A 60,948-nucleotide genomic window follows, 5' to 3' on the forward strand; every position below is an offset into this window, starting at 1 on the left:
TATTATTGACTTTGTACAATATAAATACAGGGCTGTTGTCCAAGAATATACATCAGAAAATCCTTTTCATCTTGTGTTTTTACTATATTATTCTTTGTTAACATAGATAAATAATAATAATAATAATTTCATGAAGTTATAGTTTTATAAAATTTATTGAATAAATATTCTTTTAAAAACAAAAAACAGTTATCTCTTAAAATTATAAAATAAGAATAGTCAGTAAGTAATGAGAAAAAAATATGAAGCATGTGTGACTAGTAGGGTGATTCTCATTAATTCATATAAAAAGTTATTTAAAAATGGTATTACTTTTCAATATTTTAAATTTGGGACAATATATCTTTTGAGAAAACTCCAGAACTAAAGGAGCTGCATTTGACTGGTTTACTATAAGTTTCTTTGAAGTTGAACTAGGTTTAAATTTTCAACCACAAATCATTAATAATTAGTTTTCTCATAAAATTATAAAATGTGGGAAAGACAAAGATGTCTTAATTAAGTGAAAAATGGACGTGGATGCGGTCCATGAAGCCGTGATGGACGGGTCCTATCTTAGGCAATAGGCACTATACAATTTGTTCACATTATCAACTAGTGAAAATTATTCTATAAACTCCCTATCTTATTTATCATAATTTTGTAATTGAAAGATATTGTACAAATTGCCCCATTGATTGTCCCTATCTTGATGTTTTGTCCCAAACTTGTTTTTTTTTTCAAGAAAATGTTTTATTTTATTATTTGGGTTAAGTTCAATGGAGATAGATACTCGTAGTACAACATTAGTGATTATTTGAGCAATCATATATACAAAGACTAGTGATTATTTGATCAATCATAATAACAACGACAAAAGTAATGTTTGGTTGAAGTATCATTTTGGCATGACCTATTTTCATGGTCAAGCAGAAATTTTTGACGACTTATTAATGTATACATTGATTTGGATCTATTTAGAAACACACTGAGTTTTTTTTTATTACGGAATTAGACTTGCTATTAACATCGGTTTATCCGTTAGTCGTGTTGGGTTTTCCGGTCATTTTAGTGTTTCGGTATAAACTATAATCTACATTCATTTACTTCTGTGATGATTTCACTAAACTTGAAGTTTAGGAAGTTCACTCCTAATTTAAGGTTTTCAAGATTCAACTCAAATCAATAACATTTTAATAATTCACAAAAAAATACCAAAACCAACAACAACTATAACTTGAGTTTCATAAAGAGTAATTCACAACCAACTAATTGATTTCACACAAAAATTTAAGGTTATTTGCAAGGTTTAATTATCAGAATTATTAACCTTGCAAAGCCTTCTTTCTATTACGCTTTTAGTGTGAATTTCAAATGCAATGTTTGTCTACTCCGCGCTCATAAACTAGCTCTTCGTACCACAAAGTTAAGCATTTAGGCCGAATTCAACTGTAGCTTTTGCATGTGTTGTCAAATCTTATTTGGGGAGTCAAAATTGTTTATTTTATTTGTAGCAATAATTCTCAATTCGCGTCCATGAATTAAAGTTTGCACCCACGAACAATCAATGCCTCAAACAAATTTTGAAGCAAGAATACTATGCGCTCGCAAGGTTAAATAATATGCACTCGTGAACTCTTCGCTTGTGGCTTGGCCCTCGCAAACGGTATAATTTGCTTAGAGTTTTTTATGTCTTAAATGTACTGTAATATTACTATACACTTGGTAAAAAAAGTTAGAATTAGTTGATTGTTTAAAATAAAATAAAAATGATAAAAGGTCCAACATAAAGTGTTTAGCATAAACTACACATGTAAAACGAAAATTTTCCATTCAAAAAGTCCAAAAAATATATGCTGTTTTTGATTGGATTTTATTCATGTTAGTAGATGGACTACATAATTAGAAAATCCCCTTTTATGGTAGTTCATTGAATAAACTTCAGTTTTTTTTGGTTCTCATAATACAATATTTTTGTTCCCAAAAAGAGAAAGTTAAAAAGGAAACTAAAATTAGGGATAAGTCTTTCCTTAGAGTGATATAAAGGATACTTTTACTATCACTCCAAAAAAGAAAATTCTTCTTTTGCTTCTTATCTTATCCATGACTTCATATTTTTTTTTAAAATAGAAATAAAATACTTGAAAAATTATGTGGAAATCAAGAAATGAATCATCCCTTTCATATGGGTCCCTTTGGGTATCAATTATCATAGTTAGGTTTCTTGACAGATAGATTTGCTTTTCCATACTATGATTTTAGATTCAATTCTTATTATGATTAGCAATTTAGAAATTAGGAATTTCAAACCTAGTTATTATTATAATAACATGAATAATCATGCATTATTATTAGATATGACATTTTATATGACAATCCATCTTTAATATTTTATCAATCTCATTTTACTTGTCATTTTTTTTACTTTGATATATATTAAAAAATTTATTAAATATTATAGATATTTTATTATATTCCCTCACTCTCGTCTTATAAATATAATATAATCAAACATATCATTAATTTTACACATTAATCAGCTACATGTTAAGCTAATCAATATTAAAGGTAAAATATATTTTTCGACACCAAAAAATGTAACAAGTAATAAGTAAAATGAGACGAAATGAGTATATTTTGAAGAAAAATTACGCATTAATGTATGAGAAAACTAGATGATAATTTAATAATATCATTTTAATTAGCAACTCAACTATAGGAATGTGATCTTTTTTACAAACTTAAGGGAAAAAAATAGTTATGTGGATTATAGCCTAATTTAGAAGCTAGTCGCCACTTTATTTTCAGTCATCTTGAGAAAGACCTAACCTAAGAAGTTACTATCAGATTTAATTTTCTTCTGAATTTTCCATAAAATTTGCTTTGGTCCCCAATCTTGAACCCTAATTTGTCCACAAATTGTAATCTAGTTAGGACCCACATTCCAATTTGTGGAATTTCAAATGATGATCAAATGTCTCGAGTAAATATCATTTGACTAAATAGAATTACAAGAAATTAAAATTTTGATTCTACATTTTATTTATTTCAAATGCAGCTAATTAACTAGCTGGAAAGGATGTCATGACCAAAGAAGTTTCCAGGCATGAACCCTACATTTTTTTACTGGTCCACACACGCATGCATGTACAAATTAATATTAATATACACCTTTTGATAACTGATAAGACACCATTTCTTCTATTTCTTGTTACCTTTTCTATTGGTGAATTATATACATTACACTCTTGGAAGTTTGACTAGCTAGATTTAAAAAAAAAAAAAAAAAACTAAACCTAAAACTTATCATTCACCTTCTATTTTTTTGAATGTGGCGTAAATATTCTTTTGGTTATTTTGAATCTAAATTAGAATTTGAAATCAATTTCCTATAAATTTGCATGCTAGTGTTATATGGGTTCGCAATTTAGAAAGAATTCGTATAACCTATTTATACAGGTTTATATTATTAGGGAGATGATTTTTGGACAAAAATAACTAAAAACCACCTTCTAAGTAAAAAAATATATTAGAATTTGTGTCTCAAAGAAAAACAAGAGATACGATTAGAGTTTTCGATACACATTTCACTGGTCGAGCTCTATGGGTTGGTCCAAAGTTAGCTTCGAAGGCGATGTTATCCAAGTGACTCAGGCGTTTGCTTCGGGATCCTGCCCTTTGGTTACATGCTTGAGCATTTGTCAGGATATTTGGCAGTTGAAATCGTTTTTTAGCTTCTGTCAAGCGTAGTTTATAGGTCGGACTAATAATAGAGATGCGAATGATTTATCCCAGTTAGCGAAAGCTAGATTTATGTTATTTTGTAGACCGTAAACATAACTTTACCTTAACCAATATATCTACTATCTCTGGGGAAAAAAGTTCAATTTTCAGTTACTTAATTGAGGCATTAATTAATTTTAGTTTTCTATCAAGTGTATGCCAACTTATTCCAAGTAAATGGCAAAAACAAATAATGAGGAATGCCCTAATTTCTAACATTGACTATCGCTTGTTAACTTTGAAATTATGTAGACTTTAAAGCCACCAAGCGGATTTTTAATGAACAAGAGATTTTCGTCCTTTTCAACATTTTTATTATTTTTAAATTACTTGCCACCTAATGTTAGTTTCTTTATATTTTTTAGAGTTGATGTCATAGAATCAAGAAATTCATCAAGTTAACACATTTTTCTCAAATTAATCACACCTTTTAAAATATACACTAATTTTTATTTTTATTTTAAAGTAATAGGTGACATTTATTTTCTAGTGATAAATAATAAGGTGAACGTCATTTTTCGGCTTCCATTGCAGCAAATTATGACTCCGTGTATTATTTGAAAAAAATGTGAAAGTTGGTGTCTAAATATAACATTTTTAAAAGGTTTGATTAAATTGAAAAAACGTATAAAGTTGGTGAATGTTTATAACATCATCACTATTGTTTTTAATTAAAATAACTTTTTAATTCTAATTTATTAATAAAATATCAACAAGAACATAGCTTTTGACATATATGTAATTTACTAATATTTTTAATATACAACAACGAGGGGAGAGAGAGAGCGCTTGTGCGAGGATTGAACGTGCAACCTTAACAGTTTTTTGCTCAACGCTTATACAATTTGAATTATAACTCTCTGGTATTATCAACTATTTCACCCCTATATAGACTTATACAACATTATAATACAAGTATTATTATTATTATTATAAATTATAAAATTATAAATGATCATAAATCATTTTTTTAATATTTCAACATATATTACATCAAATAGACAAATACTTAAAATTAAATTTTTATTTTTAATTTTATCAAACGCCATATCCGAATAGTTACAGTTGAATTGTATGTTGCAATACTATCATTTCAATTAATAGTAAATGAAAAAATGTTTAATTTCTATAATTATTTAAGTTTAGGTGTTCTATAGATGATTTTATTTATGTATTATCTATTGCAGATATTACTTTCAATTTTTGTTTGACGCGTCAATTTTTTATTCACTCAATTTCAATATTGTATACTTAAAAAAATATCATTAGCTTATAATTTTTTCTAAAAATCAGATATATTTTTAATGATTATTCTTTCTAACATTAAAGGAAAAAAGAAAAAGTTTAATGTGAATAAAAGTCTTATTTATAGTACCAGGAGGCTTTGAAGATTCCTAATATAGTAATATACGGGATTAGAAATAGAAATATAAATAGAGTTAAAATTAGAATAAAAAATACACACAACTTATGAAGAACGTGCAAAATGGAAAAATGGAATTATTGTGGAAATTGGACACTTCTTCAATTTAGTTTCTTACATGAAAATTCTATCTCCAACAATAATGTTTCTCTATCAACCTCGTTACGTAATCTCAACTATTCCAACAATCTTCTATCCATTTTCAAGCCTCACATATATAGGTAAACAATACATTGGGTATGAATTTTGTTTTTATTACAATTTAGAGTGATAAAAGATTTTAAATTAAACTTTTGAAAATACAATAAAATAAAGAGAATATAACGTAAATAATATTCCAAAACACCTAAAGTGCTAAAGCTAATACTATACGACCGATCAATTTTTTTCCAATTCGAATTTAATTTTCAGTTAATCTTAATCTTTCGGCAATCCAAATTTAATTCTCTTTTCTGATTTTACTACAAATCGTATCTTTAATTTAAAAAAATTCCAACACCGAGTCTGAACTAAAGCCTAGCCTAATTCGAGATAGCTCTGCCCATATATAATACTAATTTCTTATTTGTTCTAATTTAGTTTACAAATGTATGGAATAGTATACCATATTATATTGGTCTTGGTGAATAATCTGTCATTAAGTAAAATACAAAATATAGAGACCTCTGACAAGAAAATCTAATTATCTTTTTCTTTTAAAAAATCTCTCAAATTTTTTCATTTTTGTTTATTTGGGAGGTGATTTTTGGTCATTCTTAGCAAATAATCACCTCCAATTCTCTAAAATTTAATTTTTAAAATTTATTTATAGTTCGTCTTTAATTTATATAAAATTGACTATTTCTTGTCCATATTAAAATATTTACCTTGACGTTTTAGTTGGAGTACATCTGATCTAATTTAATTTAAGAATAGTTTATTTTATATCTTCAAAATAAAAATATTGAGTGTTAAGGTGCAAGTGACTTGCATCTTAATTTACAAAATTAAAGCCTTCGACTTACAACAGATAGCACTAAATATAAATGTGTTTTGCATTATTGATGCTAACTTCAATGTTAAAGAGAACAAATATAATAGAATATGTGGTTAGATTCAATAACGATAAAGTTACAGTGGCTAGTTGTAGCAGTCGTGTGATTAAAATTAATATTATTATGGTAATAGAAGTTAATCTAAATTTTTTGATTATAGATTATAATGAATACCTTCAGCAACAATTTTTTTATTTTATAATTTTATTAGTTTGATAGCAGATACTCTCCTTGTCCCAAAACAATAGTCAATTTTTTCTTTTCTACATAGTTTAAGAAACACAATTAATACTCTAATTTTTTACAACGTTATCTTTATTTGTCTTATCATATCCTTATTAAATATTATAACTAATTTACTTGTTATGCTAATGACATTAAATGGTAAACTTTAAATAAGGGTAATATTAAAAAAATAAAATTCTAAATTGTGATTTACCGGAACCATGGACAACTATTTAGGACAAAAAAGGAGAAAAATGGACTATTGTTTTGCGACGAGAGAGTACTATTGTATAAACCTTTTTGTTATTTCATAATAAATTCCATTCGATAGCATATGACTAATTTAACTCATCTAGATGAATGTGGTGTATCCTTCAGATTATCAAATTTTTTCATAGCGCTGAAAAATCAGCTTTTGATTAAGAAAAATTTTTTTACTGCAAAGAAAAAAGTAAAATACCAATTCATAAATTTCAATTGTCACATTTATTGGTTTGTTATGAAAAAATACTTTCACAAAATATTTTAAATCAAACCAAACCGAATTAATTGTATTTAATTTATTTTATTTTTAGTTTGGCGCAGTCTATACTAAAATTAAATTAATATTTATACTATTAAAGGTAAAACGAATAAAAAACAAACACAATTAGTGTAAATCAAATCAAACCAAAACTTATCGATTTGATTCAGTTAAGTAATTTCGGCTCAATTCTGCACTCTTATTATTCTTGTTATATTGAGTTTTATGAATATGTCATCAATTAATAATTGAATATATATTTCACAAAATATCAAATAAAGAAATTCAGAATGATAAGATGTGTTCGTCATCCCCAAGAGAGAAAGGAGCTCAATTATAGAATTTAACCAATTTAGGGTTCAAATGTGGGCTTGGTATGGGACATAGGTTGATGAAGCATGGAATGAGTATGTGTTTTGGTTTTTATTGGGAATTAAGATCCAATTCAATTATTTGTTCATTTCAGAAAAAGAAAATTTGAGTTCATTTCATGAAGTTAATAAAGCAAAAATAAGTATGAGTTTAAATAATTGAAGATGAGATCGATGTAGGGACTATTACAAAGAACCTTATGGTGATAAAATTACAAGCCATGTGTAATGCTTTTCTTCCAATATAATTTTTCCTACTATTTTTAAAGTATTATTTTTATAATTTTAATGAGAGATGAAAGATTTCACTATTGTATTTCTAGATTCATAAGATATATTTAATCATATATATTAACTTTTTAATTTTTTATTTATACTTTATATAGAAAAAAAATTAACTTAAAACTCATCTAATAATTTAAGTATCAGAATGGCTTAATTGCACCAAAAATCACCAACTTTCGCGTGTTTTTAGTATTTAACATAATCTTTTTTTCTTGGCATAAAAATCATCAACTTTCACTTTTTGGCATACTCGTCCACATAACCGTTTCCTTTCAAAAATGAAGCGTAAAACGACGTCGTTTTAGCGCAAAACGGCGCCATTTTACATTCAAAACGGCGCCGTTTCACAACTCGTGGACTAATATGCCAAAAAATAAAAGTTGGTGATTTTTTATGCCAAGAAAAAAAGATTATGTTAAATACCAAAAACATGCGAAAGTTGGTGATTTTTTATACCAAGAAAAAAAGATTATGTTAAATACCAAAAACATGCGAAAGTTGGTGATTTTTTATGCAATTAAGCCTATCAGAATTGATTGGATATTTAACATGAAATTTGAGTCGATTATCGGCAACTAATATTTGATTAATTAAATAGATGAGCATTGTTGGTACTCGCATACGGCGACACTTTATTTATTCTTGCTTCGACGTACAATATTAGAAAATAAAAATTTGATTGATTGATTTTATTGATGGGCTGACATCCGACAGTAAATAGCATGATGAATTTAAAAAATACTAGAAATATTATTAATTAACAGATAGGAGTATTTGATTATAAATGAGTTAAAATGTAATAATTCACATGCATTTGAATGTGCCTAGTCCAACCACTAATCTAATAATAGGTGATTGAATTTTCACTTATAAATTTTTTATATTTGTATTACTTTAACAATGTGAGAGTATTTCAACACTAGCCCCTCAAGTGCAATCGGAAATGGACATTCAGTTGTTACTTGAAATTAAAATTTCCTATAAAATTGGAATTTTAATTTAATACGACAATACCAGACCGTATCGATGGGAATGAACTTCCAAACAGACAACCGAAAAATTAAGAATATGGACCAAACACGCTATGATACCATACTAAAAATCTGTCAGAATTTTGGGAGGAGTATGACTTGATAGAAGCCCCATATTGTGCTGACAAAGTTTGTATTGGTGACAATTATATATATATCGCGAAAACTAAATTAATTTTTTTTTTATTTTTTTTATTTGTTTTTTGGACAAATACAATCGTTGGCACGTTTATCGATATATATTTTGATACAGCGCCGACATCTTAGATTTCGGTAGTATTTGATCAATTTCTAATGGGGATTCCACATGTAATTAATGTGTTTACATTCAATCATAATTTAATAGTATTAGTTAATAGGTGGTTGAACTCTCACATGTAAACTCTTCATATGTATATTACTTTAGCAATGTGGGACTATCTTAATAAAAACAAGAATTAGATATAAAAATATCTTATATAATGTTTATAGAAGAAAACGTCGTCATAAAAATCTGTCGGAATATTGGCAGGAGTGTGACTTGTATTTTTGACAATTATATTTTTATCGTGAACATTATATTAATTAATTTTGTCTTTATTTTTTGCTTGTTTTTTGGACAAATTTAGTCGTCGGCGCGTTCGTCGATATTTTTTGATATAGTGTCGACCTCTCATATGTCGGTAGTATTTGATCAATTTCCAATGGAGATTCCGCGAGAGATAGCTAACTAATTTATAAATAGATATAGGCTATTTATAAATCCGTTGATGTTTCGTTGACAAATAGTTATATACCGGAGCTATTGTTTTAACTATAAAAAATTTGATGATAATAGTCTGTGAATTTAATTACCGGAAAAGTTATATGTAATTATTAATGGATTTGTGTACCGTTAGAACATTTTTTTTTAAGTGGTATTCACGTGCAATTATATATTGAAGAAAATAAAATCAGAATTTAAGCCACATTTAATTATTTAAATTTTCAGGTTGATTAATTTTTTGATATCATAAATAATAAAAAGAGGTTATAGTTCAATATATAATTGGATGTGATTTACTTTTATTCCAAAGGAATTATTCTTTTTATAAAAGATTTGAGAAAATGAATTATTCTTTTTATAAAATACTAAGAAAAGGAATTATTCTTTTGTCCACTAAATCCTCCACCTGCCGACCTCTATTGAAAACAAACATTCCTTTTTGTTTTTTGTTTTAATATTGTAAAGTAATGCTATATAGATGAAGGGACGAGCTGCAGCCTAACTAGAATGCCTTTTTTTTTTTCTTAAAAAAGATATCAAAATTCGATTGTAAAAGACACTTATTAGATTGGTTACCACAACTTTTCAAAGTAAAGATTATGATGTTTTTGTGTTTTTATAAATGAATATTTTTAATTGATTTTAGTAATTTTTAGTAAAAATTAAAGATTACATAAACTTCTATAAATTAATATTGTGGGGTTGTAAAATTTAATTATTTTATTAAAAGATATTAATCGATGAATTAATATTTATTAATTTAAAAAGTGTTTTTGAAATTTAACAAAGGTGATTGCTATTTATATGAAATAAAAGAAATTATTAACTGATAGATGTATTATATTTATTGAATTGATCTGAAAATAAATTTATTTGCTATTTATTATTAAAAATAATAAAGATTATTTATTTAAACAGTGATATAATAAAAGTTATTTAATAAATTAAGTTTCCATAAGTAATAAACATTAGTAAAAATATAATGAGTACTTAATTTTTAATAATCAGTTAGGGAGTATCATCGGTTATTTGTTATAGGCTTGGGTTGAGCAGGCCTTTCTCTTTGGTTACTGAGTTTGGTTGGGTTTTTTTGTTTTCCGTCATTTTTAGGATCCAATCATTAAATTTATATTGGAAACTAGGTTCCCACAGAGGGCGCCAAATGATGGATCCATAGATTATCAGATTTAGAGGAAGAAGATTAAAATTCTCATTAAGAATAATTATCCCTATACAAGACTATATATAAGCTCAGTAAGCTCCACGTGTTATAATCTAATAGCTTAAGTATAACGGCTATATGAGTTAACAGTGTTAACTAACACTGTTAATATACAAGTAATAGAAAACGGTTACTACTGTTTCTAATAACAAACTCCTAACTGATTCTGTTATTTAGAAACTGACTTTGCATTTAACAAAACTCTGATCTGCTTCTTCTTGTAATCTTGCTGGACTAATATGTTTAATATCCCCCCTCAAGCTGGAGTGTATATGTTATGGACTCCAAGCTTGTTAACAAAATCCAAGAAAGTTGCAGGAGGCAGAGGTTTTGTGAAAAAATCTGCAAGTTGATCTTTGGAAGAAATTGGAAACAAACGAAGCAAACCTGACTGAATTTTTTGCCTGACTATGTGGCAGTCTATTTCTATATGCTTAGTCCTCTCATGGAATACTGGATTGTGAGCTAGGTAGCATGCAGCTTGGTTATCACAGTAAACCATTGCTGGAGTTGAATTTTGAACTTGAAGATCCTGTAGAAGATAAGAAAGCCACTGGATTTCACATGTGATGTTTGCCAGTGATCTGTATTCTGCTTCTGAGCTTGACTTAGAGACAGTAGCTTGCTTCTTTGTTTTCCAGGATACTAATGCATCTCCAAGAAATATACAGAAGCCTGAGATTGACTTTCTGCTATCAGGACATGTAGCCCAGTCTGAATCTGAGAACCCTTTAATTTTGAAGTTGTTTGATGTTGGAAAAAATAAGCCTTGAGCTGGAGATTTCTTAAGATACCTGAGTATTCTTCCTATGGCTGAATAGTGATTTTCAGTTGGACAATCTAAAAATTGAGACAACTGCTGTACAGAATAGGAGATATCTGGTCTTGTACTACATAGGTAAATTAACTTGCCAACCAATCTTCTGTAAGCCTTTACATCTGGATATAAAGGTCCATCATCCTTAATTAACTTTGTTGAAGCTATCATAGGAGTAGAAGCTGCCTTTGAACCTAAGTAACATGTCTCAGTTAACAGATCTAAGACATATTTCTTTTGACAAAGATTTATGCCTGTTTTTGATCTGGCAACTTCAAGACCTAGAAAAAATTTCAAAGGCCCTAAGTCCTTTATTTTGAACTTGTCATCAAGATAACTCTTGACTGAATTTATTTGCTCCATGTTGTTGCCTGTGAGAATCACATCATCAACATATACTAATAAGGCTGTAAAACTATTGTTGTGCTTCCTTGTGAACAGAGAAGTATCTGAAGAAGCTTGCAGAAATCCTTGAGATAATAAAGCATCAGTTAACTTTACATTCCATTGTCTGCTAGCTTGTTTAAGTCCATATAGTGACTTATTCAACCTGCAAACTAAGTTAGCTTGATCACAGCAAAAACCAAGAGGCAATTCCATGTATACCTCTTCATGTAAGTCCCCATGTAAAAAAGCATTATTTATATCTAGTTGGTGTAAAAACCAATTTTGTGCAGCAGCTAATGTTAAAAGGATTCTAATTGTAGTCATTTTTGCTACTGGTGAAAAAGTGTCCACATAATCAATTCCATTTTGTTGTGTATAACCTTTTGCTACTAACCTTGCTTTATGCCTTTCTAGACTACCATCACTATTATATTTTGTTTTAAAAACCCATTTACACCCTATAGGAACTTTTCCAGTTGGCAATTGAGTCAAAGTCCAAGTATTATTTAATTGTAAAGCATCTAATTCTTTTTTCATAGCTTCTATCCAACAAGAATGTTTTACTGCTTCAGCATAAGTCTTAGGTTCTTTATTAGAATCAATAGCTACTGAAAAAATCCTATGTTCTTTTGTAAGATTTTCATATGTAAAAACCTTAGAAATACTATGAGGTGTAGAATAAGTTTTAACAATATTACAAACATAATCATTTAAGAAAGATGGCTTAGTTATAGTTCTAGATGACTTTCTTAGTGGCATAACAGACTCAGTTAGAACATTAGGCAAAATAGCGTCAGAAGATAAAACAGAATCATTATTCATAATTGTTGCAGAATCTGTATACATACTATTTTGATTATTATTAATATTTAATTCACTATCTAAATCCAGAATATTATCAACTGATGCAGGCAAAACACAAGATCCAGGATTAAAAGAAGTTTGTAAAGTATAGTCTTTAAATGGAAAAAGATGTTCATAAAATCTAACACTCCTAGAAACAAATACCTGTTTTGATTGAATATCATATAACCTAAAACCCTTTGTATTTTCTGGAAAACCAACAAAAACACATTGAGTAGCTCTGGGAGTAAACTTATGCCTAGTTTGAGCTATAGTTGAAGCATATGCAAGACAACCAAAGACTTTCAATTGATCAAACACAGGAAATTTTCTATGCATGATTTCATAAGGTGTTTTATTATTGATTACAGGTGAAGGAACTCTATTAATAAGAAAAACAGCATGATGAACACAATCTGACCAAAAACTTAATGGCAAAGATGACTGAAACTTAAGAGCTCTTGCAACATTTAAAATATGTTGATGCTTTCTCTCTACTACTGAATTTTGTTCAGGTGTGTATACACAAGTTGTCTGATGAACAATACCCTTAGAATTATAAAAATCTATCATGTTAAACTCCAAACCATTATCTGTCCTTATGCATTTAACCTTTTTATTAAACTGAGTTTCTACATAATTATAAAATTTTAAAATTAATGCCCTTGTTTCAGATTTCATTTTCATCAAGAAAAGCCATGTGAATCTACTTTTATCATCAACTATGGTTAAAAAATATCTATGACCATAGTTTGAAAAAGTCCTAGCTGGTCCCCATATGTCAATGTGTAATAAATCAAAACATTCATTTGAAACAGACTGACTTAGAGGAAAAATAGACTTCTTTTGTTTTGATAAATGACAAGTACTACAATGATCTCTAGATGGAATCTTAATACTAGAATCTGAATTCTGCAAAAATTTAAGTCTGGCATTTGATAAATGACCTAATCTATAGTGCCATAAAGAATCATTATCAACTTTATCAGCCAAAAAAGTAACATCAGTATCAACTTTATTATTCAAAGAAACAACATCAGTAACAACTTTATCATTCAAAGAAATATCAAGTACATTAATAGAAACAGGAACAAAGTTTGCACATTCAGGAATATCAACAATTTTTGTAGGTATTTTAAAATGATCTTTATCAAGATGATAAAGCCCTTGTTTTTCTTTAGCTAATCCAATCATCTTCCACTTGATAGGATCCTGTATAATACAAAAATCTTTATGAAGTATGAAACAGTAATTATATTGTTTAGTTAATTTTGTTGTAGAAATCAAGTTAAAAGAAAAACCAGGTACAAATAACACATCTTTAAGAACCAAATCTTTACTAAAAATAACACAACCTTTATGTGTAACAGGAACCTTTTGAAAATTTGGTAATGTAACAAATAAACCATGAATAGCCACATAAGATGTAAAATCTTTTAAAGAACTGACCACATGATCAGTAGCACCAGAATCAACTATCCAAGTAGATGCAGCAAGATTCTTTTTACTAACACAACCAGCAAAACTATTAAAATAAGAACATGTAAAGAAATGTGTACCTGGCACCTCTGTAGCAGATTCAACATTAGTAGATATAGTATTGATCCTTGAAGAAACTGCTGTAGAAGCCTTTTGTTGTGTTTGTAATAAACTCATCAACTGAGTATATTGTTCTTGTGTGATAGCAGGAACATTGTTTACTTGAACTTGCTGAGCTACTTGACTTTGTTCAGATCCATAAGATTGTTGTGTAACATTATTATCAAAAACATAAGATTGTTGTGCAGTGTCATACCCAAAAGAATTTTGATCATACTCATAACCACAATTCTGATCTAGCCCATAAGTATTGTCTTGTTCAGTACTCATATCCACCTCACCAACCTGATTAACAAACGTTTGAGGCCTATATCTAGGTCTAAAACCAGGAGGATAGCCATGTTTCTTGAAACATATTTCAACTGTATGTCCAGAAACCCCACAATGACTACACATAGGTTTACCATTATTTGGCATTGGATAAAATCTCTTATATCCCCCCTGAGGCCTAACCATCTGTCCTACCATTTGTCCAGAATTACTATTAATAGGTGGTCTAAAACTCCTTACATTACTGTTATAAGGCCTAGCATTATTACTGAAATTTTGTCTATAATTGACCTGAGCTGCAAAAACATGTGGATCAACTACTTGTGAAGAACTAGATGTAATTCCTAACTCTCTTTCATGTTGTAAAGCCATAGAAAAAACCTTATTGATTTTTGGTAACGGTTCTTTCATCAACACTTGAGTCCTAATAACACTAAATCCTTCATTCAACCCTTTTAAGAACCTCAAAATATGATCAGTTTCTTGATAATCTTTTATCAAAGTTGAAGCATTACAACTGCATTGTGGTAAGCATATACAAACAGGAATCATCCTAAGATTAACATATTCATCCCATAAAATCTTTAACTGTGTAAAATAGTCAGTGACAGAAAGATTATTCTGTTTGAAAGCATACATTTCCTCTTGTAAATCAGAAATTCTAGTAGCATTACCTTGTGAAAATCTGTCAAATAAATCCTTCCAAACATCTTGAGCATTATCAACCCATAAAATGCTCTGAGCAATGGAAGGTGATAACGAACGCAAAAGCCAAGAAAGCACCATAGTATTACACCTTTCCCAGAAAGAAAAAATAGGATCTGTTTTGGCTGGTACTGGAATAGACCCATCAACAAATTTCAACTTATTCTTTGACAATAAACACATCCTCATAGAACGAAACCATGAATGATAATTTTGCCCATTCATTACTGGAGATACAAGAACAATCGATGGATTTTCATTAGGATGCAAGTAGTAGGGACTTGAAGTTAATTCATGTTCTGAGACAGAATTAAAAGCCATTTTCTAAAGGTTAGAAGATTTCTGAATAGAAAGATAACAAGAATCAAAATATCAAGAATCAAGATTATAGAATCAAGAATCAAAGATTTAACAGAAAACAAAAAATGAAATTAGAAATTTAACAAGAAACTGAAGAAATTGAATAATAGAAGAAAAGAAAGAATCAATGAATCAAACTTGAGATTGATTATTCACAGAAAATTAATTGAAGCTTTGAATGTTATGATCGCGGAAGTTTAATGCTCTGATACCATATCAGATTTAGAGGAAGAAGATTAAAATTCTCATTAAGAATAATTATCCCTATACAAGACTATATATAAGCTCAGTAAGCTCCACGTGTTATAATCTAATAGCTTAAGTATAACGGCTATATGAGTTAACAGTGTTAACTAACACTGTTAATATACAAGTAATAGAAAACGGTTACTACTGTTTCTAATAACAAACTCCTAACTGATTCTGTTATTTAGAAACTGACTTTGCATTTAACAAAACTCTGATCTGCTTCTTCTTGTAATCTTGCTGGACTAATATGTTTAATATAGATGAGGTGACGTCTGATGGATGTGCGATACATCTATCGGTGATTGTGTTGGGTTCCTATACCGAAACGGGGGGCAAAGGTAGAGAAAATGACAAAAATATTCAAAAAGCGGAAGAAAATAATAAAAATGCCAAATTTGGTGGAATATTACATCAGCCAAGCTGAAATTTTATATTTAATATCTTTCCAATAACAATGCAACACATGACACACTCAAAATAAATAAAAAAAAGTCAAAAAGGTGTCAAAATGGGTCAAAAACGCGTTAAAGCCGCGTCAAACACGCGCGTCAGAAAAATGCATCAGTCACGCGTTAAATATTCAAACATGTATTCATTTATGTTTCTGTTATGTATCGGCAATATATCAGAAACATATTTGATTATCAAATTCTCTTATTTTCTAAAATAAATATAAATATATATATATATATATACACACACACACATTATTTATATTCATTATTTATGTGCTTCTAGAATGCATGTATAACGTATTTTGAATTAAAAAATGCATGTATCACATATTTTAAAAAGAAATAAATTATTTTACAAAAAATATCTATGATAAATATGTCTTCTTATTACATGTTTGATACTTGTCTTGTTCTTTTGTTAGTTACTAATTTAACTTTTAAAATAAATAATTTTTTAAATTTAAATTCATTTAGTTTGAAATACAAAATGAAGTAAAAATAATAAAAATAAAAACAAGAAACAAATATTATATAAATTGGATTGATAGAGTCATTGAATTTTATAAATTAATAATTCTTATTAATATTTGTTTAAAAATAAATTTAAAGACTATGACTAAATTAAAATTTAGGTTTTTTTGGTTTTATTTTTTGACTGAGTTGACTAACACTAAAAATGGTCATAAAGACTACATTGTTGACGAATAAAAAAAATAAAAGTCACGCCTTATATGTTAGACGCGTTAGTCAATGCACCAATATGTCAGCGCGACAATTAATTAGTATTAGTCCTTCAAATGCGTAATTTATACATCTCAGGTTATTGATACATCTTAAATATACTTATTAAAAGCATTAAATAAAAATTATGTGTATCTTTTATGTATATGGAAGATGTTTTTAACATATTTTAAGCATTATTTTTCTCATATATCTATCAAAATATATGACGTGTATCTGAAATGTATCTATAGCAAATATCATATCAAAAACTTTGTGTCAAATGTTATAAAAGTATATAAATTATACATTAAGGAAGCATGTATGATGTATTTATATATATAAAATACACAAATGACATGTTTCTGGATCTTAGGTAGATAACCGTATCGAGAGCCGTATCGGACCGAAAACCGAACTTATAATCGAAGAACCGAAGTTATCTATATACTGTTTTATTTTATTTTTAATTTAATTGTTATATTCATATTACATTTAAATTATTGAACATGAAAATTATTTGTAAGCTTAAATATAAAACCTCTAACTAATTTAATAATATTTATAAATAAAACACAATAAAATAATTATAATAAATTTAATAAATATTTTAATCTCTAATTATCTACTAAAAATTATATATTAAACTAATTGATTTAGAATAATAATTAAATTGAACTATTTATAGTATAATTAATCGAGGCTGCTTTCCCTCCTAACTAACGAGTAAGTTGTTTCCACTCTTTCTGAAATCCGTTTGAACGAAATCTTTTTTTACTTTGTTCCAACAATTCTCTTAAAGAATTTTGCATTACGATGTTGCTCACGTCCATTTTCTCAACATAACTATTTATAACATAATTAAAGTATACAAATATTCTAATAATTCTCTATTAAATACTTAGAAATTACATAAGTCAATCTACTTCTAATCTATGTTTATATACTTATATATTTTAGAGGGTTAAAACAGTATTCTCGTTAGTTTTCAATTTAAATAAAATGCTTATTATTTTATATACAAACTCACAATAGAAAATCTTGAACGTTTTGAATCGGGTATGTAATTTTACTATAGTTTTCATTATGAATGTTTTTTAATTAGTATTTTTACATATTTTTAATTTAATTTGAAATTTGTATTCAGATATAATTCAAGATCCTGAAATTATGGAAAGTGTTTTGTCAAGTTCGAAAGTAGATTGCTGAATTCAGATTTTTAATGACAAAAGGTATGTGAAATTTTCATTTTAAACTTGGACCTTTGATTGGAATGAAAATTAAAAACCAATGCATGTTAAATTCTTTCAATTGTGATTGAAAGATTGATTAATTTATAGCAAATAGCTGCCATGAAATGGTTGTGTGAGATAGTTTTTCATATGTTTATTTTTTTTCCTTTTTAATTTGATAGTCTACTGTTTATCTTACATACTCGTCCACTCTTTATAGCTGAGTTATGGCTAAATATATAGCTGAATTTGTTTTAACCATATTATTATTGTGGTGTTTAGTTATATTATTTCTTAGTTTATAATTTTAATTTTAGTCAACAATTGCTTATTGTATAAATTGATGGATTATTTTTTATTTATACTTTTAACTTTATATCTAACTTTTTTTTTTATTTGACAGTTTTAAGTTAGAAGGACAACTATTTTAAAAGCACTAGAGATCAATATTAAATTAGTTAGTTTAAAAGACTTTACCAATTTTTTTATGATCGGAAACTTATTCCGAGTGTTTGGAAATTTTAATTATAATTATTGTATGAATTGGTGAATTTTGAATTTTTGTTTAATGACATAATTTTATTACTGAAGTAGAGCAATATGATGACGGAATTTTAATATATTTTTATAATTATAATCGGTGACAAAATTTTTACATGTTAGTATTATGTAGTTAGCAAATGAACTATATAACTTTATTGTAAGTTAAAGTAAAGTTTGATTTATTGAAAATGTGCATTGTATATTGAGGATCATAAAAAATAGTGTTTAAATTGAATAAAAGAATAAAAAAGAACAAAAAAATATATTTTATAAAAATTAATATCCGTAGTTCTAACGATATTTGTACGGAACCGTACGGAACCATTAAAACCGAATCTCCGTACCGAACCACACCGAAAAATAAAATCACCGGATCAAACCGAATCAAATATTGGTATGGATCCAGAGATGCCATTTTTGATATCCTCGGTTTTTGTTTTGGTTCCGGAGATTTGCCGATCTCTGAATTTCTCCGAACCGTGCTCACTCCTAGTACAAACAATGAAAGTCGCATCACAAAGAATATAATATGATCTTTCAAGTTTGAACTATCAAATACTAAGCCACCATTTAAGATAAGCAAAAATAAATCGAAAAGGAAAAAGATCTAGACATGGATCTCGTATCTTAACATAACGACGATCTATGCTTCCGTTTAGCGGGGTACTTGGATAATTATTTTTCCGATTTGACAAACAATCCGCTCTATCTGACAAAAATTAGTATTTTCGGTTTTCATCTTCAAAAAAAAATATAAAATGATAGATCTATAGACCTCTCCTTTTTTTAAATGTACAAAAACATGGATCTAAAACTCGAACGGACACTAAATATTCTTGAGCGATGTAAGACATCTAATCTAAAAAGTGCTAAAAGATCTTAGAAAATTATTTAATCGATATAAAATCTAAACAAACACTTTAAAAAAAATTATTGAAACAGAGAAAATAGATCTACAAATAATAGTATTATGAGCGGAGAAAAGATGATTTTTCTGTTAATCGGAATAATTATTTTTTTCCACCCTTACGAAAATGGAAAAAATTGTTTTTAGAGAGAAAAAGGAGCATAATTTTGAGAGAGAGTTTTTTTTTTCTATATATTTATTTTAAAGTTGTAATAAAAGAAATGGTGGAAGTACATGACAAATTATTAAATACCCCATGGGAACAGGAAAGGATGAATAGCTATGAATGTTTCCGTATGGAAAGTAAAATGGCATTCACATCATATTGCTTCATTCTAGTCCCCCACATTGTCGACCAAACTTATCTTGGCTTTCTACATCCCATTACTATGTTGTTGGCCTTACCATTAAGTGAAACCCTAAATTAAATTGAAAATTTAAATTTATTACTATTTCTCACATACATATATATAGTGAGAAGAATTAACTTGTTATCAACTCATTATTCAAATGTAATAAGTTGTGATATTTTAAATATTTTAATTAATGTAAGTGGCATCTCAGTTTCGAATTATAGAGAATTTATTCTCCAATCAAAATAATATTAATTGCAATTAATTTGAACAATTGATAAAATCACATTTTTTTGGAGAAGACTATTTTGATTTATGAGGTATTAATATATATTTTAAAGAAAGTTAGAATCTTACAATAAATCAAACGAGTCCCTTCCAAATTTTGGACCTAAACAAAAAAATTCAAAACACTTGTAGTACAAGATGAACGGAAAAAATAAATCAAACCAATTTAATAATTAACCGAAAGACTAATTTAGTTTTATTAGTTTAAAAGATTTATAGAAAAATTTTGGTTCAACTTATAAAAATAAATAAGATTCGACTATATTTATTTTGGTTAAACTAAATGCACACCTTATAAGTTATAGACAAATAAATAAGATTTTACATCATAAATGAGAATGTTCAAAATCTTGTAGTGACTCTCTTATATTTAATATTCAATCTATTTCTTTTAAATGTTTCTTTTAATAAAACAAATATATAAAAATTATTAAATATTTAATTAAGTGACAAGAATGACCTACATAAATATATCAAAAGTGAGCATATCCATAAATATCATCACTACTACACTAATTGAAACATTTAAATTCAAGAGCCTTCCAAATTTCCTTAGCAGATTGATTATCGGTATAAAGATTATAGAATCAATTAGACAATGTGTTGAGAAAGTAGCCACGACACAACAATTCATGTCCCTTGCGTTTTTGCTCCACCTTGAATTCCTCAGTATCATTCTCCGCAAAATCGGAAATGAGTGCCAATTCAAGATACAAGATATAAAAGATTTTTAAGGCAGTTAGAAGAAAAATCATTTTACGAATGAAGTTAGTCCCATCAAATCTGTCTAACTTCACAAGATCTTGATTCATCACCTTGATATTTGAAGTGGAAGCCTTAATTGCCATTATTTAAGATACTATTAGATTATTAGATAATTTTTGTAAGTTAAAAGTATCAAGGTTTGAAATCGCTCATCCGCTTTTTTAATAATATTTCAAGCACTCTTAAATATTTTAAAGTTTACACGCAAAAATATCCAAGATAAGACAAGTCTAGTTGAATTTAATACTACAAGACAAACAGTAGGTAAGAATATGTTTCTAATAGTGTTGGAAATTTAAGAAATCAATCAATAAATGATTTAATTGAATTATTAATATTGATCCTCTATTTTTTTTTTGATCTGATCATGAGGTGTCCTGAACGGGTTCCAACTATGAAACGGCACCTTTAAGCCTTCCACATTCAGACTAATCCCCACTCGAGCCGGGTATGTCCCTTGCGGGAGGCAAAACTCTGGCCCCAAGTTTTAAACGGCTGCATACATGAGTACGGTTCGAACCCGCGACCTCACTTAAGATAGAAGAGCGCCTTACCAACTCATCTACGCCTTGGGGTTATATTGATCCTCTATTTATGGAGTAATATGTGTTGTTTTTTTAAGGTTGTGATCCTTGATTAAACACACCCTTGATCAAAAGTCACATTTGTTTTTCAAAAATTGAAACTCTTGATCAAAAGTCACATCTCTTTTCAAAAGTTGCGACCCTCAACCAAAAGTCACATCTTTTTTCAAAGATTACAACCTTTGATACAAAATCACGATTCTTCTCTTTTTAACACATTATTTTAGTCATTAAAGAACAATAATGAAATAATTAATCACTTTATTAAATAATTCTAACAAAGTATATTTTATTCTTAATTTTACAATATAATATTAATATTTTGTCAAGACATGTGAGGTGATATATATTAGTGTCTCATTTTTTATAATTTTTCTTTACAAATTTAATAGATTAATAATTTTATAGATTAATAATTTTGATATTTTATAAATTTATTTATCATGTATATCAATTATAAAAAAAAGTCTACTATACAAGACATTTAATGGTAATTTAAATTATTACCAATCTTAATCTTTAGAGTAACTTTATTAAGAGAAATTCATAAAAAAAAACTTTATTAAGAGAAGAATATTTGCGTTACTTGATAGAAAAGCATTATTGTTAAAATAAGAAAGAACCTCATTATCTTTATGATTATAACTCTAAATAAGGGGCCATGAGCAATTCTAATATTATTTCTTTTAATTATAACTACAGTAGAGTTATAATTTTTTTTTTTTAAATTGAACAATAAGTTTCTAATATTAGAGATTGCCTGCATGATATAAACGTAAGATTAGCTAGTGAGATAAGAATATGTTAATTAGAGCAAGAACACAATTTTCATGCATTAACAACATTTTAAACAAAATCCAAATTGAAAAATACAACCTCATTTTATTAATGACCATATGTACAACATTTACATGTATGTATGTCTATATCTTAATTTTAATTTTAGTTTGTCACACAATTTAGAACATGATTTTTTATTAGATAAAATAATTTTACCTATCCACAATATCACTTGTTTATTAAATATATTCTAATTATTTAATTTTATCAGTTTGAGCCATTATATTTATTAATATTTGTTAAATATAATCACATCTCGTTTATAGTTATATGACGCAATATATATTACACTTTGAAATGTACAAAGTTTATCATACTTGACGTATATAGTATCGAGTCATGTCAACTCCAAATTAGACATAAATGTATTTGGCAACAAGCGGAAAATTATAAATTTGAAAAATAAAATTTTAAACAATATACCATACATGATAAATAGGTTATAGTTCTGGATAGATTAAATCATTTTACTGTTGTACTAAATTAAAATCTAAACTTTAAAAAAAATGTGATGTGAATCTTTGCGTCTTTTATCAATTACAATCAATTTTTTTATTTTTTAAAATTATGTCCAATTTGAAAAGTTTTTTTTTAAAAAATATGTTTAAAAAATTAATTTTTTAAAAAAATTTAAATATTTGCGAGTTTTATCAATTACGACCAAACCTCCATAATAATTCTTTTTAAAAGTTATACAATATTTTAAAATTTGGTCATAGTTGCTAAAAAATGCAAAGTTTTGAGTTTAATAAATAAAAGTCAAAATTTTAAGCATAATTGCAAAAAAAAAAATCAAATTAGACATAATTATAAAAATAAAAATGCTGGTCGTAATTGATAAAAAAATAAACGTTTAAATTTAAAATTTTAATCTAAACTATTATCATTATTTTAAATTTTCGAGAAAGTTACGAATTTACCTATAATAATATTTTATTTGTAAATAATACATCAGCACATAAAACTTATAAAATATACATCACAATTTTTGTCTTATTATTATTTTACTCTCCGTGTTTTGAATATTTATTATTTTACTTCATGGTACAACACGTGCTCTCCCTCTCTCTGTCACATATCTCTCTCTCTCACACATCTTACATATAACCACTCTCTGACATATCTTACACACATAACATACATTATTGTTGACATTTGTTTTTATTTTTTCAAACATTTTTTTTGTTTATTTGTTGACAATTTTTTTTCTTTGTTCTTTAAATTAATTCTAAATATTTTTTTGATTGAAATATCAAATATTTTTATTAATTGTAAATTATGTGCTACTATTTATTTAATATTTTATTATATTAATAGCAGTTTTAAAATTTATATAAACTGAATAAAATAATTAAAATGTAATAAATATATTTATAACAGATATATATTAATTATATATTATGATAATAATAAATTATTACTTTATTATTATAATTATTTTTTTATTATGTTATCATAAATTTTGCATAATTTTTTTTATAATTTATATAAAATATTTTACACAATATATGTACGATTAGATAACATTTTCATAACCGTACCATAATATTTTTATAATATAATCATAAATTTATATAATATTATCATAACCATATAATGCAAAAATATTTTACATAATTTATCATAACCTTATCGTGATATTATCATATACTCTTATATGTAAAATTATTTTATGTACTTTATATTAGCATAACTGTATCACAATATTATCATAACCATATAATGCAATTTTTTTTACATATTTTATCATAATTGTATCATAATATTATCATAATATTATCATAATCTTATCATAACATTACCGTAACTTTATCATAATACTATCATAGATTTATCATAAATTATTAGAGCGTTATCATAATATTATCATAGTCTTATCACAATAGTATCAGAGTCTTATCGTAATATTATCATTTAACCTTTATCATAATCATATCATAATCCTATCATGACTTTATCATAATTTTTTTATTATAATTTACGCATAATTAAATAACATTTTCATAGTCTTATTATAACATTTTCATAGTCTTATCCTAATATTATCATAGGCTTATCATAGTATTATCAGAATCATAATATTATCGTAGCCTTATCATAGTATTATCATAATTTTATCATAGCCTTATCATAATGTTTTCATAAAATATTTTACGTAATATTATCATAATCTTATCATAATATTATTATAATTTTATCATAAATTTTTTATATAATTTATGTAGAATTAAATAATATTATCATCAACTTATCACAATATTATCGTAGGCTTATCATAATATTATCATAAATTTATCATAATATTATCATCACAATTTTATCATAATGTTTACATAACCTTTTTCATAATTTTTTGTAGAAATTATTTTACGTAATTTACTATGAATTAGATAACCTTTCCATAACTGTGTCATAATTTTTTTCATAAAAAATTATACAAGTCACTATTACAATAATTATTAAAAAAACAATTACATTTCTGATACAACAAAAACTCTTCCTACTAATAAATCACAAAATCAATAATTACATTTCTGAACTATGAACTCGACAAAAGGCAGTCGTCGGAAAATAAAAACAAATTCATCAAACCATTTCCCTCTGTTTGGCTGGAACATTTCCTTTTATAAGCAAGACCGGCAGACCTGCAAAGACGCAATTATGTGATACTATCTAACCATTTATCGAACATACTAACCACCATAAACAAAAAAATTAAAAGTATATGATAATGTTCTTGATTCTAAGCAGAAAGAGCATAGTCGGGTTGCAAGTCTCTGTTCCTCGTCCTTACTATCATAAGCTCTGTTCTTTATTCTAAGCAGAAAGAGCATTAGAAACGATGGATCGTCGGTGTTGGTGTTGATCTCCACGTTATCAGAATTCAAAGAAATCAACAGCCATAACACTCACATCTTTTACAATTTTAAATCCTTCAAACTGTCTTAAATTCAAAACATTGCGACAGTAAATAAACACAAAGCCAGATCTAAAATAAACACAAATCTCAGTTTATGAACTGAATAATAGCCAAGGTTAATTGAAAATTAATAAGAAGAATAGATTAATGGAGATATGATTTACCTATTCAGTTCTGTGTTCATTTCGTTCTTTCATTGCCATCATGCTACTAATTGTTATTATTGTTCCCACTTTCAAATAAAATCTCACTAGAAGACTCTCAATTATTATGATCTATGGATTACACAAGCAACCAGGATTCGTCTCCACCGCCGCCGCCGTCCAAGAGCGCCTTCACGAAAAAATCCTCCTTTCAGTTCTCTTTTACTGTTGATCTACAATTATTATCCGTCCACCGCTTTACATTACACAACCGTCGCCGCCTCTTGCTGCAAAATTGGAGATTGTTTTTCGACAAAAAAAGGAGCAGGAGAAAATAGGGAAAAGAGAAGCACAGAGTAAAAACTAAATCTACAGGAGTAATTGTGTTGGATTAGAGGAGTAAAATTATAATTATATAAATATTGGAGTAAAAATATAAAAATTAAAAAACCGAGAGTATTTTGTTTATCTTTTTCAGCGTGAGGTATGTTTCACAAATATTTTAGAATTTGAGGTGTTTTACCTAAATTTCTCTAAATTTTCCATGCTTATATGTTGAAATTTACAAAATTTACTAGATCCATAAAACAATAATTTTCATCTGTTAGTATACAATACAAGTATGTGGCCATCCATGGTTTCAAATGATTTAATTTTAGGTAAAAAAAAATTACTAGGACCATTATTATTTTGAGTAACTTGGGAGTATTTTATATTGAAGCTCATATAATTACTCGAAATAGTTAATGTATCCTATATTAGGAAACTCCAAGGTTATCTAGGTGAGGTGTGGGCAATATTAAAATTATTATGACATGTCAGCAATATTTTCCTTCTTCTGAAGGGGTCCCTATAATACGTGACAAATATATAAATCTCAACCAATTTAAAATTACTTAATTAAGACTCATAATTGCATAAAGTTATGGGCTATCTTGGGATTGGACATCAACTTCCCTAATCTTTTTCCAAGTCAGATCGTAAACTAACGGTTGAGACTCGTCGACAGTAAGAGCTAGCTAGGCACCTTCCTAGATTTCGTTTTTGAGTATTTAACTATTTAAGAGCTTTTCCTATGATATTTTTTAGGAAAAAGGGTCAAATAGACCCTTTATATTTGGTATGTAAATCCAATTAACCCTTATATTTTGAAATAGTTCAAATAAACTATTCCATTTAACACCGTTAGAGATATTATTGATTTCTATATATGTGGAATAAATCACAAGCGTTTTAAACATGAGGTGGTTTAAATATTGCCCTTCACATTTAGTATACTAATAGGTCCAAAAAGTCCTTCATATGTGAAAAGATTAAAATATGCTTTTTCATCCATATATGCAAATAAAATTGATTTATTTTCTTTCTTTATAATTTGTATTCTTAATAATAGTCATGTTTTAAAATAAACAAAAATTATATCGTTGAGAAAAAACTTTTAAATTTATTTTGAAGTTTGAAATTAAGATGAAGAGTCAAATTCATTTTCGAACTAAATCTATAAACCAAAAAGTTTGTTGGATCTTTATTTACCCTCAATTTGTTTTTTGATGAATACCCTTAATCTTTTTATATTAAAGAATTAAAACATTTTTAAACAATTTATTAGAAATGTTCTAATCGAATATGTTCATTATTTTAAATATTATATCACATCTACTATAATTAGTAAAAAAAGTTAAAACTTTATTTACAAATTAATTAAAAATTTCATAATTTTTTATTAAATAAATTTAAAATAAAAAACTGATTTGATTCTCCATACTTATTTCATGTTTATTAAATGATATTTAATTTTTTAAATAATTTATTATTAACTTATTTTACAAAATGATTTCTTTTATTTTGATGAAAAATTAAATTTGTTTAATATTTATAATATAAATTAAATAGTTTATTAGTTTTAGACTAAACTTTTATTTTTATTTATAAAATATTTAAATTTTATAAAAAAAGTTAATTTTTATTGAAGATGCTTGTATAATATTTATTTACATTAATGGAATTCGGTCCCCGCTACTATATATTTAATTCTTTTATTCTTTAAATTTAATTACTGACTTTTAGATATAATTCATATCTAACATATTTGATATGATGCTGAAATATAAATAAAAAAATTTCAAACCCTACCACTATTATTTTCACCTCCTTTTCTCCAATTTTATTGTATTGTAGAAACACAAAACATATTAAAAAAACAAGTTGAAAGCATCAAATTTTAGTTTTCTCAAAAATAAAAAAAGAATTTCAAAAAAATGATGCATGCATGGAAGATAATATAGCCACGTTAATTAGTTAATTAGTAAGTTAAAAAAAAAAAAGGAATAGCCACCAAAAGTGGGTCCAGTTTCCACTACATACAAGTTGAGCGATGGCTCAACAAAGCGACTATAAAATTGGGTTAGGCCGAACATATGTTTAATTGGTCCACTTCAAGTCAATCTTCTTTTTTCTTTCTTTTGTTTGTTCATTTTGTATTTCTCAAATTACGCCTACATTTTAAATTTAAAACCTTTATAGTTTTGAATTTAATTTTAATTTTAATATTAATTAAATTGCATTGAATTAGGCGATTTTTTTCTTCTTCAATACAATCTGAATTATGAAATTTAAGAGTAGTATCTAGGAAATCATATTACCTTTATGAATATAGACCATTCAATTATAATTTTAATGATTAAATTATCATATAACTACTCATAACACTGAAAATATTATAAAGTTATTACTATGTAAATAGAGGTATATAAAATATATTTTTATAAATTATTAAAAAAATTAAAAAATTTAATATTAATATCCGTCCTAATATATATTGGGGACGGATATAGTGTATAATATCATTGTATAAATACTCAATTAATTTAATACTAATGCAAAAGATATCTTAGTACCAATTAAGGTTTTTACAGAATTTAATTATTTATATTCCTATGTCTTATTTCAAGTTAGTATATTTTTATCAAAGTCCATGTGATTTGTCATAATATTAGTCATTGTCGTTAATTATATTATATCATTAACTGAATTCTAAACTTTTTTTTTAGTTACCAGTTAACTCAACAAAATTTACTTATACTTTTATAAAAACTTAAAATGAATATTAATTAGACTATCCAAATGATTTTTTTAATAATGCAAAATAATTAATGAATTTGATCTAATTTCAAGGAGATGATAGTTATTATTTCAAAAATATAATTAGAAAAACATAAAATTGTGTTTATTAAATTATATACTTTGTTTAAGGAAATGAGAAAGGGTAGAGAGAGAAAGGACAGTTTTCCTACTAAAAATAAGTGTTATAAGCAAGTAATGGAAGTCTAGTTGCAATTGAGTTTTGACAATTATAATTTTACTACTAATTAAATTTAAATTTTGGACCCACAAAAACATCTCCAAAAATTACAATTATTTGTCATCACTCTAGCTTCACACCCCTATATAAACCCACTCACTTTCTTTCAACAAGCACTAAAATCAGAGAGAGAAACCAAAACACAAGAAAAAAAAATTATTTTTTCCCTTCAAAAAACCATTAAATTTGCAGAGAGAGCTATGGAGTTTCCGATCATCAGCTTAGACAAAATCAACGGCGACGAGAGAGCTGCCACCTTGGCTAAGATCAAAGACGCCTGTGAGAATTGGGGTTTCTTTGAGGTAAAAAACTTATAAATAATCATCAAACTAAACTCTCATTTTTTTTTTAAAGTTTCTTTTAAGTTTTTTAAATTGTTTTAGGTTCTGAACCACGGAATCGAACCGGAGTTTTTGGACAAAGTGGAGAATCTGACGAAGAGTCACTACAGAAAATGTATGGAGGAGAGATTTAAAGAAATGGTGGCGAGCAAAGGGCTTGAAGCAGTGGAGACGGAGATCAAAGATTTGGATTGGGAGAGTACTTTTCATCTGCGTCATCTTCCTGAGTCAAACATTGCTGAAATTCCTGATCTTGAGGATGAGTACAGGTAAAGCAACCCAACCTAACCGAAACCAGACCAGACCAGACCAGATCAGACCAAAACCTAACTTTATGGCTTCAAATTTTCCTGCAAGTTTGGCACCTTCATGTGCTATTATTTTGGACCACTTTTATTTTATTGTTTAGAAATGGCTCATGGTCTTCATGGATCGTTATTGTTTTTTAATTTAATTATAAATATCTACTAAGATTAATTTGAAGTGGGCAAATGAGTCAGTATTTTCAGAGTTTACTTCTTTTCTTTGTGAAAAAAAAAATAGATATTTATATTTCTAATAATAAAATAACAATTATAATTAAAGAAAAAAGATTTTCATATTTTCTTAAGTTGTTTTCAATTATGTTTTAACTAATTCTTACTCTAATTTTTTTTAGTATCAGTAAATTTACATTTAATAATTTTAATTTATTATGAATAAATATTTTCAAATTTTATAACAATTAACGTTATAACTTTACAAAATAAACAGTTAACGGACTATGATGATCTAACTTAAATATATTAGTATTTTTAATTAATTAAAATTGTCAAGTGAGAGTTAATTAAACTGAAATACAAGTTGGAAACCTCTAAAACTACGATGACTCTTTGTTCGTTATTTTTTTGAACTATTTCGTTTTTTTTATTTTCTTCCTTTTTTTTAATTCCACTAGTAAAATAATACTCTATGATTAGCTCCATGATTGCCTTCCCCCTTGAGAACATGTGAGGTGTGATTCTTAATTATATAACTAACATGAAAAGGAATACCAATTAATATAATTTTCCACAAGGTCCTCGAGTTTTAAAAAATTACATTTACATCCTTGTAGCTTCTGAATCTCGGTCAATTAGTCCTTAAATTGAGAATCAAGCAAACTTTTGCAGGAAAACAATGAAGGAATTTGCAGCAAAATTGGAGAAGCTAGCCGAAGAGCTACTAGACATGTTATGTGAGAACCTTGGGCTGGAGAAAGGATACTTAAAAAAAGCATTTTATGGGTCAAGGGGTCCAACTTTCGGGACCAAAGTGAGCAATTATCCACCATGTCCCAAGCCAGACCTAATAAAGGGGCTGAGGGCCCACACAGATGCGGGTGGCATAATTTTGCTGTTTCAGGATCCGAATGTCGGTGGGCTTCAGCTTCTTAAAGATGGAGAGTGGATTGATGTGCCACCTATGCGTCATTCCATTGTTATTAACCTTGGTGACCAACTTGAGGTACTATTATTACCCTTTTTTCCTTTTTCATCTAGTTCTATAGTTGTTTTTTTAGAGAAAAAGACAAAACTATTTGCAAAAAAATAACTTAATATCGTATATTTTAAATATACATTGCTGATACATTTTAAATATATAGCGTATACAGTAAAAAGTTTTAAATCTAAATAGAAATTATCGAGCGTAAAAGTTGAAAAGTACTTTTAAAAAATATTAATTAATTAAGTCATTTATATAACTTTCTCTATTTTCTATTTGTCACATGGAAATCTTCTTAAATGAGAAATTTGCTTGATAAGAATAGTCTTCTAAACTCAGCTATTAGTCAAATCATGCTACTATATTGTAAAGGTAGTTTTAGTCACAATTCAATTTTAAAATAATATTTTATCATTCATGAATTTTATAATGTGTCGTAATTTCTTTATAATTTTGTCGCAGATTTCTGATTAATTACGTCCATGACAAGAATTTATCACTAGAAATATATAAAAACCGGACCGAACCTATAAATTCATTTTGATTCAATTTAAAAAAAAATAAAACGTAAGTTTCTGTGGCTTAGTTTGTTTTTAGGGAAAAAACATCAGTTCATTTTGAGTACAAATCGAACCAAAAAATCAAAACGAATATGTTAATTTTTTTCAAATTCCTAATTCAATTCAATTTAAGAAAGACGTTTCAATATGGTTTGATTTAAATCGAACGCACACCCCTATCCATCATAATTACTAATGAAATTATATGTTTGTATGAAAAGGTGATTACAAATGGAAAGTACAAGAGTGTGGAGCATAGAGTAATTGCTCAAACAAATGGAGCAAGAATGTCCATAGCTTCATTTTACAACCCTGGAAGTGATGCAGTTATCTACCCAGCCCCAGCCCTGGTTGAAGAGAAGAACCAAATTTACCCTAAATTTGTTTTTGAGGACTACATGAAGCTCTACTCTGGCCTTAAATTCCAAGCCAAGGAGCCAAGATTTGAAGCTATGAAAGCTGTTGAAAGTAATCTCAATTTGGGCCCAATTGCAACTGCTTAATTATATAGTTTATTTTTATATTTTTGGTGGATTAATGTAATCTGGATTGTGTTATTATTATAATTATTGTTATTATTATAATTATCATAATTATTTAATTAGAGTGATATTATACATTTGTGTCTTGAGTTATTAAAAAAAAAAAGACATGTGGTTGCTTCTTATGAAGTCAATATTTTGTTGTAGTGGACTGGTGGCTATGAATTTGTTATGTAGAAAATATGATCAAATTTGCTATATTTAATAGACATTTATTTTTCAATATTAAGTTTTGGTCTACTTTCTAATAGATATAATAGAAGCTTTATTTTCAACATCACTAAACTTGCTTCGCAAGAAATCTTTCCAAGTGGCTCCTTTTGTCTTTAAAGTGAGTAAGCACCCAAAAGAAACTGAAAACCATCTAAAACTTAACTTAAATAGTATATTAAACTTTTAAATATATACACTCCCTAAAAAATTCCCCTTCTCCCTTTTTTTCCAAAAATAGAATCGGTTAGAGAAACGTTATAAACCTTACAAACTTTAATCTAGTAAATAAAAATTAGTGAAACTTCCAAAAAAATTCAAATCTATTAAACAATTATGAATCAATAAAAAATTAAAAAATATAGTCAAAATGCAAAAAATCATGTCAGTAATTTTAGTGAAAGTGTCATCGTATCCCAGAAGAATTCACAAAGTTCCGTTAGTATGAGAGTTTTAATTCTAATTGCTTTCGATTAGTCTGTAAAATCACTCGATCTGTTAAAACTTCATACTTTTTAAAACATCTTCAATAAAATTACGAAAGATAAATCTAACCTCGAATCAACTAAAAATAGTAAACACTATCCCAAACATTACAAACACCAAAAGAAATTTAAAGAAAATTAGAATCTTGACCAAATAAAAAGAATTGACATACAAGCCAAACAAAAAAAAACTTGATTGAATCAAGTATTTTTTACATGTAAATCAAAAAAAACTTAAACCAAGCTAACGATTTTTATCAAGCATTCAAATAACAAAGAACAAGAACCTCTATTAATGCAGTTTTTATTTAAGAACTACTAATTTAAAGTATTTGAGTATGTGTATAAAGGGTGAAGAAGGTGGTTTTCCGACCATTCTAAATTTGAATTTTTCAGGAGAGAATTGAAAAGTTATGTTTTTAAAGAGAAAAAAAAAGTTATTAGTACATTGTTCTTCTTTTTAGTATTCTCACAACATAAGCATTGTTTCCACAATTTGAAAAAATAGTGTCAGTTTACATATGAAGAGTTAATTTTCATTTTATGTTCCATATTTCACTGATTATATTTATCTTCTTAAATTAAATAAAATATATTTTTTATTTATTAAAATAAAAAAGTAACTCAAAATAAATAAAATAATTATTTAACAAATAATTATTTATAAAAAAGTAAAATAAAGTGTTCTAATTTAGAGATCCATTGGAATAAAATTAAAAGAATTATTTTTTAAAAATAAAATATTCTTTATTTAATAAAATATACTTTTACTATAAAAAATATCATTGGAAATATTTTTATAATATGCGAATACTAAAAAATTCTATAGGTATTTCTAAATTAAAGGATCAATCACCCTCTCAAATTAGCACGAGATATTAAAAAATTATTTCTATAAAAAATAAGCTACTGCAAATCGTATCAAATCCCTCTTTTCTAGTTGCATCCTATGCGTCAAACACACCCACCATTTCAAAAAGGCAAAAAGTCTTAAAAAAATTATATTTATTTCATTTTAGAAAGGGCCATTTAGTGGTTTTAAAATTTTAAACATAGATCTTATAGTTTTAAGTGATCAATATCATATCAATTTTTTTTAAATTAAGGTCATTTTTGTTCTTCTCCCCTTTTTCTCATTTTCCCGTCTTTTTCTTCCCTTGCCGTCGCAACACTTCCTTTTATCACTTAGTCTTACATCGCAACAACAAGCTACCATCATTGCTGTTGTTGCTGCTATTTGAAACATACTTTGTCGGCGTTTCAAGTCGCTGCAACTATTTTTTTGTTGATCCAACCCTTCACCTCTATCTACAACCAATCTTCGCTATCACTTTTCTCGATTTGACTCCACCTGCGACTATCCACTAGCAATAATCGTCCATTTTTGTTGAATATGTCGTTTGCTTTTCTTGAATTTGTCGATCTTGAACTGACGGTGACGATTTCACTAGTGATCCTAGATTAATTAGATTAATTAAAATTAATAAGAGTTAATTAAAATTTAATTAGAACACATTTATTTAAAGTAGGTCACTTAAGCCTTATTCATGAGTATTCCAAAAGTTAATTACTAGGATAATCATTTTGAAATGATGTTAAAGTTAGAGGCAATAAAATTTGGATAGGAATTAATTTATTTTGTTAGGGGAATAGGAATTAATTATGAAATGGGTGGTGTGGCATATGGCAATTAACGAGCACATGCATCCCTAAATTGTTGCAGCCAATTGAAGAGACAGCCCATCATCTCTATCTCTTTCCTCATCAACTAACAATGCCCACACAACCTTACCCTATTTCTATCCATTACTATGCATCTCAATAAATTATAAAAATAATCAAATATTGTTGCTTTCAAGATTTTGATATTTATAATCACAAATTAATTTAATTTTCTTTTTTGTAAATAAACCTACCATCTTACTAAAATAAGGGTCTAATTACTTAAAAATGATCCACATTAATTTGTTTTTATATTTATATCCTAATATAGGAAAAATTCATTTGTATCATAATTTGGATTTTTATGTTTCACTTCTATCCCGAAAAAGGATACATTGACAATTTAATTAATTTAAGAATAAAATCATTAAAAACAAATAATAGAAGGGTTGCATTATATACTTTTATTTTGAAAAAATATAAAAAAATAACTTTAAAAATATTCAAATAAATTATAATTATTAATTAATTTCTTAAAATTAATAAAAAAAATAAAAAGAATTCCCTCTCGAACAGTTCTCCAAAATTTGGAGAAGAAAGCTCTTCTTTCTCCAAATTTGAAGGAGCAGCTGCTCCTTCTCCGGTCGGACTCCGTTTTTAATTTTTTATAAAAAATTTAATTTTTAAAAATAAATAAAAGTTTGTAAAATTTTATTATTCATTTTAAAAAAAAATTAAAGAAGAGAGTGTTTTTGTACTATTAACAACATTAGTTTAATTAGAATTATAGGTTAAAAATAAAAAATTATTTTAAACTTTTTTTTCAAATAAAAAGAAGTCAATTTAATTCTTTGGGGTAGATGTGAAATATAAAAATCTAACCTAAGGTACAAATGAACTTTTTTTAGGTTAGGATATAAATGTAAAAATATTTTAACATGGCTGGTTATTAAGTAATTAAGCATAAAGTAGCTTTTTTTAAATAATTATAAGAGGAAGGATCTAGCCCAAAAACTTAGACTAACTGTATAAAAGATTGCATTTTTTATATGATGAAAACAAAGTTTGCATTATGAAATTCATTATTAAAGCAAATGAAGGATAATATTCTTATTGTCTAGCTAATAGATTATATTATATGTTGGATTTGGTTATTAAGCCACACAAGTGACTATGCAATATGTAAGTTCATATTAAACCCAATATTTGTTAACGGTAGTATTATATAAATAAAATGTATTTATTTATTCATAATTATAACTCGTTTGCTAAATGTATCATGATTTTAAAATTTTATCAATTTTATTTATTTTTTCGACATTTATTAAATATGCCACGACATGTTTATAGCCGACATAACATAATATTACACATTCATACGCATAAAATTGTCCTATCTAACATATAAAATACGACACATATACAAATTAATTATGAAAATATTTGGCATCACCCAAAAAATTATAGAACGAGTCGGCACTAATAGAATTTTAAATCGACATAAGCAATTCTGCTAAGTAGATTTTGCAGAAGAATTTATTTTCTTTTTGAATAAATGATCTAAAGTTCTAAACCTCTGTTTAACTTTTAAAGATAACTTCAATTTACTTTTGAAGAATAATATCTATAATCGAACATATCATAAAAGCATTTTTTGGGGATGAAAACGTTTATTAATTGGAGAAATAATCTTAGGCAGAATATCTCGTAATAAAGTAGATAACAAAACATTCTTCAAACATTTCCTTCTTCTTTTGGTGTACCCAAAAAAAGTAAAGACAATCGCTAAAAAAGTAAAATAAACAAAATCAGTGAATCTCTCATGAAATATATAGGGTTAATTACATATAAAATCACCACCTTTACACGAATTTTCAAAAATAACACGACCTTTAAAACGTGTCAATTCAGGGCATCACCTTTCATTTTTTTTCAAAAACAACTTGATAAAATTTTGCTGACTTGGACACCCAATGAGAGTGCCACGTGTCACGCCACGTCAGCAAAAATGCCACTAAAAATGTGCCCGTGTTATTTTTGAAAAGAAATGAAAGGTGGTGCCCTGAATTGCCACGTTTTAAAGGTCGTGTTATTTTTGCAATTTCGTGTAAAGGTGGTGATTTTATATGTAATTAACCCAAATATATATATATACAATAAATTATGAAAGGCAAAATATATCTTTAGATCCCTGCGCTTGTCTACTTTATGACATCAAATCTTTATACTTTTATTTGTCAGTATCGAACTTTTTTTTAATTTTATAAACATCGGATCCTTTATTGTGAAAATAGAGAGAACGGTTACGCACTGTTCGTGCGTCTAGCTCAAATGGTATAAGCGCTGGGCAGCAAATGCCAAGGTCGTGGGTTCAAATCCTCCCACAAGCGCTCCCCTTTCCCAATTATCAAAAAAAAAATTATGTTGTTTTTTTTATTTTATTAAAATTTAGTCCCTGTACTTTTATTTTTGTTGATATTAAATTTCTAAATTATTATTTTGTTTTTGTCTGAAATGACATTGTCATAATTTTTTATGACGGAAGAGCCCAATGTCTACAAAATTTAAAAATATGAGGCTTAAATGTTGGCAAAAAGAAGTGAAAGGGTCCAATATCAAAAACAGGACAAGTGCAGGGACCCAAAAAAGCTTTTATGAAAAACAATTCCACTATCCTAATCACCAACCACCTCAAAACTCAAAAGTTTTTCCAAAGAATTTATAGGCTTCTTTAGTAGCATCAGAATAACAATCATTAAGATCAATCAACTTGTAGGCTTTGCAGAACAATCAGTTGTAATTATATATTGGAACAAAGACTGATTGAGATTACCATCGGTTTAAAAGATATGCATAATCTTTTATTACAAATTCAATTATTAATTTAATTTAATTTGAGTTGTATATTGTTTTTCCTTAATTTAAATCAATCTTCCAAACTTGGTGAAAGAAAATGTAAATTAAGATTGCTTACACATACTTGTATTTCTTACAAAATGCAGTAACATTATACTATTCATCAGGCAAATCATTTATGTTTAGCTAATTTTGATTACTGAATTGGATTAGTATTTTATCTCACCATCATCATGATTCATCAATTAATATGTACTCCTATTTCCAATTTGAACATTTATTGAACTGAAAGCAATTTAAATCAATCCTCTTGCCATCTCATTCCTGAGTTTCTTCACTGAAATTTGAAAATAAATATAATATTCTGACAATGCACACACTTGAGATAAATTTAATCGGTAATTTTTGCGGCTTTATGGATATATCAGTAGCTCTGACCGCAACTCAACTTGCTAATGAACGGTCCAAAATGATCATGATGAATTTGAGCTCTATGTTTGGGTAAAAAATAAAATCATTAGAAATTACTTAACTTCCGCCTGATGTCAAAAGGAATACTAGAAATTGATTTATTTCTTTAAATATTAAACTTTAATTTGCTGATCACCGATCAGTACTTTAAAACATCTGACCAAAAAAAGATGCAAAACTACAATACGGGTGTGAAGTAAACATTTTTGTTAATCAAGAGATATTCCACATCAACTTTGTTAGTCGATTTTATTGAAGTACCAGGCAATAATTCAATTTCGAGATAATTCAAGCAGTAATTTTATAGAAATAATTCAATTTCGAGAACAGTTGTTAGAATTAAGCCGAAGTTCAACAATTTCCAATGTTTTTTTTTTGATAATTTGGGGAGCGCTTGTGGGAGGAATCGAACCCACGATCTAGCAATTTTCTACTTAGCGCTTATACAATTTGAGCTAAAGCTCATTGGTAACAGTCTCCAATGTTTTTAACCCTCTATGTTTCATCAAACACTAGAAAAACAACCAGACAGCAAGATATATAATTCACCAGCACACTATGATATCTTATGCAGTGAATATTATTATACTATCAAATACTGAATACAAGCTGATCATCAACCCATGTTAACTATTTGAACCATTCCCCTATCTATAGAAATAGATAATACGTACCTCGGTCTTCTTTTTTGGCGTTTTTCTGTTCCTATTTTTGAGTAGCAGATAGTCAAGAGATCACTGAGTGTAACACAAAAGCCTTTCAACGCCCTATGGCATGTATTTATCGGCCAGAGTGGTTAGCGATTCATCTTACGTAAAACCAGCTCAAAAAACTAGACTATAAATTTCAAGAACAAATCAAGATCGATCTACAACACTAAGATATTGCATACGTAGTACATCATGATACGTATGCTTCTTATTATACTCTCAACAAGGGGGGAAAATTCCTTTTGCCGTACCTATTTTATTTTCTCGCGCTAACAAAGGAACCCGGGAGCTATTTAATCCGACTAATTCGTTATCTCTTCGAACATGAAAATGGCATTGGGATATGTTTTAAGCTAGAAATGTCAAACAATTCCATGAACCTTTGATCCGATACCCTAGCCTTGGCTGCTGCAAATCGCTGGTACTCGTCAAAGATAGATGACAAGCACCATCTTTGTAGTTTTCGCAAGCAGCCCACGACACAACCTGTTCGGTGCTGGAGAAAGAGAAAAGCAAATACCCACATGTAAATTGGGAGGTAGTGAATCTAAATATTAGGTATTCGATTCATGAGAAAACGAACAGTGCACATACCTTCCCTCGTTTACAGTGTATCAAAACTGGGTGATTCCTTTCATCTGCATCGGGAATGTTTGCTAATGAGTCATAAATTCTATCTTAAAACGACAACTCATGCACAATCTAATGCATATGTATTACCTAGGACGACTTTGAGTGCTTCACGAATCATATCCTCTGGAATGTTCACAAACGGCTCCTGTTATAAACAGTAAGAATATCAGTTTAAACTAGTGGATATTTTCTCAAGATCTAAAAACCACTAACTAATTATTAAAACCTTCCGCTACCGAAATTTTTAACTACTAATAAAACTAAACAAAATAGAAAATTTGACTCTATACAAAAGCTACCCGTAATATATAATTACTTGAAACAAAATATGCAGATAATAGCAAACAGTCTTGTCAAAAATGATAAGGGGCTGCTGAATGAGGTGAGAATTCACAGGTTGTATTCAAATTGCTAGACAGAAACCTGAAATCATAGCCTCATAGGCATGGATGGCGGTATGGAACTCATTAGCTCATTAGCATATTCATATTAATGCCGATAACTTTTGTATAAGCCAAGCCTTACTATTTCTCCATTTCCAACTCTCTCTTCAAAATACTTAGTAGCATATCAACTTTAATACTAATAATTTGTCACTAAATCAAAGCTTATGCTTTCTACACCGACGCTAGATGTCTCTTTCTATAATATTCTCAAGCATAATCTGTGTGTCTCGTTCCCAGAAGCTTAAATTTTTATTACACCTATTTAATCAAAAGTTCTGCTATGTAGCTTACATTTTTCCATGACCAACTTTGTAACAATTATGCAAGATCTTCCGGTCTGCAAGCACTAGTGCCATCATGGAAAGCACGAGCAAAGCCAGAATAAAACTCGGCTTTTACAATTGCGAATGCTAAATAGGCCGTGCGTCTATGATGAATAAGAGATCTTTATTGGCAGCTTAGAGGATGCTAGGATTGCTTAATCAGTCAATTCATGCAAATTGTTGGAGTGCAAACAGTACCTAGAACTAGAACTGCCTTCCCAGATAACATTAAACAGTTCTAATGCTAAGGAACATCCTTGACATATGTCATGAATGAATGGCAAATGAGTAAACCTAAAATTTACAGGAAGGACATTAAAAGAAAAACAAAGGATGCAAAAAATTATCAGGAGAAATAATCAAGATAAAAATATCTTATTGAGAGAATATGAACTAAATAGTTCTCTCTCCACTCGACTTCTTGTATTTAAAGCAATTGGTGTATCTACTCCAATGAGACTCTTGTTCCGTACCATTAGGGAAGAAGATTCGGGTAAAATATACACTTCTTCGGGAATGAAAAAAAAAGCGATCTGCTGGTATTTTGGCTTAAATTGACTCGAGTGCCCACGTCCGCTCTTTCTCCGCCCGCGGCCCAAGAAGTTGGCAAAGCCAACACAACATCACTCCCTCTCATTTCCTTCCAGGTTAGCTTTGAACTTGGGGTGGATTAACCCACAATCGGCCATGGGGTCACGAGGATCTGATCCTCAAACAGGGCAATGCTAGACAGGCTTCGCAAATCTCTTCCTAGCCCTAGTGTTCTTAAATCCTTTTTTCTAGGATCTTGTATGACCAATCCACAATTCCCAGCTTAAAGGAATGGCCTAGATCATCAGTACCTGGAAACCCGTCTATGGGCAATCCCTAGTGATAGGTGCCCCGCCCATCATTCCCTATACCCCTTATGGGTGGGTTGTAGAACAGAGAAAGCAGACCGGACAATGAGTTGACCTAGAAAAATTTCCCAAGATGAGAAAGATGGATGCCCTGCTCAGGTACACTTTACACTAAGCAGATGATGAGACTATGGCGAGAACTCAAATTTTATAAATATAACTCTACAAACCTAGTAGGCAGTGACTTGCAAAGCAGGCTAGCAGAATGAGAAAATACATAACTAACACTTTAAAAATGGCATCAAATGTGTATGAATAATCAGAAAAAGATACACTTCATAGATCTAGCTAGAACCTTAGAAGAACTTCCGGTCAAAAAAGCTCCAATCACAGCATGAAATTGTGGATTACACATCATAAGAAAAAAACACATTATACTACTCATACATTTCATAAACATACTTCACTAAACATGGCAACTGTGCATAATTTAGCACATGCTGACATGAGGAAAAAAACTAAAGAAAAGGCTTCAATCACAGCATGAAATTGTGGATTACACATCATATGAAAAAACACATTACTACCAATTCATTTCATAAACATACTTCACTAAACATGGCAACTGTGCATAATTTAGCACATCCTGACATGAGTAAAAAAACTAAAGAAAAGGCATCCTGTTTAAAAATCATGAATCAACAAGTACAAAAAAGGCTTTTTGGTTTTTCTTTTAATATGATTTCGTGCTAATCCACACAAACGATTTTTAAAGATAGATAGTTCAGATTCATTCAAATTTTCCAGCTACCTGTTAACTGTTAAGTATCAACTATGGGAATCGAAAGCCATGTTAGATGAAATTACTTGCAGTTAGCAACTTGGCGAGCCTATAAAACCATCAACTTAATTAACATGTTTTGACATAAAGTGCAAATGATATCTTGAAAATACATTTCTCTTCAGAAAAGTGCATTGAAACATGCACAAATGGTATATTCTTATTAAATTCAACTCATAATTGGCAAATTCGTAGGTTCAATTCCTACTGGATACACACGCCAATAATCTAGTTCAGAAAAACACAGCCGATACTATACACCTTTTACAGAATTAGTTAAGGATTAAATAAGACATAGGTCTTGATCAGTGTTGGACATTCATATATAGAACAAGGAGATAAATCATAAGAGTTAACATAGATCTAGACAAAAGAACAAGAGCTATTCAAAGTTCAAATTAAGAATTAAACCAGATGAAAAGGGTAAATAATATGAAACTACAAAGGCAAAGGTATTTTATGTATCCATATTTTAACCAAAATAATAAAAATATCCTTAAAAAATTGCGGCAATCCAATCCGTCAACTTTGTAATTTGTGATATATATCCAACCCTCATTTTTGGCCAATTTTTGAAATTTATTTTTATAGTTGATTTAATTTTAATTCCATATATAATTATTTTATACAAGTGATCTTTCATTTCAATTTAGAAAGGGTTAAAGTGTTTAAAATAAGACTTAATGCATCCGAAAATATATAGGTTTAAAATGAGGGTTATATATATTTGTCACAAATTATTTTTAGAGATAATTTATTATTTTAGTCAAAAATAGGGATACATAAAATCAATTTTTCAACTACAAAAGGCGGATCCTCTCAAATTCTAATCAATACAAAGTTCATGTTCACTTAATCTACACCATTCATAAAAAAATGAACGGTGCAGATCAATTTAGTCTAGTCTATATACTTAGTCTAGTCTGTATACTTTGAATTTACACCGTTCATTTTAATGAATGGTTTAGATTAAATGAACATGACCTCTCATCTCATGTTCAATAGAATTTAAGATGATCCTAATCCACAAAAGGCAAATTTTATAGATGAGTGAATTGAGACCACTTAAATATTCAAAAGAAGAGTTGCATGCGATGATCTTTAAGGAAAAAATAAATAATTCATCCTCAAAAAGCTACCATTCATTTCAAAGTCTAAACACCAGCATCAAAAAACAGCTCACATGTGCATCCAACTCCAAACGGTTCTACGATTATTCCAATAATTTTTTCAATTGTCATTACACAATAAACTTTCATCTTCGATTTTTTCTTAGAGATTACTATTACCCAATATATGTATCAAATAAAAAAATTATTCAAAATTATATACATGTCGACAAAAAAGGGACAAAGTACTGATCAGACTAACAAAAAGAAACAAGAATATTAGCAGCAAAAACAAAAACAAAAGCTCTCAAATCGATAAAGCTACCATTAATGAACTACTACTGTTCTTATCTCTGAATAATAAATAGCACTAGTAATAAAATCAGCATTAATAAAATATAAAACAGAAACAAAAATTAAAAAACGAACCTTATGACCTTCGATCCCGAACTGGAAAAGCTTAATCCCGTGCTCTTTAAGAAACTCCATGTTTAGCTCCGGATAAGGTTCGGGACACAAATATCTGATCGAACATTAACACGATAATTCAAAAAATAAAACACTAAACAAAAAACAATCATTAAGAAAAAATAACAGAAATATAATGTATGAACTTACACGATAGACTGAAGCTCAAGCGTTTGGAGAAACGAGAAGTTAGCAGAGTCAGGAAAGCCAGACCTGAAGATGCCATTATCAACCATAGAAAAGTTTAACGGTGGCGTAAAGCCGAGTTCATCACCGACGACAGGCGGTGGTGAAAGACAGAGATCGCGGTGGTGGTGGTGGTGGTCAAGAACGGCAACTTCCTCAATTGTTTTGCAAATCTCCTCCTCCTCCTCATCCTCATCATCGTCGTCATAGAAGTAGTTCTTGGTATTGGCGGTTGTGCTCAGCTGGTTTACTTTCATGACTAAAGATTTTTTGTAGAGAGAGGAGAAAAAAAAAAGGTTGTTGGGGGAATCACGAGGGATGTTCTGTTAGATACCTTCTAATTTGTGTGTGTTCTTATTTTATTTTTAACGGTTGAAAAATAGGGAAAGATAGTCAAGTGGTGGCGCGGGTGGCTATGTGGTGGTGGAAGCGGCAGGTATTTATAGAGATTTTCTGGAGGGCTGCAAACGGCAACGAATTGGGTATCTTCTTTATTATATTCACTTATTTATTTGTAAATTAATCTTTTTCTGCAACTTTCGCAATTTTATACTCCCTCTATCCTATTCTAATTGAGAAAATTTCGATTGCACATTATTTAAGAAATTTTAGTAACATTACTTTTATATCCTTATATTACATTAAATGCATCACAATTTTTTAAAAATATGCTTTCTAAATGCATTAATTGAAGAGGGTATAAAGAGAAAAGTAGTGGGAAAAGTACTTTATAAATAAAAAGTGTCAATTAGAATGGGACATCCAAAAAGAAAATAGTGTTTAATTAGAATGGGACGGAGGGAGTATAATTTTAAGAGATACTTCTATAGTAAATGGAGATAAAAGTACTATAGTGTCCATGAGTTATTGATTATATATATATTTATGTTTTAAAAGATAATTATAGATATTCAAAAAATTTAAAAAAAAAAATGGTTTTGTAAGACGACATGTGAATCAGAATGAGTATGTATTAGTACATTACGGCCGTCTCATGTCATGTCAAGTTGTTGAAAATGGTTTAACCATTTTTCTGTTATAATTGTTATCGCTTCTGATTTTGAGTTCATAATATTGAACGATTATTTTCCGAAAAAAACGATACTATTGTAGCACGGTAGCTTTAGTTCCTAAACTAATTTAAAATTTTAGTTATTTATTTTTAATGATATAAATATAAATTCATGTCTGTTTTTTTTTTTGAATTCATCAAATCTCATTAATAGAAGAAACAGTTATTTTCCAGTAAATTCAAAGAATTTGAAAATTGAACCCGATGATTTGACATGAAATAGATAACACGCTATTTGATTCGATCTACTTACGAAAATAAAAAAATAATTAATTATTTCGCTAATAAAGTACAGTCTATAATCTAGATGAACAAAAAATATATTATTTTTATGAATTTTAATATTTTTATAAATAACTACTTTAGCTTTTAACTTCTTCTATTTTATATTCTATAAAAAGATATGGAGATTTTACACTACTATGGAATTATATGACTAATTATTAAATTCATTTATAATATTTAAACAGTGCTTGTCATGTTTATGAATTTTAAAATAATAGTAACAGTTATTGTCAAAAAATTCTTAAAACTTTATTGGTTTTCTAATATTAAGATTATTAATTTAAGATTCATAATATTCAATCCAATATGGTAAGGTAATTTTTCAATCTATATCATCAAAAAGCTATATAGTATATTTACATTATTTAACTATTATATTTTAAATTATAATTTTAACATTAAAAAAATAAATTATTTGTATACTTTGTTCGCATCATATTCAATCTTAACTATTTATCTTTTAATCTAATGTTGTATTAGATTTTTATTGTATTTCAAGGAAAAATAGGAAAGTAGAAAAATATAATTACTTTTTTCTTTTTCTTTTTTGAGAGGATAATAATTACTTTTTTCATTAAGAAAATGTTGCATGTGATGATTAGAATTTGTAGAGCTCTGAAAGAGAAATTGTCCTCAAATTGATATTTTGGTTCGCTAACACCTATATATTTAGCTTGGGGTGTGTGGAAACTGACTGAAATCGAAAAAATTGGACAGAATCAAAAATTTGGTTCACTTCAATTTTAAATTGTAGAATAATTTTGATTTGCTGGTTCGGTTTGGTTTGGAGCATACAAAAATTTCAGTCAGTTTTAGATGTGAATCGAACTAAAAAAATCGACCGAATCAGCAGATTTGGTTTGATTTGAAAAATTATTTTTTTCCAACATTTCAGTTCGAATCAGTTATTGAAAAAGGTAAAAGATTTAGTTCGGTTTAACCGATCGCGCACCCTTAACTTGTTTTATCTCTTCAGCTTTAAATAATTTTATTATTCTATTCTTTACCTCTAATTTATAATGCTTTAATTATTTTTTGCTTGGAATAACGAGTCAAAAATATTTAAAGAAAAGCCGTAAATTTGATTTTATTCAAATTTCAATAGCAAGTTTGAAGGATAAAATAAATTTTTGTTATTTTTTAGAGTGTATATTGTACAAGCGGAAGATGGAAATAGGTAAGAAATACTAAGTTATTCAAACTAAAATGAAATAAATGAAGACAAAATAAAGAATGCAAAAAAGTCCAGTAATTTTCTTTTGCGTGCCGCGAGCTTTATGCGTGTCTTGACCAAACTAGGGGTAGTTGTTGTTTTCACAAAAAGAGCTTTTACAGTGGTTGTTTTTAGAAAAAGAGCTTTATTAGTATTATCTCGTTAATTAAATCAAACTGAATTAATTGAATATCTTAAATTATTAACTATAATTAAAATAAAATAAAATTTCAATTTCAGTCTATTAATTAATTTAATTATTATATATATTTATATAATCGAGATAATCAATGAAGTCCCTTTCATTGAATGGAATTTTTTTATGAGTTTTTATTTATTTTAAATTGTTTTTAATAGACCAATCAAGGATTAGTCTTCCAATAATCAAGGAAGAATATTTTCCTAGCATTGATCTAGCTAATCATATATATGTTTACCTTTCTTAGATTATTGTGTTGTAATTAGTTCATTGCTTACCTTACTTAGAAGAGGTAGTTTCTGTATAAATGTATATGATACTAAATAACAAATCAAGCTTTGCTCTTTCTTTATGGTATCAGAGCCATCTAAATCTCAAACGAGTTCATCTTTCTTTTTCTCGATCCTATGGCTTTTCACGGTGATACCTCTGCCACATCCACAAACACAACTCCAACAATTCAGCATCCAAATCATGCTCTTAACAGTGAGTCCCTCATTCCGATTAACGCACACCAACAATTGCCTCTTCAACTCACCTCTTCAAATTTTCCTTCATGGAAATCTCAGGTTCAGCATCTTCTGTTTGGATATGGCCTATTTGGTTATGTTGACAGCACTATCATGTGCCCGGCGAAGGAAGACGCCGTTGCGTGCCTCCATTGGCAGCGCCAGGATGCCTTGATTATCTCGGCACTTTTCGGATCTGTTTCTCCAGATCTTGTTCCTTTTATCTCTTCAGCATCCACCTCTGCTGAAGCTTGGAACACATTGGCAAGAATGTTTGCAAATCGCTCTCGCACAAGAGTCATGCAATTGAAGGATGATCTCTCGAACATGGTCCTCGGTTCTCTTTCTGTCTCAGCTTTCTTACAATCTGTGAAAGCAAAATCTGATGAGTTGGCAATGATTGATAAGCCACTCTCTGCTGATGATATCACTCTTTATGTGCTTAATGGCCTTGGTGCGGCCTTTCGCGAAATCGCAGCTCCTATTCGTGCACGAGAGAAAGCTCTTTCCTTTGAAGAGCTTCATGATTTACTGATTGCTCATGAGACATATTTGCGGCGTCTTGAAACTACTACATCAAATCTCATTGCTACTGCCAATGTTGTAACCACCTCCAAAAATAATAATAATCAGCGTCATTACTCTTCCCATCGTGGAACTGCTCGCAACAGTGGTAATCAAGGTCGATTTAGCAATCATGGTCGTGGACAACAGGCTAACAATTATCAACAACCTTCAATTGGTTGGCAACAATCTCGCAGTTCAAGTAGATCTAATGGACAGCGACCACCAATTACCTGTCAATTGTGTGGAATGAACGGACATGGTGCTCGGACGTGTCGACGCTACCCACCAAGTGCTCATGTTGCTGCCTCACCTCCACTTGTCTCTCATAATCAGACTCCCTGGTTAGTTGATTCAGGGGCATCACACAATTTAACGTCAGACCTGCAAAATCTATCCGTTCATTCAGAATATGAAGGCACTGATCAAGTGCAAATAGCGAACGGCACAGGTTTGCCTATTTCTCGTATTGGTTCTTCATCTATTACTGGTTATTCTCGTCCATTTGTTTTATCAAATGTCCTTTATGTTCCTGAAGCACGACGAAATTTGTTATCTGTGCACCAATTCACTAAAGAAAACAAAGTTTCTATTGAATTTTTTCATTCTCATTTTATTGTTAAGGATCAGATTACGGGAGCATTGCTGATCAAGGGAGCTTGCAATGATGGCATATATAATCTCATTTTTCCGAAAGGACGCAACCTTGATTTTCAAGCTAATGTGGGTGAGCGTGTGAGTCGTGAAGTTTGGCATCGCCGGTTGGGTCATCCGTCAGCTGTTTTAAGTTTATCTGTCATTAATCAATTTCATTTACCATGTTCTCATACCAAATTGATTGACTTACAAAATTGTAATTCGTGCTTATTGAATAAGGGTCAGCGGTTACCATTTCATACGTCCTCTTTGCACTCTACTCATGCTTTACACTATGTTTATGGGGATGTTTGGGGTCCCACTAAGGATGCTTCTCTTCAAGGAAATCGATACTACCTGATTCTAGTAGATCACTTTACCAAATTTTCTTGGTTATATCCGCTGCAATTAAAGTCTCAAGTGGCTGATGTTTTTAAACAGTTTCGTAATCTTGTTGAGAAACAATTTAACTACTCAATTCGAAATTTTTATACAGATAATGGTGGTGAATTCATTGCTCTGCGCAGCTATCTCAACACAAGTGGCATTTCTTGGCTCACAACAGCTCCTCACACCCCTCAACAAAATGGCACATCAGAACGCCGTCATCGGCAAATTATGAGTATGGGACGTAGTTTATTACATCAGGCCTCTCTCCCATGCAGTTTTTGGGATTTCGCTTTTGCAACGGCTGTTTATTTAGCGAACAGGCTGCCTTCTACTGCTCTTCATGGAATTTCTCCATTTTCAGCACTATATGGTCAAGATCCTAATTACTTGAAGCTTCGAACCTTCGGTTGCTTGTGCTATCCTTGGCTGCGTCCATACACACATGACAAACTTCAAGCACCTTCGCTACAATGTATCTTTGTGGGCTACTCTCTTTCTCAAAGTGCATATAAATGTTTTGATCCAAAATCGAAGAAGGTATATCTCTCTCGCCATGTCCGATTTAATGAGCACACATTTCCATCTTATGTGCAGGATCAACCCTCACTTTCCCTTGAGCACTCTATTATACGCAAGACGGCTTTGGATTTTCCCATGCCCTTTGCCGTATCTCATCCAACTACTCAGCGAGAAGCACCAATAAGATCTAATCCACCTATTACTGAATCTGATCCATCTACTGCTGAATCTGATCCAGTGCTTTCTGCAACGCCTTTACAGTCTTCTCCAACTTCTGCCTCGGACTTAGATCTTGTGCGTACTCATGTCATGACAACTCGAGCCATGAATAATATTCATAAACCAAAACGTTTTTATGCAGCAACAAAACACCCTTTGGTTACAGATTCAGAGCCAACTTGTGTCTCTCAAGCTCTAAAGGATCCAAATTGGCGACGAGCAATGTCGGAAGAAATTTCAGCACTTCTAAAACATGGTACTTGGACACTAGTTCCTCCTCCGTCTCAGAAAAATATTATTGGGTCTAAATGGGTGTTCCGCATCAAGCGCAAACATGATGGCTCGGTCGACAGATTTAAAGCCCGTCTTGTGGCAAAAGGCTTCCACCAACGACCGGGAATCGACTACTCAGAGACCTTCAGTCCGGTAGTTAAACCAGCTACTATAAGGTCTGTCCTCTCTATCTCTATTATGCAGAATTGGAAACTAAGACAGTTGGATGTGAGCAATGCCTTTCTACATGGAATACTCACCGAAGATGTTTATATGACTCAGCCAGCTGGTTTTATTGATAATACTTGTCCAAACTTTGTATGTCATTTGCGTAAATCACTATACGGCTTGAAACAAGCACCCCGTGCGTGGTACACGGCTTTGAGCGCTGCTCTTGTGAGATTGGGTTTTACTCAAGCTAAGTCTGATGCTTCCTTATTTGTGTACTCTCAAAATTCAGTCATCATATATCTCCTCGTCTATGTTGACGATATCATCATCACAGGAAATGATTCAGCCATGGTTGATTCTCTTATTCAGAAGTTGGGCATCAGTTTTGCAGTTAAGGATTTAGGTCCTCTAACTTATTTTCTCGGAATTGAAGTCATCAAATGCAAAGAGGGTCTCCTCTTGTCACAACAACGGTACATTCTTGATATTTTGCATAGGCATAAAATGGATGGTGCCAAACCAATAGCTACTCCAATGATAGCAAATCCACCTGTACCGTCTTCTTCTTCTATGGATAACACAGAGTATCGGAAAATTATTGGTGCTCTGCAATATCTTACATTGACAAGGCCAGATATTACCTTTTCAGTCAACCGTATGGCTCAGCGTGTTGCCTCTCCAGACGAGGCTAGTTGGACTGCTCTTAAACGCATTTTGCGCTACCTAAAAGGCACTATCTCGTATGGCATCTTGCTGCGTCAATGTTCCTCATATGCACTTCGTGCCTTTTCCGATGCTGATTATGCCGGTGACCCAGCCACAGGTACTTCCACTTCTGCCTATGTAATCTTCCTTGGTGACTCTCCTATTTCTTGGAGTTCTCGGAAGCAAAAGGGAGTCTCTCGATCATCCACTGAATCCGAGTATCGTGCACTTGCTTGTACTTCAGCTGAAGTTCGATGGTTACAACATCTTTTTCATGAACTTCACTATCCGCTTGTAGGAGTACCAAGCATTCAATGCGACAACATCAGCGCTATTCAGCTCTCGCTTCATCCAGTTCATCACTCTCGAATGAAACATATTTCAGTGGACTTGCACTTCATTCGTGATCTTGTTCGTAAAGGTTTCTTATCTGTTTCATACGTCAACACGCAAGATCAGCTTGCGGACATTCTCACCAAGCCCTTAGCCCGTACTCGTTTTCAAATGTTACGTTCCAAAATCTCCGTGGCTGATGGCACGTCAATTTTGCGGGGGCGTAATAGACCAATCAAGGATTAGTCTTCCAATAATCAAGGAAGAATATTTTCCTAGCATTGATCTAGCTAATCATATATATGTTTACCTTTCTTAGATTATTGTGTTGTAATTAGTTCATTGCTTACCTTACTTAGAAGAGGTAGTTTCTGTATAAATGTATATGATACTAAATAACAAATCAAGCTTTGCTCTTTCTTTAGTTTTCATTTATTATAAATTTTATAAATTTTTATTTTGCATAAATTTTTTAATATATCTGAACATTTATGTTAACTTAACTGATATACAATTTTACTCGGATAAAAGGCTGAACTTAGTTTATGCGTCCAACGCATTTAGTTGAATATTATCAAACAAAATTTAAACGATAGAAATTCATTAAGAAGATACAAGTATAATATATGAAAATCATATCACAATCCATATTATATCTTTCAAATTTGAACAATTATAAACTAAGTAACAATTCCGGATAAGTAAAAAATAATCAAAAGTGAGAAAAAATCTGTGATTATATTCCCGCATAAACTTAATAATGATGAAACTATATTTCTCGTAGACAGAGTATTTGGATAGTTCTTCTTTCGATATACTTTTGAAACCTCTCTATCCGATTGAGCCTAACATTCCAATCTTCATCTTTAATGAATTTTTAGTAAAGATAACCCAACAAATCTTCCTACTTTTAGATCAACAAAAATTTAAATGGGTTTTCAAAACTTTCCGAATATAGATTTACAAAAACTTTAATAGATCTAAAAATCATCATTTTTTAAGATCTTCAAAAACTTGTATTATATATTAGATTTAAAAGACACCCCACATATATTTTAAATTTTAAAGAATCGAATATTAAATTCGAAAACCCACCAAAAATCTTGATAGATCTAACACCTACAAACACCAAAAACCTTTTAATTTATTCAAATATGAAAAATACAAATCAAAATCCAAAAAACTTATTCAAATATGAATATTATCATTATTGACGTGGGAGCCTTCGGATATAGCTTATGCTAATTTTTCTCTACACCAATGCGGTTAAAGGTAACCCTAATTTTACATAATTGTTTAGTTTTTATATATATTTAGGCCTAATGTCTTAAAAAATTCTGACTTTTCATCCTCTTTTCAATCCTACCCTGACGTTGCAAATCAGTCAATTTTACCATATTTTGTATTTTTTTTATTTCAATTGTACCCTAAAGAATAAAATTGACTTTTTTTTATTTGGCAAAAATTCTCTAAATTAATCCTTTTTGCATTAAATTAACTTTTTATATTAAATTGACCATTTTTGAAGAATTCTTTTGAAATTTTGTCAAATAAATAAATGTTAATTTTATGCTTCAGCGTACAATTAAAATGAAAAAATACAAAATGGGGTAAAATAGACAAATTTTTAACGTCGGGGTAGAATTGAAAAGGAAATGAAAGCTCGGATTTTTTTAAGGCATGAAGCCATATATTTACGAGAGAAATTAGCTCAAAAGTTTTCAATTTTCCACCATTTTCAATAGACGTAAAATTAACCCAACCATCTCTAAATTGTTTTTTCTTTTATGAATAACCATCTCTAAATTGTATTTGAGAGCAAAATTTATATCATAAACATACTATATTAAATGAAAATTTAAAATTAATTCATCATAATAACTTAACTGCTGAATAAAATTTAATTAAATAATTATTTTTTAGCCGATGATTTTTTATATTTATATTTTAATAAAAAATTTAAATAACTACATAGAAATATATAAATCTATTGTCCCCAACTCAACTATATTGATATTTTAATATTACTATAGCTAAATTAAAAAATCAATAAAAATTATTTACGTAAACTTTAACTTAGTGACATTACCTTTTTTTTTATATATATTTCCTTACTTTTTTATAGCTAGAAAATGTAGGGCTGAGCATTGATGAATTAACCGTTCATAAACTTTATCTATAAATTGATCTTGATATTTGGTTTATAAAATAAAAAAATGTTTATAAAATTTTAAATAATTAATCATTTAATCGGTTAACAATTTATAAAATATAACCCCACATTTCTACTTGCAAATATGAAGAGACAAATTAAACAACCTCCATTAGAAAGAAAAAAACTAATTAAACTAAACCGTTAATTTACTAACTATTTTCCATGTGTATACTAACAAATTAATTATATATACATAAAATATCTACTAATAAAATTCCAAAGTGCATCAAATGCATAATTTTTTTTCACAGGCTAAATTTCCTATAATGATAAAAAATAAAAAAAATAAACAATTGAACTATTCTATACGAGATTAATGAGAATTGCAAAAACAGTCATCAATCAGTACTATTCTAACAACCGAATAAATACATTTATGGTAAATTATGATTTTGAAACTGCTTGATTTTTTAAATTTTGAATTTTTCAGGTCTCATCATCAATATAAATTCAAAAGTTAGATTTAGTAAGAGAAATATAAATAGCAAAGTAACATAATTAAAATTTATCTAACCGCAATTTCTTAAAAGACTAATATAACTAACATGAGGATTTTGATCCGATCAAGAAAATTTCAACTTTCTTGATCAGGTTAAATATCTTCCAAACCGATTCAAAAGAAAAAGAAAATTGTCAATAGATTTTTAAGAAAACAACTAGTTAAAATTAGAAGGTGGTCTCCCAACGACCAAAATCATCTACTCTAAAATAAAGTCGTTTAACTATTTAAAATAAGAGGGTTCTCCAAAGATGATATTTCATTGAACGAAAATTAAATAAATTTTGTTGGAAGAGGATAGCATAAAATACAGAATGAAGAAATTAAACTATTTTGCTCTCTTTCTCTCTCTTTAAAAAAAACTTTGCTCTCCCTTCTATTTAAATTTTTTTCTCATCTTTTTCATTTGAAGGGTGGGAGAGAAGATGTTTTTCTTTGTCTAGATCAAAAAATCACCTCCTCTTAGCCTATAATACTATTTTTTTTATATAGTTTTCATTTTTTATTTAATAAGTCTTTTTGTTAGAGTTTTTTTTTTATTTCGATATGGATTTTATCATTAGTTTGGTTATAATTTTTATGATTTTAGATTCATTTTGTAGCTTGTTTTGTTAGATCTATCAAGAATTTTTAGTGTTTGTTCGGATTTTAAATTCAGTTTCTTGTAAATTTAAGATTTTTGAAGGATTATCATTCTAACATTTTAGAATCTCATTTACGATGAGCATCAGTAATACTAGACTTCAACATATCGAGCGAATTGTCGGTCAAATTGGAAGGGCAAACCGAAGTATCTGCTCCAACGGAATTTTATTCTCGTTCGGTCCACTTATACAATCGATGTCTAGATCTGTTTTATTTTAATTTATTTATTGCTTGTATCATGGGTGGTATGTTAGTATTTTAGATCAAATTTTAAAAGATTATGTATTACTCTTGTTATATGACTTTTTATTTATAAATTATTCTTCATCAATATATGAATTCTACCTATAAAAAAATAAAGAATGAAGAATGTGGTTTTTCGAACAAAAAATTATAATCATTTTTTCAAAATTATGGTTTTGGTTTTAAATTTTTAGACAGAAATAATTAAATATTTATAACATAAAAACAATTCTATACATAAGAAAGTAGTTGGTAAAGTTGGTTGTAAATGAATCGAGGAACACCTAAGATCAACCTAATATACGTTGGTGAAGAAATATACGGGTACAAAAATAAAAGATATTATATTTTTTTCATATAAACAGAACACCTTTTTTTTATAATTAAAAAAAGAAAGCATTTGTAGGAAAAAATGAATCCACGGCCTTAAAAGTTTGTTGTTTAGCGATTAATTATAACATTTGAATTACGTGCAACTTGTTGATTAAATATAATAAAACAACTTTGAAACAATTAAAATAGCTTTATTATTATTTATAGAAAATTCGTTATTAAAGCTCGAAAAATGATTTATGTATATAACTTTTTTTTAATAACATGAGAGAGAGCGCTTGTGGGTGTAATACCCCGTATTTTTCTCGTTATGTTTTTACTTGATTTCGGATTGGTTCTTGCATTGAGACACCTTGATTGAGCCTTGTTTTGTATCTTGTATGTTACACATATATCGTGTGGGTATTAGATATTGATTCGATTCATTTTCGGGTATTTATTGAAGTTGTTTTCCCATGTTTTCCAAAACTGCCATGTGTTAGTAAAACGTTGATATCTCACAATTGAACGGTTGGATCGGGCTCATCTTTGGATATATTGTTCCTAAGAGGATTTACTAAAATCTGGTCGGTTGGATTGTTATTTGGAGGTTTCTAACTCTAAAACTACCTTTTAAACCGTGGGCTTTAATTGCAGCCCAAGTAAAGCCCACAGGAGTCTATAAATAGACCCCTTAAGTTGCAAACCCTAGCCCCCATTAATCTCCAAACTCTAAAAACGAATTTCTTCACTCAAAGAACTTGATTTCTTCTTTCTAACAAGTCCGGATGCGATTCATTCCGCTAAGAATATGATTTTACATCCTACTCGCAAGATCTACGCGATTTCTACGTTGTGTTCTTCGTTGGAGGCTTGTGGATTAAATTAAATTCGGTCCAGCCCCTTGAACCTTGGGTTAATACATTATTTATCTTATTGTTCATCATCCTTAGGTATTGTTTTCATATCCATTTGATTCATGAATTCATTGCTATGTGATTTTGCCTAGAAATGCATAATATAGGATTTTAATGAAGTGAATTGTTGCTATTGTCATGCCATGCTTATGCTACTGAGTTTGTATGGATAAAATGATGGTTTGTACATATATAAACTGATGTGACATGTTTTGAAAAGCGTTTGGCATGATTCATCAATGTTAGGATTTTTCTAGCAATTGTTGTATTTTAATCGATTTACTGGTTTGAATCTATGAAATTGAGATTCTATGCTTAGGTTACTGATATGTATGATATGTTTGATGGATTTGATGTTTATGAACTGATCTTGTTGGTTGTATCAACACTTTGGCATGCTCTCGATTGTTTTAGCTGAAATTGCGTAAAATGCTGAATTTGGGTTCTTTAAGAGTTGTAATTGCATAAATATGATGTACCTACTGTTCTAAGATGATATATATGATGTTTATATGATTTAGGATCAGTGGCTATATGATTTGGGTTGTCGAATGCATGATTTGGTTTGTTTAGCATGTTTAGGCAAATTATAGCGAAAATGCGTTATCGATTGTTTAAGGGATGTTGGCATGAGTTTAGATCTGAGTTGGTTTGGTATTTTGAAATTATGTATGATATACTACTGATCTAAATGAGTTTGGGAGTTTGAATTATAAATGTTTTGGTACGTGTTGGCTTAGTTTGCAAACTAGCTAATTTTACACTAAAATGCTTTGATTTCAGATTCGATGCTTTGTAATGACTTAAGATCTGAATTACTTTCATATTATTGATTATGGCATGTATATGAACTGATCTAAGGTGTTTTGTTTTGGCGATTCATGTTTGGTCTAGTTTTGGGCTAAGTGCCATGAATTCTTAATTGGCTTGATGTCGTGAAAAATATATTAATTGATTGCAAATGTTTTGCTATGACATGTGTTATATAAAATGTGATTATTAAGCATGATAGGACTGTTGTATATTGGTGTTTTTCTTATTTGGTTGTGTTTGTCCTTTGCGAACTTTTATCGAATTATAATCATGATGCTATACTTGGGTTTTAATGTTTAATTTGAATTCCCTTATTTCTCTAAATTGAAACTTTGGTATATTTAAATGATTCCGGACTTTAAACGAATTGTTTTACTTTGGTTGGATGTTTGGTTCGGGTTAGACTTGGGTCGCCCAATTCGTGAGTATAGGCTTGGCAGTTGTGATAACTCGGCTAGCTCACCACTTTGGTTTAAACTTGGTTTTATGATTTTAACTAAGTTATTGAAATGGTTTTCCGGATTATGTTTTAAAAGTGGGAACTCAATTGGACTTGACTATCGTATGACTTTGGTTATGTTGAATATGTATGATTACTCTACTTCGGTTAATGCTTTGACATTTTGGCTAAATATGTGTAGTTACATATTGATGGTGTGTACTTTGGATTGGTTGATATCTGTGATAGTCCTACGTGTTGTCTAGTACTCTCTAGAGTTAGGGGATGATATTAATTATGTTTTATGCCTTCTTTTAGACACGTCGACTGCTCGTGCTTCGGAGTCGAAAAAGGTTTAGTTGCTTGCCAGATTTTTCACGTGGATTTGCAAGCAGTGAGTTTATATCTCTATTTACCTCTTTATTAAGCAAATGTATTATTTTGTATATATATATATGTATAAGCAGCTTTTGAACTGTTTTCGGCATTGTGGATTTGATTTGGAACGTGCTACTCGATGGGCATCATCGGGACTGCGTGCGCACCGGTAATGATTATGGTATTGAGGTAGGTTTGAGATACGTCTCACCTTAGTGAGGGCACCGGTGGAAGATACGTCTCCTGGGCTCACTATTTATTAAGTGATAGTCGGGGATCGGTTATTGAGATACGTCTCACCGACACGACAATGGATTTAGAATTGTGGTTTAGGGTTTCATTGATAATCCATAATGAAAATGTTTTATTAAACGTTTTAAAGGTTTTTAACTTAATAAATGTAAATGGTTATATAAACTCTACTCAGTAAATCTGACCCCGTTGTTTTCCCAAATTTTCCAGGTTTATGATTTGAAAGCTGGTCCACTCCGATTCTTTTGATTCCTCGGAGGTTTTTATGTTATTTAAACTAGTTTCTGTTTTCAAACTCTTAGACCGCAGTAGAACTAGTTATTTATTTCATTTGATACTACACTTTGGGATTGTCGATATATTCGATTATTATATTTGGCATGATTACTCTGGATTACGTTATTGTTATATATAAGGCATGATGTTGAACATTTAAGATATTGAAGTTATTTATATTAGAACTGTAGTATAAATTGCTAGACTTAGGTTGCAGTCTCGGTTGCCCCCGAGCAGTTTTCTGCAGGTTTAAATGATTATTTGATTTCCGCGAGGCTTGCTACGGGTTTTGGTACAATCATACTCATACCCTAGCGCCGGTCTCGATTCATGAAATTGGATCGTGACAGTGGGAGAATTTAAACTCATGATCTAGCAGTTTGTTATTAAGCGCTTATAACATTTGAGTTATAATTCATTGGTATTCATGTATATAAACTACTAATATTTAAATTAAAATGTATTTGTTGATATTTATATAAAATAATAATAGGTATATTCATAATTAATTAAATAAATATGATTAGACAACTAAACAATTATTTTCACTTCCGAGTCTTTCAATTATATTTTATATAGTATTCTAAGATAAAAATGTTAAATAAATAAAAATGAATTATATTTTCAAAAGATTAAAAGAGACAAAAATTTAATTTAATAGTAAAATCAAATTATTTAAATTTAGAAGGTGGAAATTATGTTGGTAATAAGAAAAAGGAATAGGGAATAATGGAAGTACATTCTGAAGAATATTCGGGAATGCGAGGACGGGGCGCCACGTACTTTTCTTTGTCGTTATGTTCGTTACAATTGAAAAAGAGCAAAGCGCTACAAAAGTGTACTAAACTCCACCACCTGCTAGACTACTACTACAATTATTATATCTCATTTTAAAAAGTAATAGTAATAATTAAAAAATAAAACTATTAAATAACTACGACTCAGTGTAAAATAAATTAAAAAAATTGGCATCTTTTATAATTTTAATAATTTAAAATGAAAAGTATTATTTTTTATAATTAAAAGATTAAATTATTCTTTTAATAAATACAACAATGTAAGTACAGATTCATATTATTATGTCACTGCTCTAATGTGCACACCATTTTTTTTAATCAAAAGTTGACCAGTGTTTTATATAATACAAAATAATATTTTATGTTTTAAATTTTTAAAGTTAAAAATTCAAGGTGAAATTGGAAAAGGCTTGCTTTTGAGCTTTTACAAATATTTTATAATAAACAAATAATTGAAATAATTAATAAAAAGTTTTATATATGTTATACATGTAATAGTCGCTGAATCGAATAACGACAGTAATTTTTTATCAACTATAAAAAAAATACTAAATTTTCATATTAAATAAATCAATTTTTTATACAACTAAATCAATTTACAATAAAATTATCTAAGGCAAGAAACATCCCTGCGTGTAATGCTTCTTCCCACAAAGGCACAAAAAGACATTGCCACAGTAGGGGTCTGTTTTATAATGATAATAATAATAATAATAATAATAATAATAATACCAACAACAACAACAATAATACTAGTATTGTAAAATCCGAATACCTTAAAAAAAACCCGACCTATTAGCTCATTTTCAATTCTATTATAATGTTAAAAATGATTAATTTTATCGTATTTCGCATTTTATCGTTTCAATTTTACCCTAATTTTTTTATTTTGTCAATTTTTTTACTTAAATAATGAGATCATTCAATTAAAGAAGTTTAAAATAAAATTAAATTCGTTTCCATTTAAAAATACAAATAAATTCTTTATTTGTAAAAACTAACTAAAAACTATGCTTAAATTAAAGTTAATTTAAATTCTTTATTAATCTAATTAAATTTAAATAAATAACACATACAATTAATATATGCTAGACATGGAGAACATTTTTAAATTTTTTTCTAAATGAAAAAGACGTTAATTTAATATTTTAGGGTACAAATGCAAAAATATAAAATATGGTAAAATTGACCAGTTTTCAATATCAAAATAATATCGAAAAAGGGTTAAAACATCGGATTTTTTTTAGGACAATAGGCCTATTTTCAACATAACTTAACTTTATTTTTTAAGAAATTGTGAAATCATAAATACAACAAACTAGTGTTCTTATTTCGTCATTGCTGACAGTTACAATTTTCAAATTGGCATATATAAATCTGTAATATACTGTATTTCATGTTCCATAAATTAATTATTGTACTTATTTGTTATTATTATTATTTTAAAAATTATATTTTTGTTCTATTTTGTCTAATTAGTATATAGCTAATTGTTACACTTTTAAAGCAGATCTTGTAATTATTAATTATACAATTAGAAATAAATTTATTGGATGAAATAATTTTACTGGATAAATTAAATTAAACTTTTATTCACACAAATAATTTCTAAAATAAGTTTTAAAATATTTTTTTTTTCATAATCACATTTTTATTTTAAGATTTGGTATGTTGCTTGTATTAGGGAAAAGACGTAAATATGCCCCTAATATTTAAGGTCAGGAGCAAATATGCTCCTAAGATTTAAAAAGGGACAAACAAGCCTCCGACGTCTTTAAAAAAGCAAATAAGCCTCTAATGTTTTTAAAAAAGGTAAATAAGCCTTTCCTCTAAACGGGCGTGTTAACAGTGTGTGCACAATGTGTAAATTTTGTTGAAATGGTTAAATTGAATCCTACATGACATTTATAAATCCACAAATTGCATCTTTTTTTTAACTCTCTTTAGAATAAAAAAAATATTTTAAAATTAAAAATCTTAAAATCTCAAATCCCAATTCAAATTAATCAAGAACCACAATTTAGATGATTTCGATTTACCTTTACACTGTAAATTAGAGTTTTCGATTAATTTGGATTTAGGAATGTCATGTAGGATTCACGTTTGCCATATCAATAAAAATTTACATTCCGTGCACACAATATTAAAACATCGTCTAGGTGATGGGCTTATGCCCTTTTTTTAAAGACGTTAGGGGTTATTTGTCTCTTTCTAGACTTTAGGGGCATATTTGCTTCTGACCCCAAACATTAGGGGCATATTTACCCCTTTTTCTTTTAGTAATTAACTTAATATTAAATTTATAAATGCAGTTTAACCAATTTGTTGATTTAAGTTTTGAGAAATTAGTATTGAGTCAAAAGAATATAAAGTTAATTTATTTTATTTTTTTCATGATAACATTTTTATTTAAAAATATAGTATGTTATATTATTTTAGTAATTACTAAGTTTAAACGTATACTTATAGTTTAATTCCCTTTCATACAATTCAATAATTATTTCAACTACTAATTCAATTGGAAACTCCACAAACGTTGTAATCAGAACAGACTAGAAACTGGGTTGGATCATGCATTAAGGAAAAGGATTTATGATAATGACATGAAATGTGTATTTTTAACATACTTAATTAGTGAGAGATTATAATTAATTAGAGGTCGGTCACCGTTTAAAGCAGACATAATAAAGTTTAAGTGTATAATATACTAACGATTCATACTAATTTATGAAGTGGAAAGTCGTTTTTAAATTTGGGCCACTAACACAAATAAAGTTGTAAAGATGGTGTTTAAAATTTAAACTGTCACGTCCTCTAAAAAAATAAAAGTTTAAACTGTCATGTTTTTGTTTTAATTTCTGGTTCCATTATTGCATAATTAAATCATTTGATTTTTAAAATTTTAGTTTAATTTTTACAAACCATACGTGAACTACCTTCTTTTCAGAAGAAAAGAGAGCTCAGTC

The 60,948-nt window shown here is 28.8% G+C and overlaps 2 protein-coding genes and 1 long non-coding RNA gene across 3 annotated transcripts; 2 read left to right on the plus strand and 1 right to left on the minus strand.

The window, feature by feature from the left end:
• The first annotated feature begins 29,072 nt into the window (after nucleotides 1-29,072).
• Nucleotides 29,073-32,098, plus strand: LOC126655994 (1-aminocyclopropane-1-carboxylate oxidase). The gene is made up of 4 exons (XM_050350425.2): nucleotides 29,073-29,264; nucleotides 29,346-29,572; nucleotides 30,455-30,788; nucleotides 31,549-32,098. The coding sequence occupies exons 1-4, from the start codon at nucleotides 29,163-29,165 to the stop codon at nucleotides 31,828-31,830; spliced, it is 945 nt and encodes a 314-aa protein (XP_050206382.1). The 5' UTR covers nucleotides 29,073-29,162; the 3' UTR covers nucleotides 31,831-32,098.
• Nucleotides 32,099-38,090: 5,992 nt separating this feature from the next.
• On the minus strand, nucleotides 38,091-43,603 carry LOC126657417 (tyrosine-protein phosphatase DSP1). Its single transcript, XM_050352093.2, has 5 exons — nucleotides 43,073-43,603; nucleotides 42,884-42,977; nucleotides 38,984-39,041; nucleotides 38,858-38,901; nucleotides 38,091-38,759 (listed from the first exon to the last, which is right to left on the minus strand). The coding sequence occupies exons 1-5, from the start codon at nucleotides 43,363-43,365 to the stop codon at nucleotides 38,574-38,576; spliced, it is 675 nt and encodes a 224-aa protein (XP_050208050.1). The 5' UTR covers nucleotides 43,366-43,603; the 3' UTR covers nucleotides 38,091-38,573.
• Nucleotides 43,604-54,833: 11,230 nt separating this feature from the next.
• On the plus strand, nucleotides 54,834-57,296 carry LOC126656485 (uncharacterized). Its single transcript, XR_007633248.2, has 3 exons — nucleotides 54,834-55,063; nucleotides 56,598-56,673; nucleotides 57,120-57,296. It is a non-coding gene; the product is annotated as an uncharacterized LOC126656485 (long non-coding RNA).
• Nucleotides 57,297-60,948: the final 3,652 nt, after the last annotated feature.

The sequence above is a fragment of the Mercurialis annua genome, linkage group LG7 (genome assembly GCF_937616625.2).
Source record: "Mercurialis annua linkage group LG7, ddMerAnnu1.2, whole genome shotgun sequence".
NCBI lineage: Eukaryota > Viridiplantae > Streptophyta > Magnoliopsida > Malpighiales > Euphorbiaceae > Mercurialis > Mercurialis annua.

What these genes read in the sequence shown, in the direction of transcription:
- LOC126655994 (XM_050350425.2), top strand. Translation starts at nt 29,163, where the DNA reads ATGGAGTTTCCGATCATCAGCTTAGACAAAATCAACGGCGACGAGAGA. An exon ending in AGAATTGGGGTTTCTTTGAG is followed by an intron (nt 29,265 to 29,345) that starts GTAAAAAACTTA and finishes AAATTGTTTTAG; the next exon opens with GTTCTGAACCACGGAATCGA. An exon ending in ACCTTGGTGACCAACTTGAG is followed by an intron (nt 30,789 to 31,548) that starts GTACTATTATTA and finishes TTGTATGAAAAG; the next exon opens with GTGATTACAAATGGAAAGTA.
- LOC126657417 (XM_050352093.2), bottom strand. Translation starts at nt 43,365, where the DNA reads ATGAAAGTAAACCAGCTGAGCACAACCGCCAATACCAAGAACTACTTC. An exon ending in CTTGAGCTTCAGTCTATCGT is followed by an intron (nt 42,978 to 43,072) that starts GTAAGTTCATAC and finishes ATGTTCGATCAG; the next exon opens with ATATTTGTGTCCCGAACCTT. An exon ending in AGCACTCAAAGTCGTCCTAG is followed by an intron (nt 38,902 to 38,983) that starts GTAATACATATG and finishes TTCCCGATGCAG; the next exon opens with ATGAAAGGAATCACCCAGTT.